Genomic DNA, 66284 nt, shown 5'->3' with positions numbered 1-66284 from the left:
GAAGCACAGTGTTAGACTTCTGCAGAAACTGCAGACAGACAATTTTCTGGGGTTTTTTTCCACCTTAGTTAGAGAGACAAATGAAAATATAAACTCACACAGTCTAGCATTACCATTGCAGCCCTAAGACTGGCCCAGGGTAGACACTTGGATGTTGTCATCTCTTTCCTCAGCTCTGCAAAGCCTAGCAAAGAAAAGCTTTCAGTCTTCAATTGTCCCCATTCCTCACCTAGTGGCTTGTGTTTTCACAGCCAGAGTGGAGGGGCTGGGGGAGACAGGTAAGAGATCAGCTTGGCCAGCTCTTGGAAGATGGAATATGTAAGTGGAAAATGGCCAGACTGTTTATATAAAATAACTTTGATCCACAATCTGCAGGAATCAGCTCAGGAAATCTACTCATTATCCACAATAGCCAACACAGGAAGCCTACTACCAGAAGGTCAGACTTGCGGGAAGTGAAGACCATTATTTCTAGCAAACAATCCAAGGAGTCAGTCACTCCTGTAACAGTCAGTCAAAAATGGCCAACACTTGATTAATAACTGTACAGCTGCCCTAATTTTTTTGTTCCCTCTTCCAATGTAGGACCAACCAGAGAAAGCCGAACATGCCCCTAATCAATCACACAGGAGGCTCCATTTCTAGTTAGCCATCTGCAGCTCACCCACATCTACAGCCTCCACACATGAAGCCTTCCCTTCGGTCTGCTATGCGGCTTTCTCCCCTGCCTACTTCTGAGTCTCTGCCAAGCAAGTGATGGTGGCCAACTCCCTTGTCAGAGCAAGCTCTGGATAAATAGTCTGCTTATTCTCGTTTGGGTGGTCTTTGTTTATTTCCACACCCTGCAGAGGGGAGAGTTGAAACCTTTACCCAAATTTAGGCATCTATCCATCTCTACAACACAGACCTCATCCCTCCCCCAGCCAACAGCCTGATGTTTTTCAGCAGGTGGGTTCCTCTTCCCCTGTCAGCCCCACCTGCGGTCTCAGCTTCCCAGAAGACTCGCAGTCAACTTGAGACCATTTTTTCTTAGACTTCATTTTCCCTAGTCATATTTGTCTCCTGGATTGGAGCCATAATTACCCTAAACACAGGCTAAACTGGAGCTGTTCCATGCCTCAGATTGCTATTTCATTGCATGGCATGGCCTTCATCAAATGATTCCATCTGATATTTTAAAGAGAAAATTGAAGCCAGCAGGTGGGCACAACCTCACATTTACCACCAAACCTTCTGGCTGAATCATCTTGGCATCTGTCCCTTCTCCCTCCCTCTTGTTACACTTGGGGAGGTACCTCTTCTGTTCACAGACAGTTTCCGCTCTGGATTCTGAGTCCCAATCCTCTCAGCCTTCCCAGGACCTTTACACCATGTCCTTCTCTTCTGAATATTGGGTGCTCCTGTCTGAACTAGATCTTTCATGTAGAAATTTAAAGCTCAATGCTTTCTCATAGTTAAAAACAACACAACAACAATATTTCTTTACCTTTGTTCTTACCTGAGCTGTGGTCCTGGCTCCCTACCCCTTTTCAACCCAGGTGTGAAGAGTGGTTTCTGCTGTCTCAGTTCTTTGTTGCTGCTCACTACTGGCTTGCCCTGTGCCCTCCTTTTCACTTGCTCAGCCTTGGTGAGGGGAACCAGCTGAGGGAGAAGAAAAGGAAAAATCTGATAGGTAGACAGTTTAGGCTCCTTTTTGGAGAAGCAGCCTGCCTGAAAAATCGTAGCTACAGGCAAAGATAGAGCGGCCTGGGGAAAACTCAGGCCGCACCTGAATAGATAAGCAGCACAGAAGCCTCTTATTCTTTGTATGATTAGTGAGTTCCCAGAAAAAAGTTTCCTCCACTTCTCAGACATGTACATAGTGGGCTCCATGGGAGCTTACACGGGGAGGGGATGGGGGCTTGCCTAAAACAAACTCAGTTATACAAACAAGAGAAGCTAACTTTATGCTTACCTGGAGACATCCTACAGCTGCATAGATAAGGGAGAGTTATACAGACAGTTTTACAGATAAGAGAAGTTACTCAAACAGCTACAGAGATGAGAGGAGTTTCTTATAAAAGCTTTTGGATTCAGCTGTCAAAGTGGTAACCCACTCAGGCTCCCCTCTTCGCTGCAGAGAGCCTTCTTCTTTCACTTATTAAACTTTTGCTTCAACCTCACCCTTTGTGTCCATGCTGCTTAATTTTCTTGGTTGTGAGACAATGTGTGCAGATAACATCTGAGACAATGAGACCATTGACTCTGACCTGTTTCACAGCCACTCTTTTTAGATACACACAGTGGATGTTTTCACATGGACATTCTAACATGACTCGACCTCCTGGCAGCATTTATAACAGATCTTCTCTCCCACTGAGCCCTGCCCTGGGCAGGCTGAGGGCCACTCTCCTGGCTTCCTTCCACCTTCTTTGGTAACTCCTTCATTTTCCTTGTCAGTCCATGGGCTGAGCCACTAAAGGGTGCAGCTTGTCCAGCTCAGTCCTGGGCATCTCTCCACTCTGTCCTTTGTTCCTAGGTAATTATATTCATGCTCTTTCTTAAATGATTATTTATAGGCTGTTGGCTCCCCTGTTTGAATCCTCATCAGTGCTTTTCTGAGTTCCAAACAGCCATATGATCTTCATAAAGCTCATTCTGGGAAGAACATGTTATTATTACACCCATTTTAAATTGAGAATTTACCTGCCCACAATCATACAGCTGGCAACATGGATTGCTGGCCAGGCTCTGTCCCTATCAGGGTCCTCTGGAGTCTCTGAGAAAGCCCCGAGGTGCTCAGCATGGAGGTTCTGTCTCCTTCTTGCTGCTGCTCCTCGCAGGTCGGGCAGGATCCTGATGTGAGACGGTACGAGGGCTGCTGTGCAGGTGGCACAGTCGGACTGGCTGGTGGCTGAATGAGGGAGGGAGTTTGGTAAGAGAAAGCTAAGAGAAAGATCAGTTGTATGAACTTGGAAATCATCAAATATGTATATTTTTCATTCATGGAAACAGAAGGAAAATCGGGAAGAATTGGAATATGTACTTTGCATTTTTAGCACCTCTAAAAGTGAGGTCTAAAATCACTGCATTCATTTGCAAACATAAAATATATTACCTATGAATTATAATAAGCAGAACATTTTAGGCTTTGGGCTGGTAGAAGCTACCAGCTTTCATTCTTTACAGTTGTTAAACTTCCCTGCAGATTCTACTTTTTTGAGAAAGTAAGCCTCATGTGTCTAACCTCCATTTTAAATCTCTTTTTGGGCAATATAACATTTATTTACGTTTATTTTTTTGCTTTCTGCCATTTCACTTAGTTTGTGAAATTTTAAGGTCACAAAAACCATGAGAATATTATTCTCACCTCTCAGCTTTAACTGTCAGTGTATTTTTAATAAAAGAAAGGAAACATTACAAGGGTCTCTTCTGGCTCTCATCCTCTTTTCCATCTCTTGTCTCCTTCACCCTTCCCAGAAACAGCCACTATTATGAGTTTAACCAGTCCTTTCTGCATGTTAAAACATCTAAATACATATTCAGTTGCATTTATGTATATAACTATGTGAGATTTTGAATATTTTAAAATGTATGTAGGCATATATTATTCTATAGTTTTGTTGATAAATAACTGGTGCACAATGAAATGCATATATTTAAAGTATTCAATTAGATGAGGTTTTATCTATATATACACCCATTAAACTATCACCACAATCAAGATGATAAATATATTTGTCATCCTTCCAATATTTTTGTGCTATTTTGCAATCCGTCCTCTCCTCCCTTCTGCCCCATCCCTAGATAACCGCTAATCTGCTTTTCTGTCTATAGATTAGTTTGCCTTTTCTGTAATTTTATGTAGTTGTGATCATACAGTATGTAACTTTTGTGTGGCTGCTTTCACTTAACATCATTGTTTTCAGATTCATCCATGTTGTTTCATATATTGATAGCTCTTTCTTTTTTATTACTAAGTAGTGTTTCATTGTATCAATATACCACAATTTGTATGTTCCAGTCATCTGGTAATGGACATTTGGCTTGTTTCAACTTGGGGCTAGTATAATGAACGCTGCTATGAACATTTGTGTACACATCTTTGTGTAGACATGGCTTTTGTTTCTCTTGTTTGATTGTTGAGAAGTGGATCATACAGTTTGGGTATATTTGACTTGAAAAACTGCCAAATTATTTTCCAAAGTGGCTGTGCCATTTACACAGAAGCGCTTAAAAGATTTAGTTGTGTCATATCCTGATCACGCTCAGTGTGGTCGATCTTTTAAATTTTAGCTGTTCTAGTGGGCATATAACACACATTCCAAAGTGCACGTTAGGTTCATTGCATGCTCCCAGTCTGAGTGAGTGTGGGTGTATAACTTCCTCCTGCAGTAGGATGGTGTCCTGTCCAGGGCTGTTTCCTGACTTGTGCATGAACTGCCAGGATAGGCTCTGGTCACCCGAGATCCTGAACTGGAACAAGTAGGTTGTAAAATGAATGAAGGAATGAATTATAATTATTGTGAAATAAAATTTTTAGTCAAGGTGCTGCTGGCTCATGTCTGAAATCCCAGCACTTTGGGAGGCTGAGGCAGGAGGATTGCGTGAGCCCAGGAGTTGAAGACTAGTCTGGGCAACAAAGCACAACCCCTGTCTCTACAAAAAAAAAAAAAAAAAAAAAAAAAAAAAAAAAAAAAAAAAAAAGGGCATGGTGGCACACAACTGTAGTCCCAGTTACACTGGAGGCTGAGGTGGGAGGATCTCTTGAGTCCAGGAGGTTGAGACTGGCAGTGAGCTATGATTGTACCACTGCACTCCAGCCTGAGAAACAGAGTGAGACCCTGTCTCTAAAAAATATCATAAAACATTTACGATAATCATACAAATGCATAGGATATGATGTGGTACAAAAGTGCTTAGCGAGCCCACCATGTTTTCTTGTTTGATGTGTGGTGGTAGGAGAGGCTGTTTAAAATTTTTGTTTTGCAAACACTTATTTCTTGACTTAACCCACTTCCACTATTACCACCACGACTCACTGCTTACCGAAAATCCAGTAAATAATGAACTTACTTATTTTTATTAATCTTTCTTAAATTCAGTATAACTCATATTTATTTTGATATTTAATATTAGAAGTGTTTTGTGTCTTTATTTAGAAGTTTGATGATGTTCTTGTGACCAGAAATACGCTGTAAAACCTAACTCTTCTTTATATTAATTAGCCTATGGTAAAATTGGTTTCATTGCACATCGTTTTGCTTCAAGTTTCTTTAAGTTCTTTCCAAGAACCTAATGACATTAAATCAGGACTTACTGTAATTTGATAACTTATATTTATGTGTGTGTGCATATATATGTGTCTGTAAAACCATTATGGCTGTATACATATGATGGGCAATGAACTTGTCCATTACCTCCTAAGGAATTCTCATTTCTGTAATCTCTTCCTGTCTCCAGGCAGCCACTGATTTTCTTTCTGTCACTATAGAATAGCATGCAATTTATAGAGTTTTAAATAAACAGAATCATATAATATGTACTTTGTTTTGATCTGGTGTCTTTCACTCAAGAATAATTTTGAGTGTCATTCATGTTATCACGTGCATAAGTAATTCTTCTTTTGTATTCTAAGTAGTAGTCTATCATATGGATATACCATGATTTGTTTATTCATTCACTTGTTGATGAAAATTACATGTTTGCCCATTAAGTTATCTGTTCTGGATCTTTTTATTTCTTTGTGGGAATCCAGATATTCACCCAATATCATTTTCTTTCTGTCTAAAGGACTTCCTTTAACATTTCTTGCCGTGACGAATGCTAGTGATTTTTTCAACTTTTGTATTCCTGAAAATAAGTTTTTATTTCACCTTTGTTTTGAAGGAAATTTTCACTAGATATAGAATTCTGCATTGATACTTTGTTTCTGTTGCTGCACTTGTGTTTTTTTCTATTTGTAAATCTGCTGTCATACTTATCTTTACTCCTGCTTATATAATGTATCTTTTGTTCTGGTTGCTTTTAAGATTTACTCTTTATCACTGATTTTGAACAATCTGATTCTGGTGTTCCTTCATGTAGTTTCATCGTGTTTCTTGTGCTTGGGTTCTTTGAGCTTCTTGGATCTGTGACTTCACAGTTTGTGTCAAAGTTGTATTGCTGGATGGCTCAGGAGGGTCTCTGGATGCTGGTGAATCCCCAGCCTCAGCCAGTGTCCAGGTTCTTGACACCATCATGAGAAAGAATTCAGGGACAAGTCAGAATGAAGTGAAAGGCAAAAAGTTTTTATTGCAAAGCAAAAGACACTTAGGAGAGAAGTGTTCTCTCTTTTTCGTTTGAAGTTCTGGGGTGCATGTGCAGGATGTGCAGGTTTGTTACACAGGTAAATGTGTGCCACGGTGGTTTGCTGCACCTATCAACCCATCACCTAGGTATTAAGCCCAGCATGCGTTAGCTGTTTTTCCTAATGCTCTCTCTCCCCCACCTCACCCCTGAGAGGCCCCAAATGTATGTTGTTCCCCTCTCTGTGTCCATGTGTTCTCAGTGTAAAGCTCCCACTTATAAGTGAGAGCATGCAGTGTTCGGTTTTCTGTTCCTGCGTTAGTCTGCTGAGGATCATGGCTTCCAGCTCCATCCATGTCCCTTCAAAGGACATGGTCTCATTCCTTTTTATGGCTGCATAGTATTCCATGGTATATATGTACTGCATTTTCTTTATCCAGTATATCATTGATGGACATTGAGGTTGATCCCATGTCTTTGATATTGTGAGTCTACAAGGAGCTTAAACAAATTTACAAGAAAAAAAAACCCATTAAAAAGTGGGGAAAGGACATGAACAGATACTTCTCAAAAAAAGACATTCATGTAGCCAACAAACATATGACAAAAAAAAGCTCAACATCACTGATCATTAGAGAAATGCACATCAAAGCCTCAATGAGATACCATCTCTCATGCTAGTCAGAATGACGATTATTAAAAAGTCAAGAAACAACAGATGCTGGCGAGGTTGCAGAGAAATAGGAATGCTTTCACACTGTTGGTAGAAATGTAAATTAGTTCAACCATTGTGGAAGACCGTGTGGGGATTCCTCAAAGATCTAGAACCAGAAATACCATTTGACCCAGCAATCCTATTACTGGGTATATACCTCCCAAAATATAAATCATTCTATTACAAAAATACATGCATCCGTATGTTCATTGCAGCATTATTTGCAATAGAAGTTCTCTCTCTTAAGAGAGAAGGGCATGCTTGTAAGAATGAGTCGCACACAAGAGAGTTTTGGTTTCTGGTTTTATAAGCGTTTCTTTAGTTAGGAAGTGAAATAGTCATAAGGTATTCTGGAAAAGGACAGGATTATAGGGACCTCCCACTTACTCCCCCCCACCTTTGTTTGGATTTGCCCAAGAGTCATGGACACGTCTCCTGGATCAGCATTTTGGCTGTTTTCTCTCCCTTATTTTAGGTTTACTGTTATCCTGCAGTTTCTTTGCCTACTTCCTGTTTTAACTGCTGTTTGGGTCTTTCCAGCCTCCTGCGACTACCCAGTGCTATTCCTATCTCAGTTGAAAATTTAAAAATTATGATTTCTTCAAACACTTCTTCTGCCCCTTATCCTCTGTTTAAAAACAAATAGAGGATAAGAGCCAAGTCTCTAAAGTTATTTTTTCTCTCTGTGTTTTTGTTTAAGCTAGTTTATACTGTGCTGTATTCGGGCTCATTTTTTTTTATCTTATGCAATGTATAATCTACTATTAATCCCATCCAGTGTATTTTTATCTTAAATATTGTAGTTTTCAACTCTAAAAGTTCATTTCAGGTCTTCTTATATCTTATACATCTCTACTTAGTATGTTCAACCTTTCACTTTTTGAACATATGGAGTAGTTAGTAAACTGTCATTTTCTGTTAATTATAGTATCTTTGCAAGTTTAGGTCAGTTTTGAAGTGTTGATTTATCTCCTCTTTATGGGTCACATATATATGTATTTTTTTGAGATGGAGTTTTGCTCTTGTTGCCCAGGCTGACGTGCAATGGTGCGATCTCGGCTCACTGTAACCTCCTTCTCCCAGGTTCAAGTGATTCTCCTGCCTCAACCTCTTGAGTAGCTGGGATACAGGCACCCGCCGCCATGCTGGGCTAATTTTTATATTTTTAGTAGAGATGAGGTTTCATCATGTTGACCAGGCTGGTCTTGAACTCTTGACCTCCGGGTGATCCACCCACCTCGGCCTCCCAAAGTGCTGGGATTACAGGCATGAGCCACTGTGCCTGGCCTTAGGAGTCATATTTTACTGCTTCTTTGATGGCCTAGAAAATTTCAGTTGAATGCTAGACATTGTGAATTTTACCTTGTTGGGTGCTAGGTATTATTTTTGTGTTTCTAGATATTAATATTTTGTGTTTCTGTAACTAGCTGAGCTGTGTGCTAGGATGTGATTAGGTTACTTGAATACAGTTTGATCCTTTCAGGTTTTCTTTTAAGATGGGTTAGGTGAGAACAGAACAGCATTGATCCCTCTACTAAAGCAAGACACTGTGTACTCTACCAATGCTTCATGAAATATGAAGTTTTCCCACCTGACTGGTGAAAACAGGCGCTGCTCCTGGCCCTGTGTGAGCACTGGGACTTTCCTGTCTCTCTTTAATATGCTTATGCTCTTCTCTACCTTCTTTAACATGTAAAATAATCATAACCCTTTAATGTCTGCTAATTTTATCACATGTATAATTTCTGAGCCTGTGTCTATTGATTGCTTTTTCTTTTCATTATGAATAATATTTTCCTGCCAATTTTCAAGCCTAGTAATTTTTTATAGGATGCCAGACATTGTGAATTTAACCTTGTTGGGTTTGTTAATATTTTAATATCTCTTTAAATATTCTTGACTTTTGTTCTGGGACACGGTTAAGTTACTTGGGCACAGTTTCATTCTTTTGAGGCTTCCCTCAAAGCTTTGTTAGGCAGGTCCAGACAAAGCGGGCAGGCTTTAGTCTCAGTTAACTTGAACTTATTATTGAGGAAATATTCATTTGAATATTCCGTATGCATTACAAGGTTGTTCCACTCTGGCTGGTGGAAACATAAATGATTTCTGTCCTTGGGTGAGCTTTGGACATCATTCCTTCTGTTCTTTTCCACATATTGAGTAATATCCTTACATGTATGCGCTGATCAGTACTCAGCTAGTGACTTTAGGGGAATCTTCTGCAGGTCTCTGGAGCTCTCTCTCTCTCTCTCTTTCCCTCTCTCTCTGTAAAACTCTTTTTCCCTGGAACTGTCTCCTCTCTGATACTCTTGCCTACATATCTAACTGTGTTAGTGTTCCTAAATCTTCAACTTGGTTTCCTCAATTCAGGTGAACGCCAGTCTCTGTTGGGTTCTGCTTTCCTTGTGCTGCAGCTATGCCCTTACTATGCCCCATGGTAAACCGGGGCAATTCTAAGGCTCACCTCATTTCATCGCTTTCCTCAGACCCCACTATCTAGTGCTGTCTGTTATCCAATGTGTAACAAACGATGCTTTGTATATTTTGTCTGATTCCTAAGTTGTTTAATGTGAAAGGGCGTATCTGAATCTTGGACTTCATCTTGGCTGGAAGTGGACAGAAGTCAATCTAGTGTTTGACTTTTGCCACCTATGTAAGAGTCCACAAATAATAGCGTAGTGTTTAAGAGCACGGGCTCGGGTTACTAATTTGAGTATCATGCCTTTTTATTTATGTAACCTCTTCTTAATCTGTACCATGGAGCTAATATTTATATCTCTTCACATAATTATGACAGGGAGCATTTGAGCTAACTCCTAAAAACATAATTAGCCTAGTGCCAGGAAGTACCCACAGGAAGTACCCAACAAATGTTAGCTTTTATTAATGATTAAGCACTTTTACATGATTGCTCTGGATATTTTTCAAAAAACGTCTTAATATTTGGCGGATTTCTAAAATGCCATTATTGGGCCAATGCTTGGCTGTTTTAAATTTTTTTCTAGTCTCTTGTCCTTGGATCTTTCAAATCTGTAGCTATTAGTACATGGCAGGCAGCCCTGTACACCTATGGTCACGTTTCCACCTGTTGTCTTGAGCCAAGCAGAGGCCACATTAGTGCTTCCACTGACTGTGCCCCTGGTTAGGAGGGAAGGGGGCAGGTGATTCATGGAAGAACAGGGGCTAGAAAATCAAATGTGAAACTCAGAGCCTGAAGCGAGTTTGTCAGCTTGGTCATTGGAAGGTAATCCTCTGGTGGTTCTCAGCCCAGGCTGTACATCAGAGTCACCCAGGGGGCATGCCATTGGACAGCAGTCCCATTCTAGGAAAGTCTGATTGAGCTGTAGGAGGCAGAATCCTAGGATCTGTACCCTTTAAGCATCCTAGATGACAGCCAGGTTTGCCTTCTAACAATTCCTCACACCTGGTAGCACCTTGGATCTCTGTCCCCCAAACCCCATCGCAGGATCACCGGGCAGACTTTGAGAAATAGCAGTCCTGAGGCTCCATTCTCAGGGATTCAGGTGTACAAGTGCTATAGGTGATTCTGAAGAGCAGCTTGAGTTGACATCCCTTTGTATAGGACAGAATTTCTCAGGCTTTAACTTGCTTCACAATCACCTGGAGGACCTGCTGAAATAGATTGCAGGGCCCCATTCCCAGAGTGTCTAATTCATCCATAGCTCTGCAGGACCTTATGATTTGCATTTCAAACAAGCTTCCAGTGATGCTGGTGTGCTGGACTGGTGGACGGCACTTTGAGAATGACTGGTCTGGAGTTTTAGAGTTCACAAGGCACTTGTACCTTCATTTTCTGGTTAACCCTGAAGTCAAGCCTGCAAGGAGCCATGAAGAGCTCTGACTTATGGGAGCAACAGATAGAGGCTTAGGTGAAATCACTTACCCAAGCTCTTCAGTCCTTCAGTCAAGGACCTTCCCACACTGACTTGGCAGTGACAGCATCCTAGTGCAAGGAACTCAGCTTAAGGTGCTAACACCGCAGATGGCTGTGGATGAACTCGGCCCTGTTACCAGAAATCTGCTTTCTCCCAGAAACTCAAGCTAGAAAATTCTCCAGATTATCCTGTTGGTGAATGTGGCTAAATCCTGGCCACTTTCCCAAGGAGTCTGTGCTGCCGCTCCTGGTAGGTTCCGCCCAAACCCTCCTGGGGCCCTTGAATCCCCTTCTCTGTCCCAGCCCATATCAGAGGCTCATTCATTCTTCCTGCAGTTAACAGGGTGCGTTGGAGCCTCATTCTGGTCCAGGAATGTCTGTCCTGTGTGTGTACCTGGAGCCTTCAATGCAGTCAACACTGGCTCCACTCTGAGAGGTGAGAGAATCACTGCTGTGCCCCGATCCAAGTGCAAGAGGGTGGGGAAGGAAGGGCAGGACCCAGGGAGATTTCATGCAGTGGTGAACATTTAAATTTAATGATCCTCCTCGGTTTTGAAGCCCATTGGCCAGGAGTCTGTGTATTGTTTTTGTAAGTGCGTGTGCTATGTTGGAGGAGGAGGGAATATGATTTTCCTCAGAGTTTCAGTCTTGCTGCTGCTATCTGTCTTTGAAAATGGGGGCAAAATTCATTATTTTCTTTATCCTTGTTTGCATCAATCACCCAGGCCATCCTCATCTCTTGCACTGTAATTTTGATATGGCTTTTTGCATCTTCTGCTCCAATTCCATCCACTCCTCTCCACCTCCAGGGGCTCTTCCAGGATGTCTCTGGAATGCTTGGTTCATCCTCTGCATGTTTCTGTACCTCTTCTTTAACCCTTCCCTTCACCCTCCTGCTTTTACTGCAATCTGGTTCTGCCTGAGGGTACTGCTTTATCTCAGTCCTTTCCAGGGCTGGCTGTCTTTTTTCCTCCCTTAACTCTTATGTCACAGGGGCCCAGGGATGGAGTAAGGTCCTCCTTGATGCTTCCAGATCATTCTTCCTCCTCCGATTCACTGTGGTAGCTCCAACTCCTGCCGCCCTCTAGTGTGTCCTCTTATGGCAGTCATTCACCATCTTCCTGTCCCTCGCCTTCATTTGTTGGAGGGTAACTGTCACTTGCTGCAGCAGAACCCTGTCCCAATCCTTGATGGTTCAATACACACATAGACATTCCTTCTAGTAGGGCAGCCTCTCAGATCTTTAATTTTCTTCCCTTCAATAACCTTGCAATGATCCCCCAGCTTAGCCACTTACTGCCAGATCATTACCAATAACTCCAGCCCCTCCTTTTTTTTTTTTTTTTTTTTTTTTTTGAGACGGAGTCTCGCTCTGTTGCCCAGGCTGGAGTGCAGTGGCCGGATCTCAGCTCACTGCAAGCTCCGCCTCCCAGGTTTACGCCATTCTCCTGCCTCAGCCTCCCCAGTAGCTGGGACTACAGGCGCCCGCCATCACGCCCGGCTAGTTTTTTGTATTTTTTAGTAGAGGCGGGGTTTCACCGGGTTAGCCAGAATGGTCTCGATCTCCTGACCTCGTGATCCGCCCGTCTCTGCCTCCCAAAGTGCTGGGATTACAGGCTTGAGCCACCGCGCTCGGCCCACCCCTCCTTAATTCTAGTTTCTAATATCCTAATCTGTGACCTCTTCATTCTTATCCCGTGAGTCAAAAAATCCTTTGATCCATGCAATCCATTAAGTCATCTACTTTTCACCATTATTCACCCCACTAGGGTTCTCATTCCTTTATTACCCAGATGAAATTCCAAGGCCTGTTGGAATCACTCCCTTGCAGCCACTGTCAACACTTCTGCCCCTTTTACTTCATCGTCCTTATGTGGAAAAACCACAGCCCTGGTTGAGTCTAGCCTTATCCCTGCTCTGTGCCGGCACCCGCACAGCACGGCTGATGGAGGTTGGAAAAATCCACACACGCACAAGGCACTATGTGTCCATATACTTGCATATGCCTCAGTGCTGCCTGGCAACACATTATGTGTTTTCCTTAGTTCCTTCAGTCTCCTGGGTTCCTAGGTGAGTATCTCATATGTTCTTCTCTCTCTGCAAACCTCCAACACCTCCACGTCATTTTCAGCTGATGACTTTGTTTCCTATTTTTCTTGAAACACAGAAGCAAACATAAACAAATGCCATGCACTGCCACCACTCTGCCCATCTGCCAGCATGGCACCCCCCAACCTAGGCCTATCCTGCTGTCCCTTGGGGTGAGCTGACTATGCTCCATCCAAGTCCTTTTAACTTATACACTCATCCTGTACCCTCTCACTTGCTCAGGATGTGCCTCTAGCAAGTCCCCTCATGCTCCAGCATCATCATGGTTCCTCTTCAGCAGACAAGTTATACTGGCACAAAGCATGCAGCTGTTTCTCCCATCTCCACCACTCTCTCCATCTCTCTTTCCATGTTGCTCTATTCCTAATTATAGCAAAACCCATAGAAAGTGTTATAGAGGCCCCCTTTCTGTAATTTCTCCTATTCTATTTTAAACTCGCTCCCAAAGTACACACCAAAGTGGCTGTAGTCTTTGCCACTGCACCTAAACTGCTTTTACTGAGGCCATCACCAGCCTGCACATGGCCAAACCCAGTGCTGTCTCTGCTCTCCTCTTATTTGACTTGTGAGTCATGTGAGCACATAAATGATCCTAACTGCAATACTCCTAAGAAATGAAAGGAAGCATATTATTAGTTGTACCCGGACAAGAGGTATAAATTGGGGCCGTCTTAGAAAAGCAGAGGTACAGCCATCCTACCTTTAGGTACTCGCTGTTGGATGCAATTGGTCACTCTTTCTTCCTTAGGACCTTTCCTCCCTTGGCTGCACTATCCACACTCTCCTGGTTTCCTCCCCTCTGGCCGCTGTCTTTGGTCTCCTTTCTGATTTTGCTGCATCCTCTGTCCTCTGAATGATTGCTTCTCCAATCATTTTGGGGTGATTTTGCTCCCCAGGTGTCATTTGGCAATGTCTGGACATTTGGCAATGGCTGGAGAGGTCTATGGTTGTGTTTGAGGGTGTTGCTACTGCCATCTAGTGGGGAGAGGCTGGAGATGCTGCTAATGCCCAGGACAGTCCTCGTAACAGAATTATTCAGCTCAAAATATCCATAGTTCCAAGATCAAGAAATCCTGCTTAAATATTAGCATGTGCTGAAGGCCCTTCTCTTTCCTTTATCAATATCTGCCTCCTTAGGGATCTTTTCTAGTCTCTGGTTTAACATTTAAAATCCCCAATTAGGCAATAAATTGGGTCCTAAACTTAGTTAGCATAAAATGTAGAATTGTGTTATTAGAAGGCATCTGCAGCTAGCCTGTAAGCAATTCTGGGGACCACGTTCAAGACAAGTCCATCTGTTCCGTTGGTGTAATGTGGCGCCGCCTTGTGGCAGTTTTTTCCTCGGGTTAAATATCTTTGAGGATGCAACTTGTCATGGTTAACGGCTGTGTGTCATGGTTAACAGCGCATGGTGATAAAGGAATTAATCAAGACAATAATGAATTTAGAAATGCAGATTTATTTAGAGAAAAGGAGAGATACGTTGCAAGGGAGCAACGGGCAGTACAGCAGAGGGAAGGCTGTCTGCAAAGAGGCAAGGGCTACAGATGACGTAGGGCTGCTTAGGCTGAATGCTTGCAGATGGGATGCTTGCGTGCAGGTGGGCTGTGAGCTGAGTGCTCGTAACTGGAAGCTTGGGTGTGGATGAGCCATTGGCGGTTGACCCTATTTCTTGGAACATTCGCTCCCTGAAAACATTTTAATATTAAACCACCAGGTCAGTTTGAATTTTTTTTTTTTTTTTTTTTTTTTTTTTTTGCCTTTAGTAGGACCTGCCATTGTGAGACTATCTGAGGTAAATTAGACACCGTCCTGGTTTAAGTCACTGCTCCAGTGACTAGGCAGGGAGCTCGTCCTCGGAGAGGGTGTGGGCAGTGTGCACTTCGCATGTTGTCCACACCAGGCGAGCTGCTGCTTTAAGGCCTTTGCGTTTGCTGTTTTCTTTGCCCCAAATGCACTTCTCCCAGTGTTCACATAATTTTTCTCCCTCTTCTCCTTTTAGTCTTTGCTTAAATATCACCTTCTAGGGAGGCCTTCCCACACCACCTCTTCGAGATTTGAGAGTATGTACCCCCACCCCTAGCCTTCTTATCCCTCTCCATTGCTTTCTTCTCAAAGCACTTGTTACTTTCGAATGAAATACATTAGTTACTTTCTAGTTCTAATTTTACTTTTTTTGTTTACTTCATATCCATACTCATATAATCTCTGGAAGGAGTGTTTCTTTTTGTAGTGCATTTCTAGCACCTAGAACAGTACTTGGCACATAGCAGGTGTTCAAAAGTATTTGTTGACTATATTCCCAAAGGGCATGGAGTCTTAGAAGTTTGAGAACACAGTTCTAAGCACAGCTGTTTAGAGACTGTGGATGATGCTAATGGCTGTATTCCCAGTAGGTGGGGCAATTTTCAAACTGACCTGGAATCCTTGAGATCTGGGGACAGTCACCAGGCACTGGGCTCTGTGGGGAGAGCTGTCCTGGTTTCTAGAGAGGAGAATGGCATCCTGGGGGACTTGGCCCCAGAGCTTTCCTGTCCCAGTCTCTTCCCAATTGAGTCCCAGAGGCAGGAGGCCTTGTCTGTGGCTGGTCAGTCCTGTAACTGTTTCCCAACCGTCTACACAGATGCAAAGAAGCCTAAGAAAAGCAAGCTGTCAGGTGAGCAGGGGCCTTGACTCCTCCCAAGAAAGCACTAAGAACTTCCATAGGGCAACTGGAAAGAAGGTTCTACTTCCTCACCGGCAGCTGTTGCTGGGGAAAAAAACAGCCTCAGCCCCTACCCTGTGCTGAGGACCTTGCTGCCATTTTCCATATGCTACAAGGTTGCATCTGCAGTAATGTGTTGAGACAGCCATCCTCACCATTTTACAGATGAGAAAGTTGGAACTCAGAGGGGTTTAGTAATCTGCTCAAGGTCATAGGACCTGTAAGAATCAGACCCAGAGTTCAAATCCAGAAGTGCCTGATTCCAAGGCCTTAGCTCTTTCCAGGCCTCCTTGACTGTCGCTGGCACTGTGTCGGGCACTGTGAGTGTTCATTTCTTGTAGAGCCCTTTGGATGCTCCAGTACCCGCCCGGGGATGTGGAGACAGGGCTGCTGAAGCCTGGTCCTGAATGTAGAAGAGAGTAACAGCACAGTGTGGGCAGTGCCTTAACAGAAGGAGGGCCGAGCATGCAGGGCACAGCAAGCTGAGGAGATGGGCAGGACCCCTTCCTTTGAGTCTGTGGCCTTACTCTGCTGGTTCACTGTGGCCCCCTGCAGTGGAGGCCAGCCTGCCTATGTGACATCAAAACCGGAGACCACATACAACACTGATTTTAATGTGGATATCATGGATTATTGAGCCCCTCTGGAGATGAGTGGGGTGGAGAGCTCATTCTAGTTTTGAACTCTCTACTTCTCAAAGTGCTTCCATGTATGTATCTCTCCATGTCACTGGCATGTCATTGCAGGCTGGCCTGACTTTGTTCTCTCTAATTTTAGAAGAAACAAAGACTTGTGTAATATTTGAGACATAAAGTCTGGGATGAGTATTGGGTGGGAGAATCTAATATCAGGTTCTCCAACAAACTTGGATCCAGCTGACCCTCCCAAGGGGTCAGAGGCAACTTTGTAGCATATGGAAAATGGCAGTAAGGTCCTTGTGTGGACTATGCCTAGAATCTAAATTAAGACAAGGCCTCAGAGGGGCTAATGACATGTGTCTCCAAAGTTTCACAGCTTGCATGTGGCTAGATCTTGACTCCACCCTCTCAGGTTTTAACCATAATCCCAAAAAGGTTGAAACAAGAAAAGTTATCTTTGGGCAATTACCTGTTTCTATTCCTTGCTTTACCTACTGACATTCTAGGCTCACCCTCTGGTCTGTAATCTCACTGAACTGACAGATCCCACACGGCCTAAATGATTCTCACACTGGGTTGACTAGGCTCTCCCATTGCCTGTCCTACTGTCTAAGCCACCTCCTGGGTAGGGTGCCCAGGGTCATTCTGATGCTGCCTGACTTTCTTTCCAGCTACTTTTGAAACTTGGTATCCATGGCAAAGGGCATGTTCCAGGTACTTTTATTTCCAAATTCCCCAGTGGCATCAAGGAAATCAACGCCTCTGGATAGCTCTACTAACGCTTAGTTCTCATTGTCCGATCTAGCTCCTGGGTCATGGGAGGCATCTAGGAAATGTTTGAGTGTAAGAGTGAGTTGCTTTACCTCCAGAATATACTTCCAAGGGCTCTGAAGCAGGCTGTGGAGTCCTGCTGGCTGACCACAGTTCATAGGTGGTTCCCAAACCTGTGGTCTACATCCATCCTTTGTCAGTGTCACTGCCATTGTCCCAAAAATGTCATTTGGGCCTAGCCCCTGGGATAGTAATCAGTCTTTACATAGATATACATTGTGCTTTGCATTCACAGTAATTCTGAGTGGACCTTAAAGTAAGTTCCACGTCAGGTCTCACAGCCCATGGGTTAGAGATGGGGTTACCTTTCAGCCTTGTAAAGTGCTCCGTCTTTGAGTGTGGATGTGGACTCACAACGAGTCCACTCCTGCTGTTCCTCTGCTCTTGCTAAGGCTGCTGCTACAGCTCTGCACAGGCTGGCCAGCTATGGTGCCTGAAGCACCTGTATCTTCACAGCACCTACTTGCATGGTGGCCAGGGTGTAGTTGGAAAGGGATTCTCAGATGGGAGGCCAATGGGAGCTGCTTCAGGAGGCAAATCCAAGTCACAGAGACCGAGTCACAGAGAGCATAGTAAACTCAAAGTCCCTTCCTTTGCTTAATAACTGAGATGCTGGCCGGGCGCGGTGGCTCACGCCTGTAATCCCAGCACTTTGGGAGGCCGAGGCGGGCGGATCACAAGGTCAGGAGATCGAGACCATGGTGAAACCCCGTCTCTACTAAAAATACAAAAAAAATTAGCCGGGCGCGGTTGTGGGCGCCTGTAGTCCCAGCTACTCGGGAGGCTGAGGCAGGAGAATGGCGTGAACCCGGGAGGCGGAGCTTGCAGTGAGCCGAGATGGCGCCACTGCACTCCAGCCTGGGCGACAGAGCAAGACTCCATCTCAAAAAAAAAAAAAAAAAAAAAAAAAAACTGAGATGCTGTCCCTGGGTTAACCTCCCCAAGCCTTGTTTTGTCTTCCCTTGGATTGATTTCTCTCTTAGAAGTCTCCTCACATCCTTCTGGGGAAGGTTTCTAGTCAGTCCACAGATAGCTGGACCAGGCATGTGCAGAAATAATCTGATTCTCACATTTGAGTGAGCCAGCGTTCCCAGCTGTATCCCCATTTTGTGTCTATATAAGTTACCAAAGCCCACAAGGATATTAGGTAGCTCCTTAGTTTGCTTTATGATTATGCCTTGTGTGTGCGTGTGCGTGCGTGCGCGCACGCCTATAAGGATTCCTTCTCTTCCGCTCTTGCCATGGCTTCTCTTCCCCACTGATGGGCTGGAGTCTCCTGTCCTTTTGACTCTGGGCTTACTCATGTGACTTTTTTGCCAAGGGAATGAGGGCAGAAGTGACTGGGAGCCAGTCCCAAGCTAAGGCCTTGGGAAGCATGGCGAGCCTATGCCAGCCTCCTCAGAACTCCTTCCCTTGGCCATCAAGAGAGAAACACCTGGATTGTACCTTCAGCCCATGTCCTAGAATACAAACATGGAGAATAATGAACTTGACTCAAAGGCTGAAGGGCAGCTGAGCCCACATGAGGTCAACTGAACTGCAGCTACCTACAGACCTGAGAGTGAAATAAACATGTATAAGTCTCTAACATTTGGGGTTTGTTTATGTAGCATTTTTGTAGCAGAAACTTAAATAATACTGGGGGCTAAATATAGTGGACTAGTAACAGCACAGAATGGTAAAATGGAGTGATGGCTACTTACATCACAACTCTTCATCTCTGTTGATGGACACTAAAATCAAAGTGGCAGTTACTGAGAGTTGGGAGTCGTTGAGTTGCATCATGGTTGTTTAGAATCATTGACACTTTGAGCTCTAAGTGATTACAGAGATGTTTCCCTCAGCTACAGGTAAATAAACAAAGGCACAGAGAAGTAAAGTGACTTCTAGAGGGCTTCATTGACACTTAGCAGCAGAATCCGAGCTAAACAATGAGTCTGTCATCGCCAGCCTTTCTATTCTTGTTTCCTAGGTTGGGATTTGGGGAAATAGTGCAGACAGATTAGCAGCAGTGACATGGAACAACGTGAGCCTCAGCTTCCATCCCTGAGGCTGCCTTCATTTTCCAGGGAAATGTCTCCGTGTACAGCCTTGCCCTCTGCACACAGTGTATATGGCCACCTGAATACGTGTCCTTTCATAGCAACTAATGGATTAAAATGGATGCCAGAGCAGTGCTTCTAAAAGCTCCATGTATAAATCATGTAGGGTTCTTATTAAAAATGCATGCAGATTCTGATTCCGTAGGTCTAGGGTGGACTTGACGTTCTGCCCTTCTAACACACGGACCACACTTTGAGTAGCAATGTATTAGATCATTCCAGTGGAAACATGTATGAGTGACGGAATGGACAGATATAATTAATCCAGGTCAGGTAAGTGAGGTACTGATATGTGTTAAGTTGAAGTGAATTTCACATCAGAAATAATGGTTACACAGTGACTTTTACTGCCCCCAAATTCTTTCCTTCTGAGTGGTTTCAAAGTGAACCGAGCCTGCCAGGTTAACTCCCTGGTTTGTTGTGTGATTAGAAGATTTGATCCAGCTTTCTGCTTCTTCTAATTCTTTAAATATGCAATGGCCTTCTAGAAACTTGTCTCTCAGGCTCCCCATGAGCCTCCTGTCTTAATATCCTACCCCCAGGACATTTCCTGGGTCAAGGAAGGAATCAGGGACTAGGAAAAGTGGAAAGTTTGCCTGACAGTGAGAAAGTTTTGGCACTCCTATTTGTTCAGTTCTAAAATGTGGGTATTGTTGGGGCTTCTAATTTGAATCTAACCTGAGATTCAGGCATTTCTAGCTATAAATGACCAAGTAGTAGGATGAGTTCACTAGAAGCTTATTTTCAGGAGAGCAGTCAGTGAAATTGAAGAAAAAACACGGGTTGGGGAGGTTACCTCATTAGTAAAAACAACGTTTTTTAATCAGAGGAGTGATTTGGAACACACTGTACATAGTTCAGTGTGTTTATCTTAGATTTATCTCTGGGTCAACTCTTGTTGGACCTGTATTAGAATCATTTAGTGAAGAAAAGGTGGGTGTCATTAGGAAAAGAGCCATTTATTCAAATGTTCTGTTTGACATTAGGGCACTGGCAAGACTACAGTATCAAAAGATATTCAAAAACAGGCCAGGCGTGGTGGCTCACGCCTGTAATCCCAGCACTTTGGGAGGCTGAGGCAGATAGATTGCCTGAGCTCAGGAGTTCAAGACCAGCCTGGGCAACACGGTGAAACCTTATCTTTACTAAAATACAAAACATTAGCCGGGCATGGTGGTGTGTGCCTGTAATCCCAGCTACTCCGGAGGCTGAGACAGGAGAATTGCTTGAACCTGGGAGGCAGAGGTTTCTGTGAGCTGAGATTGCACCATTGCACTCCAGCCTGAGTGACAGAGGGAGACTCCATCTCAAAAACAAAACAAAACAAAAAACAAAACAAAACAAAAAACAAAAAAAAGAAGAAGAAGAAGAAGAAAAAAAGAAAAAGAAAAAAAGAGTATAGTGAAAAAATGCCCTAAAAAATTCGAAAACCTAAATGAAAGAGGCCAATACACATCAAATAAACCAATATGGCATTCTAGAGTCGCCTTTTCCTAAAAGCCCTAGATGGTGATAATTTTGTGGATGATTATTATCAAACTTTCAAGGAACAGTTCATTTCTTCTATACACAAATTGTTCCAGAAAAAAAAGAACAAAAGTTGCCCAACTTACTGTATGAGGTAAGTATAATTTTGATTTCAGAACCAGAAAAAGATAATAGTAATAGACACTATAGTACCATTTCACTTATGATTTTGTCTAAAAAGTTCTAAATAAGGTGTTAATTCTTCAAATCTAACAATGTATTAAAAGTATTTTATAATCCTGTAGGATCTACCCTACAAATACAAGGAAGGGTTGGCATTAGAAAATTGTTCTAATTTATTACATTAATAGATAAATGTAAAAAGCCATATGATTATCTCTATAGATGCAGAAAAAGCATTTGATAATATTAAACATCTATTTATGATGATTTTTTTTTTAAAAATTAGGACTAGTAGGAAAGTATTTTTTTAACCTGTGAAAGGCTATATATATCACAAATGTGTATCAAGCATAAAACCTAATAGAGGAAATTTAAATTTATTCTCTTTAAGATCAGTAACAAGACAGAAATTCTTATTACTATTTAATATTATAGTGGAGATCCTGGAAAATACTTTGGGACAAAGAGGACTGAGAGATATAAGCATTGGAAATAAAGATATAAAATTGTCATTATTTGCAGATTATGTTATCAGAACAAAGAAAGATTAATTAAAAACTATGAGAACTAACAAGAGTTCATCAAGGTTGTTAGAAACAAGGTAACTTAGAAACACCAGCAACATTTCTCTCTGTCAGTAATAACCAACTAGAAAACGTGGTAAAGATATACTACTCATAATAGCAATAAATACCGCATATATCTAGGGATTAACAACCAAAAAGACACAAAACCTAAATGAACACATTAAAAAATCTTATGTCGATTTTCTGATATAAAAATGATATAGAAGAGCATCTGCACAAATGCAGATGTTGCAGGAGAACTGATTTCAGGACTGCCATGGATACCAAAATCTGAGGATGCTCAAGGCCCTCATATAAAGTAGCATAGTATTTACACATAACCTAAGCACATCCTCCTGTATATTTCAAATCTTCTCTAGATTACTTATAATACCTAATACAGCGTAAATGCTATGTAAATAGTTGTTATATTGTATTGCTTAGGGAATAATGACAAGAATAAAAGCACACACTTGTGCAGTACAGATGCAGCCATTCCTTTTTTTTCCCAAATATTTTTCATCTACAGTTAGTTGAATCCACAGATGTGAAACCCATGAATACAGAGGGCCAACTGTAGTATCAAGTACTTATATTTCTCCCAAATTAATTAATTTGTAAGTTCAATATGATCCTACAGTTGAATTCTTTAAGAACTCAATAAACTTATTCTAAAGATCTCCAAAAAGCCAAGTCAATTTTGAAAAGAAAGAGTAAGTAGAGAGACATATTAATTAAGTCATTAAGTGGGGGACTGATAGCCTTAGGGCTTCAGAATATAGTTTATTTTTTGAAAACATTGTCCAAAATTTTATTGTATTTAAATCTTGTGAATAGTTTAGAAATTCTATTGTTGCATTAAATGTATTTTATATTTTAAGTTTTTCAAATGTTTTATGCGATTTGCTTTGAAACGTCCTTAAGAATAGAGAAATCCTAAATTTTTAGGAATTATCTGAAGCCATAAAGGCCTTTATGTATTTTATATGTAAATAGACATATTGTTTTATGGATATTTGTTTTCTGGCCAGTATAATAGATAACTTTCGATTAAAGTTGGGAGTCTCAGGTTTATAAGGTGACCACTGTTTGTTTTGTTTGGAGAAAACCAAGAAGAAATTAGGTGATATACTAAAGAATTTCTCAGTTTGGATCTGCCTATCCTGATAGTTCTTCTCCTCTTTAGCCTAAATATCTTGTTTGCATAGAAAATTATCAAAACAATCAATATGTCAAACCAAACACTCTAGCAGTTTACTATAATACATTCATTGTGTTTTCTTTTTTTAACTTTACTTTGAAATAATAGTTACTGAAAAAGCTGAATGAATATATGAAAAGGAGTTTACATATACCATTCTCCCAGATTTCTCTAATGTTAAAAACTTTACCATAGTATAATGATTAAATCCAGGAAATTAATATTGGCACAATACTATTAATTTAACTACAGAATGTATTAGAATTTCACCAGTTTTTCCTCCTAATGTCCATTTTGTGTTTCAGGATCTAGTCAAGGATCCCATGGTTCCATTTGTGCATTTAGTTGTTACATCTCCTTAGTCTCCTGCGATCTGTGACTCTCGTCTGATTTGTCATTATGACCTTGACAATTTTGAAAGTATTGGTTAGTTGTTTTATAGAATGTTTCTCAGAATAGGTTTGTCTGACGTTTTCCTTAGTTACATTAGAAGTCTGTTTTTGGTAAGAATACTGCAGAAGTCATGTGTCCTTATCAGTGTATCAGACTGGGGTCCAGCATGTCAACAAGCCCTATTACTGGTGACGTTAACCTTGATCACTTGGCTAAGGTGGTGCTGCTGAGTTTCTTCACTATACAGTTGTTATGTTTCCTTTGGTAATTTACAAATAGCATGAGATATGTGGAGACTATGTTAATGTCCTGTATCTCCTCAAACTTTTGCCTACTGGTTTTGGAATTTATTGTTGGATATTGCCTGTGATGATTATTACTGTGGTTGCTTAATGGTAACGTTGTATTTCCCTGATTCCTTCTTCATTTATTAATTGAAATTTTTCTGTAAGGAAGAGCCATTATTTCTCCCTCCATTTATTTATTTAACTATTTATTTATATCAGTATGGGCTCGTGGGTATTTCTTTCCTTCTATGGGTTCTATTACTCTCTTTTACTTTTAAAGTAGGAATAAAAGATTATAAGTTTAAAAAGTACCTGCAAGTACAAAATAAGAGACACATTTCTTTCATGAAATTGAGCTTAAGGTGCTAATTACGGAGTGCCACCATCAATAGCTAAAGGCACGTGGCAAAATTGCTGATTTCCCAGCCTAGGTGATAGTTGTTAGTACCATGCTTGGGACCAACGAAGTAAAGGAACAAGAAACAGGTGCCATTTGGCAATAGTGCTATTGGTAGACACAAAGGCATCATGAAAGATGTTTATACAAACAGTAGAATTCCAAAGACTAATAAGTAAAAAAGCATTTCCTGTGAATTTATGAATAAACAGATATTAGTATTACTCAGTTAATAACACTGATTGAAATTATTGAAAAGAAATGCTTGGAAGCACATCATTTATTTTGTAAAGAAGTACCAAATAAAACTCCTGCACGTGAAGTATTGAAGTGATAAAATATTGAAACTCTGAAACTAATAAAATATTACAGCTCTGTTGGGATCTGTGTTCTGGTTGTGTGGCTGCAATAACAGAAAAGTGTAACATTGTATTTGTCAATAAAAGAAAGGAAACAGGTATAGATTTAAAGGATAATTGTACTCTAGAAGCACAATTTAAATGTATCAAACCATCCAGACTAGTGGCAAGGAAGATTTCATCAGGAAAAAAACGATACACACCCTGCCATTTGCTACCACTTACCTGTGTGAACAGAGTTTCTTATTGATGGTGGCATCCAAAGAATTTGAAGAGATAGATCATGGTTTAAAAGGCTTGAGTAGACATTTTAAGTGTACAATCTGTTTTAAAACAAATATCTCATATATAAATTCAATATTTAGTGCTTTTCATAATACTTTGTATTTTAATTTAAAAAAATAATACATTTTCCCACAAAGCTTATGTAGTCATTATAGAATCCCCTTGAGTTTGCCCCCATGTTGAAACAATGCAAAAAGTTGGGGAACATTGGCTTTCGAGTCTGGAACCCAGCCCTCTGGTCTTGAGAGCAGAGGTGAAGACCTCTCTTTGCGAATTTGTGAGTAACCTTGGACAGTTGCATCGAGTAGGAGAAAAAACAGATGCAATGATGTTAACCACTGTGGACTCTAGACCTTTCCTCAGTTTTCTAGTGGTAGAGAGAACCCCGGTGATGACTGAAATTTACCTTCCCTTTTATAGGTTGGTCACTGTGGGGGACTGAGTGAGCAGACTTAATTTGATTTAGGTAAATGAATGTGACATTTCTTACAGCTGACTGTAAAATGCAGTAACACTACACTGTCATGGTGGCATGAGAAAAAGTGCAGGTGGATTGCAGGGCACCAGGAAGTCAAGTGCTCTGGTGACAATGGTGATTTTACAGATGATGGAGCCAGCTGGCTTCTTTGGACAGGTATGAAGACCATGCAGGAGAGAAAGATAAATTGAAACTGTGAATATCTCATTGAGAACAAAGTGGACAATCAGCAAGACTTCATGGCAGAAGGAATCCCTCATTTCTTGCAGTTCCAGGGAAGAAATAAATGAAAATGGAGCTTAGTACTTCCTGCTTAAGTGCTACAGTTGTGCAGGATCAATTAATCACTTAACCTGCCAGGTTTGTTATGCCGAAGTCAGGGCGCTGATGGGGAAGGAGTCGACTCTGAGACACCACATGGGGACATTTGATCAGACATATATATATGAGTTGAGAATTTTGAACCTTCATATGTCCTTGAGGCTCCATTGACAACTGAGGTAGACAATCACTGTCCTTTCCCACTGCATGTGAAGCATTTCAGTGTCTGCACCTGAGCCAAGTTGCCTCACAGGCTAATGCGAGTTCTCCTCATGACCCCCGTAGAGCCCTGACAGGGAATTTACAAGGCTACTGTGAAAGCAAATGGCCTAAACTCCAAAAATGTTAAAGAAACTTGTCAACTGGGTGTTGTTCACGGAAATATATTGTAAATGTGTTCAACCAAGATTGGACTGAATTTGTCAATAAGGGTGGGCCCATCTAGGATTTGGGATGCAATGAACTGATTTGAACACCTGGAGGTGATGTTAGTTTATTGTCTGCTAGGTTAACTAATGGAAGCTTAGATGTGGTGGTGGTTTACAATAAGTAAGGCTGAAATACTATCATTTCTTTGACATAATGTAATGATCCTTAAAGTTGGAGCTTTAAAAAACACTGATGCTTGAGTGACTCCCTGGAGATTCTTATTTAAGTGGTTTGTGTTGCCATGTGGGCAGAGGGATTTAAAGAATCCTCAGGTGATTTTCACATGTTGCTAAGGTTGAGTGATTTCTGTACAGGAAACTCAGGGATGAGGATGCTGGAGTACATCTATTATGTACAATCCACACAGCTGTCCATTAATCACACACCTCAGGATGACCATAGAAATGTATTGGCAAGGGGCACACTGGCATCTAGGAGAGCTCACTGGACTTCCCTCTCTAGGCTGCAGGTGATGGTGTGGGTGCTGCAGCAGGTTTGCAGCTCTGATGGGAATGAACAGGATTGCAGAGTGGAAGAGGCCAGATGGTGGCACCTCTCATCAAAAGCAAGGTGAGTGAAATGATCACAGTTAACCACAGGGGCAGGATACTAACTAGAGTATTTGAACTTCAGGATCCTGTGGCAATGACAAATTCATCTCAGGGTCTGTAGAAATGAAATACATGGAAAAGCTTCTAAGGTGCTGCTTAACACATATGGGAGGAAGGTTTTTAGGTCTGGTGTACAGAAAAAAACTCAAATTGCTGTAGTGGAAATGAACGGCTTTTAACCCAATTTCCAGGTCTAAGGAAGATCGAAGCCCTGGATTCCTAAGATGAAGGTCAGGTCCGTTTGAGGGGGAGCTTTGCATAGTGGCATGTTATGGTCTGAATCGTGTCCCCTCTTAATTCATACGTTGATGCCCTAACCCCCAATGTGACTACTTGGAAATAGGGCCTTTCAAGGGGTAATTAAGGTAAAATGAGGTTATAAGAGTGGATCCCTAATCCAATATGACTTCATAATGCGAGGAAGAGACGCCAGGGATGCACACAGGATCATGTGACAACAGAGAGAAGGTGGCCACCTGTGAGCCAAGGAGAGAGCCCTTAGGAGATACCAAACCTGTCGACACCTTGATCTTGGACTTCCAGCCTCCAGAACAGTGAGGAATGAAGTTCTGTTCTTTAAGCCACCCAGCCTGTGACATTTTGTTATGGCAGCCTGGGCAGACTAATACATGGTGACTGGAATATAGTAAGAATCTTTCCCCAAGCCTTCCTCAGACATACCATTTATCAGGGCTGGGAGAGCAAAATAGTATCTGAGGGTTTCAGATACTGCTTCTGTATTGATGGAAATCTCCAGGGGCAAAAAAATGCCACAATGGTCCATCAATCACAGCAAAGGATTATAAAGCAGAGGAGACAGATAGATTTTGCCTGAAGAGGCAGCCTGAGATTATTTCTTTGGGCGCAAAATGTACAGTGCAACAAGATAAATTTAGTGACCGGCAGCATGTCCACACTGGGTTCCTTCTTATAAAGTGAAAGTTATGGAGAGAGGGTCAAGGGGAAGCCCGTAGAGTTTCTCCTGACCCTCTGCCAAGATGATAAACCAGAAACCCAAAGTAAAACTCCATCCCTGGGGGAGTGACTAGAGTTAGTGTCACCATCACAGACTTGAAAGATATTAGGGTATTAATTTCATATCTCCACTTAATTTGCCTTTTTGCTGCTACAGATACTACATAGGTTGTGGAGAATGCCAGTAAATCATTACAATTTTTTTCATTTTTTTTTTGTTATTTTATTTTATTTTAGATTCAAGGAGCACACGTGCAGGTTTGTTACCTGGGCCTATTGCATAATGGTGAGGCATGGCTTCTGGTGTATCCATCACCCACACAGTGAACATTGTACCCCGTAGGTGATTTTTCAGTTTTTGCCCTTCTCCCACCCCACTCCACTGTGGAATTGTCAGTGTCTGTTATTTTCATCTTTATGTCCATAATGTACCCATTTTTTAACTCCCATTTATAAATGAGAGCATGCAGTGTTTGATTTTATATAGAAGGGCAGAAAGGGATCACATTACTGGCTGGGCTGATTGATCCTAATTGCTCAGGGGGAAATTGGATTGCTGCTACTCAATAGAGGTAAATAGGACGATGTCTGGAGCCCAGGAGTTCCCCCGGAGCATGTCTTGTTACTCCAGGGAATCTCTTGCTTCTTTTATGTCTGGTAGTTTCAGTCAATGGAAAATTGAAGCACCCAATAAAGAAGAGCACTGAGGACCTGGATTGCGCAGAAATGGAGGCTTGACTCAACTGTAAAGTGAAGAACAGCATCCAGCAGAGGTGCTGGCAGAGGGTGAGGGGAACATGGGATGGGTGGTAGAACAAGGCAGCTGTGATTACCAAACTTGGCTTTGGTGAGTAACTATAGAAATCAAGGAGTCTTGATGTTCTATTTAACTGTTTCCTCCCTATCCCTGCCTTTTTCTCTAACCACCTTATATGAGTAACACTGGGAGTGGCTTTTAAAAGTTTCAGATAGGAGTATGATTACATTGACCTAATGTGATGATTCAGAATTTCACCTGTGAGAGGGAACACAAATGTCTTACCCCAGAAAGAAGAATATGGACCTGAAGGGCAAGAGGCATGGACTATGCTGGATAATTTCCAGTTACCTTTCCAAATCCACTCTCCATGCTTCTCTCCTGGCTGTCTGCCCAGGAAGCTGACCTGCATCTGTGTGGGCTTCCTTGCCTTCTGGCTTCTGGTTGCCCTTGGCTTCTGAGTTTGGCCAAGCGGGAGTAGTGAAAGGAACGTGGAGAATGGGAAGTGTCATGTCAGGTTCAAATCGGCGTACTTGTGCTAACTTGAATGGGAGTGGGGGTGAGGGAAAGAGGTTTCACAGTGACTCAGTGGCCAATTAGTTGCTTACAAATTCATGGCTTATTGCAAGGCTTTCATATGCTAGCAATCATGCAAATATATTTTGCAGGGTGTCAGAGAGAGGTGGTTGTCGTTGCTCTTTTCCTGGTAGGGCTCCTGGTGGCGATGCCAGATAGAAAAGAGGACTGAGTTCTCATGAGCAGAGCTTCTACAGGCATCTCGCCATGGCCAGTTTCTTTGTCGTTTTTATGGCCCTGTGCAGGAGTGTCCGTAGTCATGATCTCAGCAGCTTTTGGCTTTGCTTTCTTTTTTTTCTTTTTTTTTTTTTTTTTTTGAGACGGAGTCTAGCTGTGTCGCCCAGGCTGGAGTGCAGTGGCCAGATCTCAGCTCACTGCAAGCTCCGCCTCCCGGGTTCACGCCATTCTCCTGGCTCAGCCTCCCGAGTAGCTGGGACTACAGGCGCCCGCCACCTCGCCCGGCTAGTTTTTTGTATTTTTTAGTAGAGACGGGGTTTCACCGTGTTAACCAGGATGGTCTCGATCTCCTGACCTTGTGATCCACCCGTCTCGGCCTCCCAAAGTGCTGGGATTACAGGCTTGAGCCACCGCGCCCGGCCTGGCTTTGCTTTCTTGTCCAGTCTTGGGAGTGCCTGACCACAGCAGGTATATATAACATTATCCCCTCAGATGCATATGTTTATCACTTTGAGGGGTCAGCAATTTCACTGCAGGCTGAGTCACTTGTCACAGGTGACTCCATTTTAAAACATCTAGGATCACAAAACGTTATACATTATTTATATATTAGGAAGAAAATGAGGTCAGGGTATTTACAGTTAGGTGCTATGTCATGACATTTCAGTCTGCACAGGTGATGGTGGCTCCATAAGATTGTAACGCCATATTTTTACTATATTCTTTCTATGTTTAGATATGTTTAAATACACAAATCATTACTATTCTGTTACATTTGCCTAAAGTATTCAGTATAGTATCATGCTGCACAGGTTTGTACAGGAGCAATAGACTGTACAATATAGCCTAGGTGTGAAGTAGGCTGTGCCACCTAGATTTGCGTAAATTCACTCTATGATGTTTGCACTATGAAACGTCATTAAGCCATGCATGACTGTATTCCCTGGTTCCTTTCCTATGGGGTCACTGCAGGCTATTTTTCTTGAGAAGGTCACAGCTCCTATTAGGTAGCCTTGTTCACAAAGTTCTCTCTCTCTCTGGGTTCTAATAACCTCCTCTTGTCCTTTCAGACCTAGGGATGGCCAGAGATATACCCCACTTTTAGTAGCCTGAGGTTCTGTACTATGCCTTGGGATTTCCCTGTACTCTATCCATATCTTTATAAATAACTCCTTCATTACATCTACCTCCAATTACCACATTTGAACGTGTCATCTGTTTTTTGTTAGGACCCCAATTGACACAGCATGGCTCCCAAGTTGGTCCAAACAGACTAGAAAGACTTTGATAGATGTCGGGGAGCCATTCCTTTTTTCTACAAGATGTGAATGACTGAGCACACAGTTCTGACTGACACGGGCAGCCCTCTTATGATCTTGGAGAAACCTGGCCTTAAGTTATGAATTAAATTTGAGGCCAGAGAGAATTTTTAAAAATGCTGGTCCTTGCTCACCTCATAGAATTATCAGGTCAGCAACTCTGATAATTAATAATTCTGGACTTCCAATTATGTAACCTAGTAAATATTTTTATTTTTTTAGCCACTTTGAATAGGATTTTTCAAGTTTTGAAGCTGAAAATAACTTAAATTGATAGACTCTTACAAGTATACATATGAGGTCAAGGTTAAACACATTAATATTTTTAATAACCCCTACAAAATTGCTTTCCAAAAAGTCTGCGGTGATTCACACAGACATTCATGTGGTGAGTGAATCTATTTTCTCACACTATGGCTTACCATCTTTTTAATTTGTGCCTTCCTGATGGGTGGAAACTGAATCTCAGTATTACTTTGATTTGCATCTTGCTAATTACCAGTGTGGTTTACTGTAATTACTTATATTTATTGGACATTTATATTTTCTACTCAGTGAAATACTTTTTACATCGATTGCTCATTTTCCTATGAAATTATTTGCACTTTTCCTGCTGCTTAGTAAGAATTATTTACAAACTATGGATATTAATTATTTGTTAGATGTGTTGCAGATATCTTATCTTGGGTGGTCTGTCTTTTAAAGTTCATTTCATGATGTGTTTTGTCCAAATTTCTAAAATTTGGGTGACATTCAATTTATCATCTTTTTTTTTTTTTTTCATGGATTTTGCACTTTGTGTGATTTGGGGCAAAGAAGGCTAAGGGTTCTCTGTCATTTGGTTCTTTGTCTAGGAGTTTTAAACTCTAGGCATTTAACCTAGACCCCTTCCTCAGGTCTGAGCATCAGTTAGGCAGAGAACCCGTCACCCCCAACTCATATCTGGAGATAAGTCCCGTAAAAGCCCTCCTTTGAGACCCTAGGTTCTTTTGTTCCCTTTTGTTTCCTTCCTGTAGTTGTTACTATCCAGGATACCACATCAATCCCTTAATCTTCTTTGGCCTTCCAACACATGTGTTTCTAGTTCCTTTTATTCAATTCCCTTTGTTTGCAATTCCTAGCATGGATTCTGCTTTCAGAGGGATCCCAATTGGAAACTCAGGCTTAAGGGATTTGGGGTGTCAAATGATGGGGATTTTGGATGCTGTTTTGTGATGAACATCCCAAGAAAGGAAATATGTTGACTGATGTGTAATGGAGGGGATCTTTAACAGGGCAGAGGAGACTCAAGTGACGTGGCATTGGCTCAGGTTGACTTCAAACATAAGTGCACTTGACATTGCCATGCTCTCTCCTGGGGTCACAGAAACACTGGAAGCCATAAGGGATAGAATTGGGGCTATGGCAGGAAAGGATCGTGTTCTTCCAAGGCCAAAAAGGAGATGAGGGTGAAAAGTAAGAAATATTGAGCCAGGAGACTCTTCGCAGGGCTGGGAAGAGGGGCTCATGGATGAGCTTATCTGGAAGTTCTGTCTCATTCCTTGTGCTTTTCTTCCTTACAGATGGGTAAACCTGAAGCTGTTAGTGCTTCAGGTCTGTCTCCTGAAACTCACTTCACTCTAGTAGTTAACTTGTATCTCAGTCAATGTTTAGGCTTGGCTACAGAAAATAGGATGGGGTATATAAACAAGATATAAAAATAACAATTACCACTGATCAGGAACCTAGAAATGTCCTGCATTAATAGGGCAGAGGGTGGGGGATCAGTTGGCATCTGGGGCACAGATTTGGGAGAAATCACTGCCCACCTCTTTACTTCCTTAGGCAGTTCTGGAGTCCACTGCATTTTGAGGGTGCCTGAGACCAGGACTGCCTCAGTTAAAAGACCAGTCTACATAGTCCCTGTGGCTCCCCATGTGGATGGAGCTGAAAGAGTGTTAGGTAGGGGAGCTCTACTGCCTGGCTCTCCATTCAGGTGTGGCCTTAGGTGGGGTAGTTGAGAAATGCCATAGGGACCTTGCCTGAGACGTGTGGCTAATTTGGCTCTTACAGGATGCCTTTAGCCTGACTGCAGAGGGCAAGGCTCCCGGTCCCAGGAGATGGAATCCCTGACATGAGAGTGCCTGGCATTTCCAGTTCTAGCTCCAGAATGACATGAAAGGAGAGCTGAACTCCAGGGAAGTCCCTTAGTTTCCTCTTTATGAGAAACCTAGGATCTGTCATCAACCTCATTTCCTTGTGGTTGATTTTGTGTGGGTTGGCTCAACACTTATTTCTCAGGGAGCCCGGATGGGTCATACTTGTGCTAATTCTGTGATTTCTTCCTCCGAGCCTCACAGGATCTTCTGGTAGGAGGAGCTGGTTTTCTTTCATGTCATACGTTTCTCATGTCCCACCCAGGAAGCTGGGGCCTCCCTCTCTGCTCATCCAGATAAATGATCCAGGCTCTGTTAGAGCCCATCACTGCCCTTGGAAGCTGCTGGAGCCACGTTTCGGTCCCCTGGACTGTAGATAAAGGCCCTTTCTTGCCAGGTATAGTCAATAGCTGGAAAGCCTCTTCTCCGGCCCTCTGGAGTCTTTCCTCTCGTCTGTGCTTTGGGGCTTAACGAAGGGAAGGGTCACATCAGGCTGGCTCTGTGCGCTTGTCCTGTGTGGGGCTGCTTGTCACTGGGGAGTTGCTGGGATCCTGGCAGATTGGCCCTGGCAGGACCCTCCCCTGCTCCTAGGCAAAAACAATGCCGAAGAAGGGGTGGAGGCTTCAGAGAAGAGGAGGCATGGGCATCAGGTGTCTGTGGGTTATTCAAAGTCAAATTATATGCCTGACCTTCAAACTCCTAGGGGAGACACTATCATACTCTCTGGATCTCCAGGTGGAGGAAAATTCTACCTGCCCTCCCTTTGCTGATGCTTCCTTCAAGTTTTGTCCCAGATGTGGCTCAGAACTTCTGACCAGAGCTTCATGTCAGGCTAGGTCTCCCAGCTCCCTGTCTAGAATGAGGGCCTGAGGAGCTAGTGTCCTGGAAGGTCTTGGAAACATCTCCATAGGAGAGGTTCATCTCTCCTATGTCTGCCTTCACAGGTGCTGAGACAACCACACCATGAGAGGCACTCCAGGAAACCCTGCTGATGGAGGAAGGGTCGTCTATCAGTCAAGTGAATCATGTGCTGTTGGGATGGGGCTCTGGGGGCTTAGACCCTCTGCACTCACGCTATCTCCTGTGGAAGCCCCAGCCTTCTCTCTCCTCTCTCTGCACTGCCCTTCCCACCCGGTGCTGCTCACCTACCACTGGACCCTGGGCTTCTGGAGGGTGGGAGCTATTGCTTAGTCACTGCTCCAGCTCCAGTCCCCAGCATCGGACCAAGCACAGAATAGGCACAAAAGAGGGTAGCTGGGCCTTGGCACACAGGTTCTGTGAGATGGCCCATTGCCCTCTGTCTTGATAGTTTGCCCTCTTAACCCAGTGACTTCCCTTGGTAGCCCTTGCCTTCCTCACCAGAGCTCACAACTTCACTAGAAAGAAAGGCTGGGCTGGTGGGTGATGTGAGTGTTGCCAATTTGGGGATGAAAACTCCACACCTTCCTTACATAATGGCCTGGGTTAGATACTTTTCTCCTGGGTCTAGTAAAGCAGCCTTGATTATAATACTTCTTCATTTTTTTCTCTATCCCAAAATCAGTGCGTACACCTATTACTGGGACTATTAATGATTTGAATCAGCAAGTGTGGACCCTTCAGGGTCAGATCCTTGTGGCAGTTCCACGAAGTGACAGTGTGACCCCAGGTGAGTGGTCACCCTGTGTCTGCCCCACTGTTTGCTCTGCTGTGACTGGGAAGCTGGCACCAGCCTTTTGTAAAAGTGTGACTTTACAATGGGGCCTACCTAGAGTGGGGAGAATTTCACACCTAATAGGGAAGAGAAGTCAGGGAGAACTTTGTGTTCCACTAAGATGAAGAAGCCAGAGATGGTGGAGGAGCCTCTTAGGGAATAGGAAAGCTGCTTTCAGTCATCTGAAGCCCTGTCTTATGGAAGAGGAGTAGCTTGTTCTCATGACTTCAAAGTGTCCTAAAATGACTAAATGGGTGAATACCACAGAAAGCCAGGTTTCAGCATCACATTGGGAAAACCTTGCAAAAAGGACAGAGCTCTCCAAGAATCAGAGGGGCTACTTGGTGTAGGAGCTCCCTATCTCCACGTGCTCAAGCAGAGGTGTGAGAATCTCAAGAGCATACTCTGCTGTCTGCTTAGCTCTCTGTGTTTGCTTATTTACTAGGGCACTGATTGGCACATGGTATGAATGAATGAATGAAAGAAGAATGAATATGGAGGTTGGCCATTTGGTGGGTCTAGTTGGGATTACACTCTTCGGCTCTCTTCCAGATCCACTTGAGGATACTGCCTTGCTAAATCAAATAATCTTTTCTGACTTCAAAAGAAAACTGATACCATCTCTCCTCTTATCTTTACAGTCACTGTCGCTGTTATCACATGCAAGTATCCAGAGGCTCTTGACCAAAGCAGAGGGGATCCCATTTATTTGGGAATCCAGAATCCAGAAATGTGTTTGTGTTGTGAGGAGGTTGGAGGACATCCCACGTTGCAGCTAAAAGTGAGTAACTAAGAAAATATTTAAAAAGCCTTTTCTTTTAGAAGTGTTTGGTTGAATACCTAATTTTAGTATTAAAAAAGAAATAGTCTCATTTTCCTAAGCATATTTATTCCCAGCCTCTTTTAAGTTATGTGCATGCAATACACTTTTCTTTATATCCTGGCTGTCAGTAGTTGAGGTCCTCGTCTTGCCTTTTTTTTTTTTTCAAGCCAAACTGTATCTAGCTTTATTAAATATACTTTCCATAAACAATCATAGTATTTCAGGCAGGATATGGGCAGACAGTCATTAACAGTATACAGTAACCTTCAAACTCCCGTCTTCAATGGACTACCAAAAATCAGAAAGCCACTATAAAACTCGATGAAGTCTTCATCTGATGCTCTGAACAGGGAACGTTTAGAGTGAGGGTTGACATTTCACATTTAGCATGTTGTTTAACAACTTTTCATGAGCCAACCCTGACTTTCAGGAAGTGAAATGAAAATGGTTGCCTTTATCTGAAGATCCACAATCTAGAAACAGAACCACTGCTCTTTTGACAGGTGCCATCTCAGCGGCATCACTGGAAAGTCCAGAGTGCCTGACACACTGGTAACCAATGATTGAGGGTCAGGTCCTAACAGATGTCTGGGCTTAAGGGAGTTAAATCTATGCTGAAAGATGGAAAGGGAGAAGAGGACATAAAAACGAATTTGTTTTCTATACCACAAGGCTTTTGTGCCAAGGTGGCCGTGTGTGTCAAAGTCAGGGAATCCCTCCTCCTGGGAAGCCAAGAGGAACTCTCTCAAAACTAGAAGGGAAAAGCGTCTTCCCCACATCGATCCAGCTTTGGAGACATTCTATTAGTGACATATGCCCCTTCCCCCCAAAACTACAATGAAGTGTTCTGTGTGCTAACAGCATAGCTTAAAAAAAAGTAAAACAAAAAGCTGCATTTCTATAAAACTTGATAAAAAATAGTATTTCAAACTGTACAGTCACCAGAAGTACACAGTTATCCAAAATGCACACACTACGCTTGGCATCTGCAGCAGCTTCAGCTTTCTGTGCCTGCCCTGTTTTGGCGTCTCCATTTTCTGCAGGGTTATTCCCCTCCTTGCCAGCATCAGCTTTTCCCTTTTTCCCTTTGGGTACCTTCTCTCCCTTCTTTGCAGGGGCATTTTTAGGCTTGGGCTCTGGATTTGGAGGAGCAGGTTTAGCAGACAACTTTGCGGATCCTCTCTGTGGTTCATCCTTCACCTTGGCTTACCTCCTTTAGCATCCCCTTCAGCCTTTCTCTTGGGCATGGTGGCAGTGACCCTGAGGGGATGTAGGAACTGGGTGTGGGATGCAGCGGTGTGCGGGTTTTGGTCAGTCTGGGGGCCGTTCTCGCCTTTTCTTCACACTGCTCCGTCTTTCTTAACCTTTGATATATTCTTGGCCATCATTTCTTCGAGTATATTCTCACCCTTATTTTCCTTTTGGAATTCCTATTCATCCATCATTGAAAGTTATGGATCTCACTTCAGTATCTCACGATATCTCATCTAATTTTTTATACTTTCTATCCCTTCATTGCTTTTTAAAATTTTGGTGTTGCATCTGGAAGAATTTCTTGCTTTGCTCTGCCAGCTCATGGTTACATTTTCAGTGTTGTCCCTTCTGGAAATCATCCTTTTATAGCCTTTCCTGAAATTTCAATCTTTACTGTTTCATTCCCAAGCTCTCTGGTTTGTTCTTCTTCTATTTTTTTTAAATGACTGTTTGTCCTTGTTCCACAAACTTCAGTTTAATTCAATTTGATTCAACTCAAGCCAATTCAATTAAGCACATGAACAGGCACTTCCTGGCCTCCAGCACTGCGTAGATGCTTGAGATACAGCTGTGCACAGAATGCAAAGAACCCTGACCACATGGGGCTTGGATTCTAGTGAAAGGAGAGAAATGGCAAGCAATAAATGTAATAGTAGCTAAATTTGTGCTATGTTAGAGGTCTTTACCTCTCCTAGAAAAATAAAAATGGTTAAAGCAGGATAGATAGACCAGCAGTACCAGGAACACAGGCAGGGTCAGGATGCAGTGGTGAATAGTGCAATAGGCATCATTGCCTAGGTGAGATGTTAGCAGGGAGTAGAAAGAGCTAGAGAAGTTAGTCAGCAGCTGTCTAGTAAGGGCGCGTCCCAGGACCAGTGAGGACAGGTGTGCAGGCGTGAACCGAGGAATGAGTCCAGAGAGACAAAGGCAGACATGAAAGGCTTGTCCTTTTCAAGGACTCAGCCTTGCAATCTGAGTGCAATGGGAAATACCAGAATGTTTTGAACAGAGGAATGGTGTGAAGGGGCTTAGGTCTATAAAGGATCTCTCTGGATGCTTGTTGATCTTAGACTGTGGCGGGAAAAGGTGGAAGTCCTTCGGGAGACTATGAGGTGATCTAGGTATGATTTGATGGGCCAGGACATAGCAGCAGAGGTGGGGAGAAGTGAGTCAGATTCTGGTAGTATTTTAAGTGGAGGAAACAGGACTGTGAGTGTGATCAATAAGGTCAGGACTGAGAAGGACATTTTCTACTTTGTCCTATCAGCTAAGTCACCCTTATGTTGTGCCTTTGTTCTCAGATGGGGACTAAGAATTGACCATTGCGTTTGGCAATGTGTAGGTCTTTGGGAACCTTGGCAGGAGCAGTGTTGGTGCTGTAGTGGGGGCACAAGCCTGGATGGAGTAAGTTTAAAGAGAGAAATTACAAGAAAGAAATCAGAGACAGCAGATATAGACAGCAATTGCAAGAAGTCTTCTGCAAAGGGGAACTGGCGGTGGTGGTGGGTAAGCAAAGTAGTTAATTTGTTTAAGATAGTAGAAATGACATCATATATGCTGATGGAAATGACTAAGAAGAGCAAGCAAAATTAATGGAGCACAAGAGAGCAGGGAGAACGGCTAGAGGGATGTCCTTAAGTTGCAAGTGCAGATGGGACCTTTCACCCAGTACTCCTAAAGCGGGGAGGTGCAGATGTGGGTGCCACGTGCCGGGAGCCCATGTTATGGGGTGGTTTGTACAAGTCTTCTTCTAATTACTTCAGTTTTCTCAGTGGGTAGGAAGTTGAAGGTGATGATGGAGGAGGTATGGGAGTTTCAAAGGAGAAAGCATTCTTCCATTTATTAAACAGCAAATCTCTGTTGAGTAGAATGCTGGGGGCTTTCCTCTGCGTTGAGGAATACAGTGATGAACAAGTCTAACAATCATTCTGGGACTGATAAATAAATATGCTAAGTTTAGATAGCAGTTGGTGCTAGTGAAGAAAATAATGCAGGAATGTGATCGCAATGAGTGGGAGTGGGGGATTCCAAACCGATTTTGGCTGGGATGGAATGTCCAATGAAGCTCTCCCCAAGGAGGAGACCCAGGTATTGGGGAGAAGCCAGTCATGGGAAGATGAGGGGCTGGTGTGAGGTGCAGGGAGAGTAAGTGCCAGGACCCTGGCTGGGAACAGCTTGGTGTCTTGGAAGGCAAAGAAGAAGACAGGTGTTGTGGGGGCAGAATGAGCATGCAGGAGAGTGGTAAGAGGGCAGGGCAGCAGGTAGGCAGGAGCTGGGTGGCGTAGACCCTGTGGGCTTTGCTGAGGAGTTTCACTGTAATAACAATAGAAAATCATGCAAAAGGGTATCATAACCTTATTTATTCACTTCAGTTTAAAGTTCACTTACCTGCCTTGTGGAGAATGATTATTAGAGAACGGAGTAAGTTCAAGGAGAACATTTAAAAGGTCACCCTAATTGTCCAGGTGAGAGAATGATGGCTGGGATTGGGGTTAACGTTGTATGTGGAGTGCAAGAAGTGACTCGATTCAGGAAATATTTTGGTATTTTGGAAATAGAGTCCACAGGCCTTGCTCCTGGATTAGATGTTAGGGGACGGGGAAAAAAAAAAGACATGTCAAGAATGACTCCTAGGTTTCTGGTCACTCAAAGAATCAGATTAACTGGAAGCCATTAATTGAGTAAATTAATGGCTCAATTTATGAGCCATTAATTGGGAGAATTACTATTCTCCCTATGGGAGAAGAACTTCCCACTTAGAGTGGAATGTAGCTGAATTACAGATAATTTCTGTGTCTCTCTTGAGATCTTGAACACATGCAATTTACTTAGAAATACTTATTTTGCCTAAATATACAATGCACATACATACAAATATACAGACATATAGAATATAGTTCCATATACAATACAGAAGGCATTTTCTGATTGCTCTATTTACTTTCTTTGTTTGATACAAATCCTTTGATTTCTTAGACCCTCTTGTGTCTTTATCATTGATATTTATCTTTCTCATGTATTTGGCAATTAGTCAGAAATTCATACCCTAACCTGGCTGTCCTTTGTCATACCAGTGCTTCTTGCAGGGTAGTGGCTCTCACTGTCGTGGTATTGGTAAGGGAGGTAATTTCCAGTTTCTTCCTTTTCCTAAGGGTCCCCTCAGCCTCTTGTGTGAGAAGAGTTCTCACTTGCTGTTCAAGTGTGGCTGCTTGTTCATTAAACTCTCCCTTGTAAACTTCCTACACCATCTCTAGATTTGAGGGTGGGGGCCTGGAAGGTAAAATTTCATGTATGTTTACCCTGCTGCTCCTTCAAAATGTGTGTTTCTCCAGGCCTGCTCTAATAGATGGATAACATTTTCTAGAACATTGGAACACCTATTGAATTATTATGAATAACCTTGAATATCTCAAACAGCTTTTGTTTCTCCTCATGGGTACTTGTTCTCACATTTCAGGAGCAGAAGATCATGGATTTGTATGGCCAGCCCGAGCCTGTGAAACCCTTCCTTTTCTACCGTGTCAAGACCGGTAGGACCTCCACCCTTGAGTCTGTGGCCTTCCCAAACTGGTTCATTGCCTCTTCCACGAGAGACCAGCCAATCATCCTGACTTCAGAACTTGGGAAGTCATACAACACTGCCTTTGAATTAAATATAAAATAACTGAACTCAGCCTAGAGGTGGCAAGCTCGTCTTTGTCTTAAAGTTTCCGGTTCCCAGTGTGTTTTCGTCTACATTTTCTTAGTGTCATTTTCACACTGGTGCTGAGATGGGAGCAAGGCTGTTGTTATCATCTCATTTTATAAAGAAGAAGAAGCAATTACTTCATAGCAACTGAAGAATAGGATGTGGGCTCAGAAGCAGGAGAGCTGGGTGGTGTAAGGCTCTCCTCTCAAGCTGATGCTGTGTAGGCCACAAGACAACCGCATGAGTGACTTTAAGACTCAAAGACCAAACACTGAGCTTTCTCCTAGGGGTGGGTAGGAAGATGCTTCAGAACTCCTGTGTCTTACCCACGATGGCATGACTAGCATGGAGCTGATCTCTGTTTCTGTTTTGCTTTATTTCCTTTTGGGATGATATCATCCATAATCTTTATATGTTGCCAGTATACCTCATTGTGTGTAATAGAACCTTTTTAGCATTAAGACCTTGTAAACAAAAATAATTCTTGTGTTAAATCATTTTTGTCCTAATTGTAATGTGTGATCTCAAAGTTAAATAAATTTTGTATATTTATATAATAATAAAGCTAAAACTGATATAAAATAAAGAGTATACTGAAATTAGCAAGAGTAGTTGAATAAAGCCATCGCAGTGGGTAAGCCTGGGACTGGGGCTTAGCTGGGGACAAACGGGCCTTCGTTGCTGGATAGTGATGATGTTGGGGGTGAGAAATTCAGTATGTAACAGGGCTCCGCTGTTTGGCTCCTTTCTTTATGGTCGAATAGCCTTGGTTTTCCCTGCTTCCTCTAGTCTTTTCCTTTTAGAGCACCTCACCATTCACATACCTTTTTCAAAAACTTCAGTAAAGGTGTCTTTTTTTTTCTTCTTGGAAGAGAAAGCCTTGCTTTCCCAACAGCCACCTTTAGAAGATATATTCTGACAAAATTAAATAACTGACTGATATAGTTTGTATGTTTGTCCTCGTCCAAATCTCATGTTGAAATGTAATCCCCAGTGTTGGAGGTGGAGCCTGGTGGGAGGTGTTTGGGTCACGGGGGTGGATCACTTGTGGCTTGATGCTTTCCTCACCATAGTTAGTGGGTTCTCACAAGATCTGGTTGTTTAAAAGTGTGTGGTACCTCCACCCTCACTCTCTGTGTTGCTCCCGCTTTTGCCATGTGACATACCTGCTCCCTCTTCACCCTCTGCCGTGATTGGAAGCTTCCTGAGGCCTCCCTAGAAGCCAAGCAGATACCAATTCCAAGCTTCGTGTAAAGCCCGCAGAACAGAACTGTGAGCTAATTAAAACTCTTTTCTTAATAAATTACCCAGTCTTGGGTATTTCTGTATAGCAATATAAGAACAACCTAACACACTGACTGTGGGTATACTTGTAGAAATAGATACCTCAGATCTGATTCTGTATATAATAGATTTCTTTATTTTTACTCTAACACTGAAAATGCAGAGCATTCTGTTTGCTTAAGTACATTCTTCAAAATTGCATAGCAACTTATTTATTTTTCTACTTTTGGACAGTCAGACTGCATCCACGACTAACAATTACAGTAAGCAATCGGCAAGCATGGATTTAATGTGATATTTCTTTATTCTTTAACTTTTTCTTTTTGGGTGGTTAATTATTTTTAATTAAAAATTTAAAAATAATTTTTAAAGCTCAATTTTTATGTATCTTTTTAAATGTAAATTTTAAACATACACGGATAACAGTGTATGTTTTTATTGGGTACCACATGATGTTTTGAAGTACATATACATTTGTGGAATGGTTAAATCTAGCTAATTAACAAATGTATTACCTCACATGGTTATCCTTTTGTGTGGTGAGAGCACATAACATCCACTCTCTACATTTTTTGAGAGAATATATCATCATTTACTATAGCCTCCTTGCTGTACAATAGGTCTCTTGAAATGTATTTCTCCTACATAACTGTAATTATGTAGACCTTGGCTAACATCCCCCCGTCCCTCTTCCTGCCTAACTATACCAGCCTCTGGTAACTACCATCTTACTCTCTACCTCTATGAGATCAACTTTTTTTTTTTTTTATTTCACATATGAGTGAGATCATGTGGTATTTGTCTTTCTGTGCCTAGCTTGTTTCATTTAGCATAATGTTCTCCAGGTTCATCCATGTCGTCAAAAATGGTGGGATTTCAATCCCTTCCTGTGGCTAAATAGTATTCCATTATGTGTATGTACCACATTTTCTTTATCTTTTATCTACTCATCTGTTGATGGACACTTAGGTGAACTCAATATCTTGGCTATTGTGAATGGTCCTACAAAAAACATGGGAGTGCAGATATCTCTTTGACATAAGGATTTGAATTCCTTTGCATAGTGTGATTACTGGATCATATAGTAGTTCTATTTTTAATTTTCTGAGCTTCTATAATGTTTTTCAGAGTGGCTGCACTAATTTAAAATGCTCCCCAAGGGTATATAAGAGCTTCCTTTTCTCCACATCCTTGACAGCACTTATCTTTAGTCTTTTTGATAATGGCCATTCTAACTAGGGGGAAGTGATATGCCACGGAGATTTTGATTTGCACTTCTTTGATTAGGAATATTGAGCATTTTTCATATACATATTGGTCATTTGTGTGTTTTTTTCTGTGAAATGTCTATTCAGGTATTTTGACTATTTTTCAAACAGGTTATTTATTATTATTATTACAACTGAGTTGTTTAAGTTCGCTATGTATTTTTGATATTTACCCCTTGCCAGATGTATAGTTTGCAAATATTTTCTCCCATTCTGTAAGTTATCTCTTCACTCTGTTGATTGTTTCCTTTTCTGTACAGAAGCTCTCTCATTTGATATAATCACACTTGTTTATTTCTGATTTTGTTTTTTGCCTGTGATTTTGAGGTCTTATCCAAAAAATCCTTGCCCAGACAATGTTTCTTCTATGTTTTCTTCTAGTAGTTTGATAGTTTCAAGTCTTACGTTTAAGTATTTAATACATTTTAAGTTAATTTTTGTATTTGGCAAGAGGTAAGAGTCTAATTTCATTCTTCTGCATGTGGACATCCAATTTTTTCAACATCATTTATTTATTATTTTTTGATAATAATAATGACAATTATAGCATTTACTATAATGACTTTTAATACTCTAAGGTGCATGTGTGTGTGTGTGTCTTAATATTTTACAAATTGTCACAAAGGCACTCTAACCCCATAGAAGATGCAGTATTTTTTAGTGTAAAGCAATTATTATAGTCTTGACAAAAATCATTTAAAATTCTGTCACAAAGCAAATTAATTTTCTATTTCATGAATTAAAAATTACAAGAGACTTACAAAAAACTTTATTTGTTTTAAATCATGTTTCCCTTCTTTTTTGGGGACAAAACAATATCTACTTTGATTAGGTAAATCTTCCTCAGACTTTGATGTTATATTATAGCATATGTCATAATCTTGCCCACTACATTTAGAGATCCTTTCTTTAATTAAGTATGTAATAATGCCCATACCTTTATTAACTCTGTTTAGCAGCATTAGTTATGATGATGCTAAAGTTTTTCATATTTCATTTTTTCTCAATGTCATTTCATCAAACCATTAAGACTTATGGTTAAAATATAATAAATATATAATAGAGGCATATATTTATTTAACACAAAGCTTGTTGTTAATATCATGTTCACAATGGTGGGAGCCATGACTAATTCATCAGTGTCCCCAAGTGCCTTGGCAGTAGGTCTTCACCATTAAATCTCATGTCATAGAATTACTTGATCACTTGCTTTAAAAAGTGTCATTTGCTTAATAATTTGCTTAGAGTAGTGTTTGCTATTAGTGTATAAAAATGCTACTGCTTTTTGAGCAAAGACTTGGGACCAACCCAAATGCCCATAATGATAGACTAGATAAAGAAAATGTGGCACATATACACCATGGAATACTATGCAGCCATAAAAAGAATCAGTTCATGTCCTTTGCAGGGACATGGATGAAGCTGGAAACCATCATTCTCACAAACTAACACAGAACAGAGAAGCAAACAGCGCATGTTCTCACTCATAAGTGGGAGCTGAACAATGAGAACACATGGAAATGGGGAGGGGAATATCACACACTGGAGCCTGTCAGGGGACGGGGGGTAAAGGGAGGGAGAGCACTAGGACGAATACCGAATGTGGGGCTTAAAACTAGATGATGGGTTGACAGGTGTGGCAAACCACCATGGCACATGTGTGTAACAAACTTGCACGTTCTGCACGTGTATCCCAGAACTTAAAGTTGAAAAAAAAAAAGCTACTGTTTTTTGAATGTTCATTTTGTAACCTTTAACTTTATTGAATTAGTTTATTAGATCCAACAGCTTTTTGTTCATGTTTAAGATTTTTAATATATAAGAGCGTGTCAAAAGCAAACATGGACAATTTAACTTTCTCCTTTTCAATTTGGATGCCGTTTATTTCTTTCTTTTGCCTGACTTGCTCTGGCTAGGCCTTCCAGTACTATGTTGAATAGAAGTGGTGAAAGTGGGCATTCTTTTTTTCTTCCAAATCTTAGAATAAAAGCTTCAAACTTTTCCCCATTCAGTATGTTGTTAGCTGTGGGTTTGTTGTACATGGCCTTTATTATGTTCAGATACATTCCTTCTATACCTAATCCATTGAGAGTTTTTATCATGAAGAGATGTTGAATTTTGTCAAATGTTTTTTTCTGCATCTTTTGAAATGATTATATGTTTTCCATTCATTTTGTTAACATGGTATATTAGATTTATTGATTTGTGTGTATTGAACCATCCTTGCATACCTGGGATGATTGGCTATTGTGAATAACCTTTTTAATGTGCTGTTGAGTTTGGTTTGCTAGTAGTTTGTTAAGGAATTTTGCATCTATGTTCATTAGGCATATTGGTCTGTAGTTTTCTTTTTTGGTTGTGTTCATGTCTGGTTTTGGCATTGGGATGATGCTGGCCTTATGGAATGTGTTTGGAAGAATTCCATTCTCTTCAACTTTGTGAAATAGTTTGAAAAGGCTTGGTGTTAATTCTTCACTAAATGTTTGATAGAATTAAGGAATGAAGCCATCAGGCCCTGAGATTGTCTTTGATGGGAGACTTTTAAACTACTGATTCAATCTCCTTTCCTATTCGTCTGTTCAGGCTTCTTATTTCTTCATATTTCAATAGTGGTAGGTTTTAAGTGTCCAAGAATTTATTTCTTCAAGGTTTTCCAATTTGTCGGCATATAATTGTTCATAATAGTCTCTATGATTCTTTGTATTTCAGTGGTATCAGCTGTAACATCTCCCTTTTCATCTCTGATTTTATTTATTTGAATATTCTCTTTTTTTTCTTAGTCTAGCTTACAGTTTGTTTATTTTATTTATCTTTTTTAAAAATCAGCTCTTCATTTTGTTGATCTTTTTTTAGTCTCTATTTTGTTGATTTATGCTCTGATTTTCATTATTTTTTTCTTCTACTAATTTTAGGTTTAGTTTGTTCTTGTTTTTCTATTTCCTTGAGATGCAACATTATGTTGTTTATTTGAGATCTTTCTTTTTAAATGTAGGCGTTTATCACTATAAACATTCCTCTTAGGACTGCTAATGCTGTATTCAATAAGTTTTGGTATATTGTGTTTCCATTTTCATTTTTCTCAAGACATTTAAAAATTTTCCTTTAAATTTCATTATTGGCCCATTGGTTGTTCAGTAACATGTTGTTTAATTTCCATGTATTTGCATATTTTACCAGGTTTCTCCTGTTAATTCTTTCTAGTTTTATACCATTGTGGTCAGAGAAGATGCATGATACGATTTCAATCTTTTAAAATGTGTTAATACTTGTTTTGTGGCCTAACATATATCCTATTCTGAAGAATGTTCCATGTGCAATTGAAAAGAATGTGTATTCTGTAGTGGTTAAATGCAATCATTTTTGTAAATTTCTGTTAGGTCTATTTTGTCTAGAGTGTCGTTTAAATCTGATATTTGTTAATTTTCTGACTGTGTGATCTTTCCATTGCTGAAAGTGAGATGTTGAAACCCCTAACAATTATTGTATTGTAATCTATCACTTTCTGTAGATCTATTAATATTTTTGTTGCTGAATTCACCCCTTTGTCATTATATAATGACCTCCTTTGTCTCACTTTTACTTAAATAAAAAATTAAGTTTTTAATTTAAAATCTATGTTATCCAATATAGCTATAGCTACTTCTGCTGTCTTTTGGTTTCCATTTACATAGAACATCTTTTCCATCTCTTCACTTTCATTGAACATGTATCCTTATAAATGAAGTGGGTCTCTTGTTGGCTGTGTAAGTTGGGCCTTGTTTTTTGTTTTTTGTTTTTTTAAATTCAGCTACTCTATGTCTTTTCGTTGGATAATTTAGTTCATTTATATTCAAGGTAATTATTGATGGTAAGAACTTACTCCTGCCATTTTGTTACATGTTTTCTAGTTGTTTTGTGGATCCTTTATTCCTTTCTTTCTCTCTTCCTGTCTTCCTCTGTGGCTAATTTTCTTTAGTCATATGTTTTGATTCCTGATTTTTATTTTTGGTGTGTAGGTTTTTGCTTTGTGGTTACCGTGAGGCTTACAAAGGCTTTTTATGGTTGCAACAGATTATTTTAAACTGATGACAACTTAAATTTGATTGCAAAATTTCTACTTTTTAATTTCACTCCTCTTTCAATATTTTGAATTTTTGATATCACAGCTTATATCTTTTTATATTGCATATTCTTTAAGAATTTGTTGTAGTTATTATTTATAATAGTTTTGTCTTTTAACCTTTATACTAAAGATATAAGTGATTTACATACCACCATTATGTTAATAGAGTATTCAGAGTTTGACTATGTATCTACTTTTACCAATGAGTTATATTCTTTCAAATGTTTTCGTGTTACTCATTTGCATCTTTTTTTCATCTTGCAGAACTCCCTTTAGCATTTCTTGTAAGACAGGTTTGGTGGTGATGAATTCCCTTAGCTTTTGTATGTCTGAAAAATCTTTTACCTCTCCATTATATTTGAAAGACAGCCTTGCTGACTAGAATATTCTTGGTTGGCAGGCTTTTTTCCTTCAGCATTTTAAATATATCATTCTATTTTCTCTTGGCCTATGAGGTTTCTGTTGAGAAGTTTGCTATTGGGCATATAGAGACTCTATTATATGTTATTTCCTTCTTTTCCCTTGCTACTTTCAGGATAGTCTTTTTGTCTTTGACAGTTTGATGATTGTATGTTGTGGGGTAGTCTTATTTGGGTTGAGTTTGATTAGAGATCTTTGATCTTCCTGTACTTGGATATTTATATCTTTCTCCAGGTCTGGGAAGTTTTCCATTGTTATTCTTTTCCTTTCTCTTTCTTTACTCCCTCTTGAGTACCAGTAACCCATACATTTGCTCTTTTGATGTTACTCCCTAAATTTTATAAAGTTTCTTCATTTATTTTTATTCCTTTTTCTCCACTGACTGTATATTTTGAATTACCCTGTCTTTGAATTCACAGATTCGTTTCCTCTTCTTGTTTAGTTCTGCTGTGGATGGTCTCTATTGTATTTTTAATTTTTTAAATTTTTTTCTCAGCTCCAGAATTTCTATTTGAGTTTTTGAAAGTTATTTCATTATCTCTGTTAAATTTCTCTGAAAAAATTTTCAATTGTTTTTCAGTATGTTCTTGAAGTTTGCTGAACTTCCTTAAAGCAGATATCTTGAATTCTTTGTCAGGCAGTTCTTCCATCTCCATTTCTTTAGGGTCAGTCACTGGTACCTTATTTTGCCCGCTTGGTGAAGTGATCATTCTCTGATTTATCTTGATTCTTGTAGCCATTTGTAGATGTCTGTGCATTGATGTAGGTACCTTATCTAGTCTTTGCAATCTGGCTTTGTTTGAGAACTTTCTTTAGCAGTAAGCCTGTCCAGAGATTCAGAGAAGTTTGACTGGGGAGGTCCATAAGCCTGTGACCATTTCAGCAATTGCAGCACTAGGAGCTGCTCTAAGTCCAGGACCATGATGGCCAGAATCCTTTGGCAGCAGAGGCTGAGGCAGCACTGGGTCACATCCAAAGCTTAAAGTCTCTGAGACCAGCACAGCATTACAGAGGACATGCTCAAGACCATGGCCACTATGGCCTGCCCACTGCTGGCAGTGACTTGTGCCAAACTCAAGTCCATCTCACTGATGCCACAGGTTCCTGTCTGGTGCTAGGTAGATCTATAGGCTCCATCTACAGGTATAAGCCTGGTGGTAGGGATCAAGTAGTTCACCCAGTGGTGGTTTTACTGTGGCAGACCTGGTACTGAGTTCCAAGGTGAAGTCTTACTCTTAATTCCTTTTCCTTTTCCCAAGAGATAATGTCTCTCTCTGTACTGCACTGCCTGGGGTTAGGGAAGGGGTGATGTGGATAATGTAAAACTGTCCTTTCTATTGTCTTCAATGCATCTCTTAATATGATGATGCAGGCCGGGCGCGGTGGCTCAAGCCTGTAATCCCAGCACTTTGGGAGGCCGAGACGGGTGGATCACAAGGTCATGAGATCGAGACCATCCTGGCTAACACAGTGAAACCTCGTCTCTACTAAAAAATACAAAAAACTAGCCGGGCGTGGTGGCGGCGCCTGTAGTCCCAGCTACTTGGGAGGCTGAGGCAGGAGAATTCCGTAAACCCAGGAGGCGGAGCTTGCAGTGAGCTGAGATCCGGCCACTGCACTCCAGCCTGGGCGGCAGAGCGAGACTCCATCTCAAAAAAAAAAAAAAAAAAAAAAAAAAAAAAAATATATATATATATATATATATATATATATGATGATGCTAAAATCAAGTAGTGTGATCTCTCACCTGGTTTCCTTTGCTCTTGTGATTTTTTTTTTTTTTTTTTTTTTTTTTTTTGTGCATGGATAGTTGATCAAATTGATATTTCTGTGTGGGATGATTAATGCAAAGTCCTACTTTACCTCCTTGCTCTGCCACTCTCCTCTAAAGTTTTCTTCCTCAATTGAATATAATGTTGGCGTTGCAGTTTTATAAAAATCAACATTAAAATGAGTGTTAAAGTTAATTAATTCTGGAATATCCAATAGAAGAATTAGTCGTTGGATATTCACTCATATACTCATACCATGCTAATAAATGGTGGCAGGTTGTAACATCTGCCAATTTATATTATTAATTGGAAGCTGATGACACATTAGCTTGCAACATGACTATGGTTGTAAGTATTACAGCATCGCCATCCTGCTACAGGATGTGTGATGATTTGGCATTCCCACCTCTTTTCTCTACCGTGAAAAACTTTGTTTGTTCAGCCACTGATACCTTGGACTTTCACTTGGCACAAATGTGAGCTCAAACAAAAGCTCAAATATGAGTCCTGACATCATGTGGCTGGACTCAAGGGTAAGGTGTTCATTCTAGTGATACAGAAGAGGCTATGATGACAGAGTATAATCAAAATGAAAACACCAATTTATAGTAATCTCATAGAAAGCATGTGGAACCCAGAAAACATAGATTTCTCTGGGCTCCCTGCCTTACCCATCACATATGAGAAATAGTATATTATGCCATAGTTTATGAAATCATGGAGGATCCCTGTAAGGAGTAATATCCTTATTTTCAGGTGAATAGTCTGGTCCACACCTGATTTTTACGCATTTGCTATAGCAAATACTTTTGCATTTGGGAAGCATAAGCTCTAGGCTAATACTCATTGAATAATTTGGTTTCTTTGGACCTTTAGCAATTGATGTTATAGAAGGTCTGATGCACTTGGAGAAGGGGGATTCCAGCAGGGGGTGAATTAATAGTCTTGTAACCATGCCACCAAAGATCTGTAGATGAAACAGCTGAGTAGGATGTTTCTCTGTCAAGTCGCTTTGGGGCTGATATATTCTCATGTCAGTACTGCTGAAGGGTAATGGCTGTTTCCTGAATCTGGACAGAAAGACATTGTCTCATAATTCACGCACAACTGGGGATGGGGACTGAAGACGCTGCCCACAGTGTGCTGAAAACAATGGTCATAATTAATAATACATGTCAATAAAATATTGTTTTGTTTCTTATACTGTTGCTGTGAGAAATCAGCAAAAATCACCTTGAGCAAGATGGCAGAGCAAAGTCTGAAACATGTCATCATTAGGGCTGTCCCTATCTAGCAGGGCGTCAGCAAATGACCTACCCAGGGTGGAGTCACCCAAGGTGGAGCACCTGTGGCCACCCAAATGTCATTACGTAGTGACACAAGTACAGAAATTTTTAGCACACCTGTATTTCCCAAACTTGAAACTACATTAGAAACACCTGGATATTCACTGAAAAACTAGGGCGCTTGTGCTCACTCCATGCCTAGTAGATTAAAACCCCTACCTCTAGAAATTGCAACTTACCAAGTTTATGGTGGGACCTAAAGAATATTTTACTGAAGACCATAGGGAGTGCTAATTATTAAGTAAACATGGGAAATACTCTTCTGGACCATCCAGTGGAATTTTGTGTGTAAAAAGACACAAATTAATCATGGTTGGAATGATCTATGTGCTTCTATAGAAATAAAGAGATATGTAAAAATACATACCTCCTGCTGTTTTTTGACATTTACTTTTGTAAATTTCTCTCTTGAGTGATTTAAAAGCAAATTGAAGGAAAATGACTTGTATAAAAAGTTCACATCCTCAAATAAAATTTTATAATATCCCCAAATTGGAAAGAACCTAAATTTCCATCAAGCAGTGAACAGATAAACAAGTTGTGGTGTATTCAGTGCTACTCAGCAATAAAAAGAAATTAAGGATGTGGGTGGTGGCACAGTGATGGCAGCAGGCGGCAGCGATCCGCAGGCTGGCAATGTAGAGGAGGACACTTAACATCTCATGTTTCCTGAAGAGTTTGAAACAGCGAAGACACTTCTAAATTCAGAAATTCATGTGCTTCTGGAACATCGAAAGCAATAGAACGAGAGTGCAGGGGATGAACAGGAACTCTCAGAAGTCTTTGTGTAAACAAAGAAACTACACAGGCTGTTTCAGTGGTTTCGAAAACAGAGAGACCATTGCCAGTATTTGTAGCTTGTTACTCCAGAAAAAGCTTCATAAATTTAAGTTGGTCTGTTTGGCCAACCTTTGCCCAGAGACTGCTGAGGAGTCCAAGGCTCCAATCCCAAGCTTGGAGAGGTGGTTTGAAGATGAGGAGCTGTAGCAGATTCTTGATGGTAGCCAGACAAAGGGCAGCTTTCAGTATTAATCTCTAAACATTACTGCTGCTTGGAGAAACAGGGTCTGTGGCTGACTTGCACAGAAATTCTATTGCAGAAGGCAGTTGGGAATTCCTTTGGAGAAAACAGCCCAGCTTGGTGGTGGGTTAGGTTGCTGTTTCAAGTCACTCTTAGGTCCAGGTGACATGTAATCTTGGAGCAGCCTTGAGCAGTGGCTGCCAGTGGCTTCCTGAGTGTGCCTCTGGGAAGCATGAGGTGGCCGAGGTTGCGGGGTGGGGGGTCGTATAAGCCATACTGTTGACTCCCTCATTCATGGTTTTTGGCCCCTATGCCATCTTGTACTCTTAATACTTCATGTTTTAACTTCAGTGTGTTTATACTTTTTGAAACTAGACCAGAACAACATAGTAGACTTTATAGAGAAAGACCAGTTTTATTAGATGCCAAAGGAAGAATTAAACCACTATTATTGTTCGAGTTTTTTTTTTTTTTTTTTTTTTTTTTTTTGAGACAGGGTCTTAACTCTGTTGCCCAGGCTGGAGGAGTGCAATGGTGCAATCATGGCTCACTGCAACTTTCTGGGCTCAAGAAATCCTCCTGCCTCAGTCTCCCAAATAGCTGCGGACACAGGTGTGCAACACAAATCTCGGCTATTTTTTCCTTTCTTTCTTTCTTTTTTTTTTTTTAATAGAGGGCGGGTCTCACTATGTTGCCCAGACTGGTCTTAAACTCCTGGCCTCAAGTGATCCTCCTGCTTTATCCTCCCAAACTACTGAGATTACAGGTGTGAGCCACTGCACCTGACCTAGTGGAGTATGTAAAGGTCCTGGGTCTCTGTGCATGCCTGAGCAGCTGCTGAGCAGGGACTTCAAGCAGCTCTGTGTCAGACCCCAGGTCCCGGTAATGTGTGCTCACTCCACCTCCTGATCTGAGGGTTGCAAAGATTCATGGGAGAAGTGTGGTTTCCTGCTTCCCTTGGCAGGGGGATGGGGATTCCCTTGTCTCTGTGTCGCTAACAGGTGGACCGTCACCCCCCCCTGCTTTCCTTTGTTCTCTGTGGGTTGAGTTGTTTCCCTGATCAGTTCCAATATGAGTACTTGGATATTTCAGTTGAAGATGCTGTATTTACTCACCCCTTTTTGTTATTTTCCATAAGTGCCACACACTGTAGCTGCTTCCAATTGGTCATCTTGGCTCCCCCCAGCAGTTCTTAATTCTAGAGAAAACATTAAGTTATTCAGGAGACAAAATGTAATCGTAATTTACTATGTGGCCTAATTGTCAGTAATGTTTATATTGCAATAGTGTATACGCTATACAAAATCATGATATAAACATTTTGGAAGAATGCATGGATGAAAGAGTGTGTGTGTGTGTGTGTGTGTGTGTGTAGTAGTGAGTTAGATGAGCTGTGTATGATAATTAAAACCATTTTCCATGGAAGGATGTTAACACATAATGGCTCAAACCGAAAAATAAAAAAGTAGCAACACGCCCATAGTACTTTGAAAAATGGAGGCAAGTATCAAAAACAATTAAAAGAGTAAAAACTGGTTTTCTCTGAGTAGCAGGAAATAATGACTACTCTGTTTTTTAACAAGACTTTGAAGCCTGAGAAAACAGACTACGTTTATGTGAAACATTTGTTTCTGGAGATGAAAATAGCAGAGCCAAGAGGATTGATGAAAAAATTCATTGTTGTACTATATGGAAAACTCAGGCTGTGTTCATGGTCTTTGAGTGAACTATTTTCAAGTAAGTTGTCTACCCCTTGATATTTGAATTTAAGATAGTTTCCTTTTGTTGTTAATACTCTTTCTGTTTTAAGCAAATTGTGATTGTCAATTTTACCAATGGGTTGGAGGCCATAGCCTGAGAAAGCAACCATCCTTTTCTGCACTGGAAGGATGCACCATCATTCTGCCTGTGGGACCCTGCTCTGATGTTGCCTTGGATTGGAATCCAAGTCTATGCAGAGGGACTACATGTTTTCATTCTTTAAATTTTAATGTAGTATACTTACACTTAAAATGGTCATAAAGGATTTTATTTTAGTTTTTCTTTCTGTAAGATTTAGATAAAAGACTTTCTGGCTTTCTCATATAACTGACTTTATTTTTTCATCTTTATTACTGATGTCTGATTTATTTCTGTCTTTTAAATATTTATTATTTTATATTTTTTTTTTTTAGATTTACATATGGCTTTTTAAAAAGGTTCTATAGAAATTTAATGAAGTAATGAGATTATGTAAACACTCAATAAAGAATAGCAATAAACTCAAATAAATATGGAGGTAAATATCAAAAACAGTTAAAAGACAATAAACAATAATACTTATTGTTGTATTGTCCTAATCATCTCCAGGAAATCCAGGAAATTACTTTAGAACCCATTTTCTTTCTATGGTGTAAGATAAATATTGAGTAGGTAAGAAGGAATATTTGTAACAAATATATCCAAGGCCTGAATAAAAGGGACCTATATAAACTCATCCCTCAGCTGAATAAACAGAACTAGGAACTTTGGAAGAACTGTATGCCCATCCTCTATTCTATCCTCTTATCTTCCTTCCCACAGATGTAATTGTCATCCTAAATTTGATGGCAACTATTCTCGTAAATTTCATTATAGTGTTAGCATCTATGTATATGTCCCTAAAATAGATATTCTTTAGTTGTATATGCTTTAAACTTTATGTAAATGAAATAATACTGTATGCATTCTTTTACATCTTGCTTATTCACATTCTTGGGATTCATGGTGATATGTCATGTCAGTTTGGGTGCTTTGATGAGAAGATGTTAAGAGATTTAATGGGGGACATGCCTGAAGGGCAAAAAAGGGATCAGGAGTAGGCAGGGAGAGCATTCAGACTGTGAGGCAGGGCGACACCAATGACAGAAAAGAGAAAAGGAAAGGCCAGGTGCGGTGGCTCACACCTGCAATCCCAGCACTTTGGGAGGCCAAGGCAGGCAGATCACTTGAGGTCAGGAGTTCGAGACCAGCCTGGCTAACACAGTGAAACCCCACCTCTACTAAAAATACAAAAATTAGCCAGCCATGGTGGCACGTGCCTATAGTTCCAACTACTTGGGAGTCTGAGGAAGGAGAATCACTTGAACCCAGGAAGCGGAGGCTGCAGTGAGCCGAGATCATGCTACTGCACTCCAGCCTGGGCAACAGAGCATCTCGAGACTCTGTCAGAGAGAGAGAGAGAGAGAGAGAGAGAAAGAGAGAGAGAAGGAAGGAGGAGTGGGTAGGAAGAGCATCAGACCGCAGTGTACCTGTGAAGCTCTGAGAAAGTCTCAACCTGGCACATGGGGGAGCCCCAGAGCAAAAGCTTGTCTGTAAAGGCATTCCACATCAGTAGGAAAGGCTGCCATCACTGGCTGGGAGCAGTCCAAGAAAAGAATGTTCTTGGCAGGAGCACTGCCATGAACCCAAAATTTTGGCAGCTTAGGTTGTCTTCCAGCTGTTCTCCTTGTAACAGGTTCTCTTAAAGGGAAGTCTTAGAGTCACACCTCCATGCTCACAATCCACTCTTACGCTGCATGGACCCCATCCTCTATATATGTTTGGGAGCAGATCCTCCATGCTTCCCATGGGTGTCTACCTGAAGGGAAACTTAGCAGAGGAATGTTAGTGAATGGACTACAGCACCCATTTCTATAGTGGGGCCAACAGTTTGTTCTTATCATCTTTTGTCTCCACTGTCTATTCTAAATTTCCTTTACCCTCAACTAATAGCTTGGCAGGTCTTAGTGGCTTTCCTGGGGATGTGATCAAACCCCTCACTCTGGCAGTCATATACTTTTTGAGCCGGGGTTACTGCATGTCTATTCACAGTTAGTTAGTCAAGGGAATACCAAGAGGTGTCCAAATGGATCACCTGGGTTCCACAAATATTACACACATATACCTCCCTGTTTTCATATGTAAAAGCAGCTATACCTCCTCTTACATATACTGCATCCTGATGGATGGCAGCCCATCCTTCCACAGTATTACCACTTACATGGTGTTCCAGGTATACCTCCAGGAGGCCATTCAATGTTCCATCATGTTTGCTGCTTTTGAGTTGACCAGTGAGTCCAGGGAAGTAGTGGAGCAGGCTTATACTGACTTTGAGGGGTCAATTACTACATTTTCAGGATTTTTTGAGTTGGTTGGCAGCTTGAAATTGCCCATTATAGAAGTATTTACATCAAGGAAATTGACAAATACTACAAATCAGGGCTTTTATTTTTTTTCTGGAGAGGCAGTTATTAAAAATGTACTAGTATACCATTAAGTTCACTTAATGATCATGGACCTGTTTCGGCTCTTCCTTCACTATAGGGTTTGTGTTTTGGTTAGATGCTATGTTGTTTTGGAGTCCCTGGTTGGATGTTGTATTGTATGGGATTCCACAGGCCCCTGGATAGTGGTTACAGCTGAGGTTCTGAGTGTAGGAGAGCAAACCCACACCGAGACTATGTATTCATCCCTGTAAGGACAAACTGCTTTCCTTCCAAGAGGGGAGGGGCCTGATATAGTTTCTGTCTCAGAACGTTCTTGATTTGCCCTTAATCTGAAAAACTTAAGAAATTTTGCAGCATATGAAATTCCATTGGAAGAGTTTCCTTTCTGCATTTTGAGATATCACTCTATTGTCTTTTGGCTTTCATCGTTGTAATTGAGAAGTCAGTTGTCAGTCTTTCGCTCCCTCGAAGGTAGTGAGTTTTTGTTATCGGCTACTTTTACATTTAATTTTTGCCTTTGGTTTTATAAAATTTCAATCTAATGTGTTTGGAAGTGAATCTTTAAAAAACTTATGTTATTTCAGATTTATTGTGGTTTTTGAAACTGTGAAATGGTGTCTTTATTGGTTTGAGAATATTCCCAGCCATTCTCTCTTTAAATAATTACTCTGCCTTATTTTATCTTTCCTCCTAGGACTCCAATCAATATCTTACATCTTCTCACCTTATTCTCCACATTTTCCCACCTTCCTCTGTATTTTTCTGCTTTCCTGTGTCTGTGCTGCAATCTTGATTTCTTCTCATTTGTCTTCAAATTTGCTAATTCTCTTTTCTGTTGTGTGATGCTTACTGCTAAATATAGCTATTGGCTTATTTAATTTAATTTACTTATCATATAGTCATAGAGGTTCTGCTTGACTCCTTCAAATCTGTCACCTTCCATAGTTTTCTGTTCTAGATATTTTCATGTTTGTCATTTGTTTCTTAAACATGATTAGGATGGTTGCTTTAAGCTGTGTGTAAAAAAATTACAAAATCTGAAGTTTGTGTAGATATGTTTCTGCTATCTTGTTTTGTTTACTTTGTTTCTTTTTTCTTGTTGTTCTTGTGACCTTGTTTACTCATATGCCTGGTAATCTTTAACTATGTGTGACTTGTGCCTTTGAAAATGTATGTAAGTGACTCTTCCCTCCTCTAGAGAGACTTTCTTTTTGCTTCTTGTGGAAAGAGTTTGACCTACATGAAATCAAATACAGTTTGGTTGTTTTTAGCTCAATGAAGCTATGAGTATTCAGTGTGAAAATCTTTGTGAGAGTCTGTTCCTGGCCACGACCCTCCAGAAATGGCTTCTTTTCTTTTTTCTTTCCCTCTTCTCCTTTGTTCAATGCCAAGACAGTCCTCCCCATGGTTCTCAGAGGTTGGAGAAAGGCAATCTAGATTTCATGAGCTTGTCACCTCCCCAGCCCCAACCCTATGCACTGACTTCCTTATTTTTGTGCTGGTGTGACTACAGTACTGAGCATAAGGTGTACTATATCAGCAGAGAGCATATTGTGGTTTTATTGTTCCTTTATTTTAGATCCTGATTCTGTAGGTCTCCGTAGGACGTGAGATTTTGAATTTTTGGCAAGCTTCAAAATAATGCCAGTGTATCATCCATAAAGTACACCTTGAGTATTAAAGATGTACACAACAAGGACAATTTTATCTAATGATTAGGCAATACATGAGTAATAGTAGCCAAAATAAAAGGTAGAAATTGTGCTATAAGATTTGGGAAAGATTTGCAGGGTAGAGGTGACTATATTAAACCTTGAAGTGAGTAATGAAGGATAGATAGGAATGGACAAAGGAATGAACTCCCAAGACAGGTCTAGTTCTGGATAACTGAAGAGAGAGATAAGGCTGCAACTCTAAGCTTTACTCCTGTGGAGTTCTTTTCTTGCAGAGCGAGAAGTTTCCTTCATCGTATTTGGCTCAGTGTCTTTTCTCAGGAGCATTCACCCTTTTGGCTATAAAGGATGTTTCCTCCATGCTAGAGAGAAATAAGTACAGGTCCTGAACAATCTGGTATCTCCACAGCACTCACCACCTCCATTGATGGCACTGTGGCCTAAGTACCCAGGCCATATAGAGCTCCAAGTATCTATGGGATGAAATAAGAATTTTAAAGGACCTACATCTTAGTTGTTGTCACAAATGAGTTTGCATTCATATGTGCAGCATCCAAACCAATATGTTTTGGCTGTTTACATCTTCATACCTATGGAAGGACCTTGGGCTTCTTCCCCCAAAATATTCATGTGGGTTCAGTTCTGTGTAGAGAGAGTGGGGCTGATGTCATAGGCTCCGAACTTTCTTCTTTGAGTATGGAAATCATCTTATGCTAATGGAGACCTGAGGAAGCTCCTCTTTATAAACTCAGCTTGATTCCAAATTCTAATTTTGACTCAGGGATATCTGCTACACCTTTAAATTTGGGCTATACATGATTTCACACTCTTGAGGGGATGGCTGTGGGGCTACCCGGGACGAAATTTTAATGGCCTTTTATATCATACCATGTAGTAAGAATATCTGGGAAGGAGATAGGGTGTAAACAGGAGGAAATTCTCCTGCTGGCAGGTAAGTCATTGATGAAGTGGCATAAAAGCCAAGATCCGAGATGATCTATTGGTAGTCACAGCAAAAAACACTGACTGAGCTAAACAGGTCAATCTGGAGCTTGGTGACAGACAAAGGGGACTCATTAGGTCAGTTGCTCCAGGAAGCTGTCACTTATGGGGAGTTTTCATGCTCTTCTTTAACCCACATGACAGCCCAGCAAGGTGTAATGCATTTCACATGAGTCATCTGAGGATGAGGGATGTGATAGAATTTCTCCAAGGACACAGTTCCAAAAGTTGTGAAATCTGATTTTGAATGCACATCTTTTGAATACAAGTATTTTGCTTTTGAACACCGAACTACTGGGTTAGTTTGGGTTCTCCCCAAGGCAGACCCTGGATGCAGGGAACTCATTTAGGGGGTTATTCCAGGAAATCCAATAGAGAAAATGCTAGTGACCTTGTTACTATTATGGGGCAACTCTGAGAAACCTCAGTGTTATCGTATCAGAGGATGGGGAGGCTGAACGTTTGTCTACCAGTTTCTTTCCCCACTTACTGAAGTTGCCCCTGAGATGGAAGCTCTAGAGGTATGAAGCTGACAGATGCTAGGATCTCCAACAGCAGTTGTGAACTCAGGTTGTTGAAGGTGTGGAGCAGAGCATCAACAGTATTACTTCAGCTTCCTTTTGTTGAAGACCTAATGTCAGGTACTGTGAGCTCAGAGCACTGGGGCATCTGGCAGCCAGGCTTCCTTCCCTGCTGTATTAGTCAGGAGCCTCCAGAGAGACAGAATCAGTAGGATGTGTGTTTAGGCACACACACACAGACACACAGACACACACACACACAGAGTTGGTGCTTTGTATCTGCAGGTTCAACCAACCAGCACTGAGAGATGTTGAACCTGTGGATAAAGAGGGCTGACTTTTTGTATAAGTGGGTTCTGCATGGTCAACTGACAAACCTGTGTAGAGACAGGATTTCACCATGTTGGCCAGGCTGGTCTCGAACTCCTGGCCTCAGGTAATCTGCCTGCCTCGGCCTCCCAAAGTTCTGGGATTAAAGGTGTGAGCCACCACCATGCTTCAACTTTAATTTTTTAGTTATAATTGTGTAGACTGAACCAATTGAGATGTCTATGATATGGGCTATTGTTTCTGCTGTTAATGTTCAGTCCTCTTCAATTAGGGCACAAAAAGACTAGTTTTTTCCTTGCAAAGCGATGTGGATGGTCTGCTGCTGCAGGTGCTAGTTTCAATACTGTCTCACTTCTTCTTAAAATGAGTTATCCATTGTAAACTGCTGATTTCTTTGGGGCATTGTCCCCTTAAACTTTTCATAAGCCATCAATGATTTCACCATTTGTCCACCCAAATTTCACCATAAATTTGATTTTTGTTCTTGCTTCAGTTTTAGAAGAACTCATGTTGCTCTGAGAGGGGCTCTTTTCAAACTGATGTCTTACCTTTCTTAGTGCCTCAAACTAGATCCTGTTCAAACATCTTATAACAAGTTAGTACTAGTTTATTTTGGTGCAAAATAATTCAAAATCCACACATAATTTTTTCATAATATACATTTTCCATGAACTTTTTCACGACCCCTTGTATGAAAGGGGATTTATTAGGAGAATAAGCTCATGCAATTTTGGAGGCTGAGGAATCCCATGACAGACCATCTGCAAGCTGGAGACCCTGGGATGCAGGTAACACGCTCAGTTCAAGTCCTAAAGCCTCAGAACTAGGAAGCCAATGTTGTAATTCTCACTTTGGGATAGAAAGTCTGAGAACCCAGGAAGATGCTGATATTAAGTCCTGGAGTCCAAAGTCTGGAGTTACAATGTCCAAGGGCAGGAGAGAATGTCCCAGCTCTAGGAGAGACAGAAAATCACCTTTTCTCTGTCTTTTTCACACCATCCAGGCCCCTGGCCAGTTGGATGGATCCCACTTACATTGAGGGTAGATGTTCCCCACTAGTACACTGACTTACACACCAATCTTCTTTGGAAACACCCTCATAGACACACCCCAAACTAACACATTACCAGTTCTTTAAGTATTCCTTAAACCAGTCAAATTGGCACTTAAAATTAACCATCACGCTACCTATACTAGGGATAGTGATCGGGAGTCCATTGAGGTGACTAGGGTGCTCAGGAGCTGGCTTTGCTACAGTAAGACCTCCTTGGTGGAGAAGCAGCATGCACAGTGGCTCTGAGAAGCTGGAGGAGGGTCACTGGAGTCAATGTGTTTCTGGTCTGAAATTGACCAAGAATATAGTGTCTGTGGACCAGGACTGGTTAGAAGCTACAGAGGTCTTAAGAGACCCATCCCTCCTCAGTCTACCGTGCACTTACTGGGGGCTCCCACTCTTAGGAATAATTCCATTGTTTCATTTTGTGGCATCAGAGACGAGTCATTGGCCCTGAATAAGTCCCATAATGTTTCTCAACTCAGTATCTGTGACTATATTTCCTGCTCTTCAAAGCTTAGCATGTCCTCATTTTTCAGGGTGCTTGGATAAGTCTTAACCATGCTGTTCACATAAAGAGTCACTAAATCCTCTGGCATCAGGAACTAGAAAATATCCTGAGTGTTGGGCAGTCCCAGCCCTAGTGAGGCAGAACTTCCTTCCTTGCCCATGTGGATAAAAGGCCTGGGCCCTGTTACAGCCTGTCAGAAAACCATAGTTCATAATGCAGCAGAAGCCATAGTTCATAATGGTAGGGATACAGGGTCCTTCGTAACATTATCAGTGTGGCCTATGTTGGAAAGTCTGGTGACCTCTGATTTTGTCTTGCTTCTGGGTCTTTGACTTTGGCACTCTTTGCCATATTAGAGTTCCTGGGTCTAGGGCTGAGCAGGATTCATAGGTGCAGCTGCTTTTGCTGGAGGTAGACTGCATCCAAGAAAGGAAGTGTGCTGGGTGAGTTCTGGGAGTAGAGAATCTGACTGGGGTCACCGCTGGGCTGGCCACCGGTCTTCCTTCTGACCCAGGGTTAAACTGTGGCTTGGGACTGACTCAGGTCCTCTCTTGGGGTCGGTCTGCACATAAAAGGACTCCTATCCTTGGCAGTTCTGAAGCAACACCACCACAATGCTAAAAGGTAAAGATCCTCATGCAAGGGCGAAAAATTGACAAGGGGGTGATACTCTGTGCTCTCATTCTTACTAATTTACATTTTGACTTTCTCAACAGTGTCGAAAAGTGAAATGCCTCAGCTGGTGAGCATTCAGGATATCAATCATCGGGTGTGGGTTCTTCAGGACCAGATCCTCATAGCAGTCCCGAGGAAGGACCGTGTGTCTCCAGGTGAGTAGCCACAGTCTGCCAAAGGCAGCTCCTTTGGCCAGTGCTGTTTTGTGTTTGGTGCTCAGACTTTATTCCACAGTGGGCTTGTTAACTGGGCATATCTACAGAGAGGAGCATCTCACAGACAATAATGAACAGAGGGTGAGAATAAGGTTGTTCTGGGACTATGGTCATGAAGTCAGAGGAGAGAGAGAAGGCTTAAGGGAGACTGAAGGGTCAGCCTATGATAAACAGTGGAAGACATATTCTGAGATACTTCAAGGAGTAAGAGTAGGACAAAAGAGAGTAATCTATGGGAAGACCAGTTTTTGAATCCATGAAAGACTGACTTTTCTAATGGAAAGTGTTCCCCAGACATAGGATGGGTGTCTGGGTTAGGTGGTGGGTGGCGAGGTGACCACTCTGTGAGTGCACTGTGGGTGTCAGTTAGCAGATTCCCTTAAAACTGTAGCTCAGAGGTACCACCCTGGAAATGGCACCTGAACACCACTTTTCACGTCGCGTTCCCAGTCACTATTTCCTTAATCTCATGCCGACATGTGGAGACCCTTGAGAAAGACAGAGGGAACCCCATCTACCTGGGACTGAATGGGCTCAATCTCTGCTTGATGTGTGCTAAGGCTGGGGACCAGCCCACACTGCAGCTGAAGGTGAGTGTGGAAGACAGGTCCTGCCATTTATTTGAAGGAAACTTAGATTTTAGGATCTTTTAAAAGACAATGTACTTATTATGCTCATGCATTTTTATTTTTGGTTTCCTTGGGGTTGTATATGTTACGAAAGACTAAGAAAAGTTGCAGGGATGTTTTGAAACAAACCTACTGAAATGACTTATAATTTTAATTTGCAAAAATACTATTAATTTGGCAAGGACGATGTCTAACTTCAATAGAACACACACACACAGAGTAAAATCAGCAAGGACATTTTAGCAGTTAATTATCACAAAGTAGATGAACTTATTAAAACAACTTTTTGGCAAAAAATACATTGCAACTTTAAGTGAGCAAACATAATTCTCTGTAACAAACACTTTAATAATTGCAATTTTCTATTATTAAAAAAAGATAGTTATAGCAGGCCTCTGTGTACCACAGGAACTCTCTTGACCCTTTTCACTAAACAAGCATAGGCAGACACTCAATTTGATGACAAGGTATAAAACAGTGTTTTTCAGCCAAGGGTGACTTTGCTCCATGGACATTTGTCAATGTCTGGAGATGTTTTGGTTGTGACCACCTGGGATGGGAGTGTGATACTTGCATTTATTGGGTAGATGACAGGGACGCTGCTAAACATCCTATATTATACAAGACAGACCCTGACAACAAAGAATCATCTTGCCTAAAATGTCAATAGTGCTGAGGGTGCAGAACCCTGACAGAAAATAACTATGTTTTAATTTGAAATTTACGGTAATTGTTACATAAATATTCTTTAAGTTTCTGTTTCTGAACAACAAATATAATGGCTCAATCAATGCTTTGTATTCTCAAAAACTTTCATGTCAACACATTTTTCAGAGCCTCACATTAAGAGCCACTGAAATTTGTAGCCTGAGTTTCAACCACAATCTTAACATATAGAAAATACTTTAAGATGTGTGATTTTTAATCCCATAATATGAAACAGAGGCCTCCAAGCTGCTTCAATGAGTAGGGAATGCTATCCTTGGGCATGGAATATCAGTGTGTAAAGAATGTGAAACATTCAAACGGTATGTTTCTTGCTCGTGTCTCCTTCACACCCTTCAGGAAAAGGATATAATGGATTTGTACAACCAACCTGAGCCTGTGAAGTCCTTTCTCTTCTACCACAGCCAGAGTGGCAGGAACTCCACCTTCGAGTCTGTGGCCTTCCCTGGCTGGTTCATTGCTGTCAGCTCTGAAGGAGGCTGTCCTCTCATCCTTACCCAAGAACTGGGGAAAGCCAACACTACTGACTTTGGGTTAACTATGCTGTTTTAAGGTCAGTTGGGTTTGGAGGTTGGTCTCCATGCAGAGAAAATCTTAGTATAATCTTAGCCTGGAATGGGCAGAGAGAATTTGTTATTGGACTTGCCACCTAAGAATATCTTGCTGCCTCCCAATATATTCATGCAGTGACCTAAGTGCTGGACTTGGTCCCTCTCCCTGGGGCCATGTGAAAAATAGTCCAGGGAAATTGAGGGCCTTACCATGAGTAGGTGGCTGAAATATGGCACCATTACAAAAATAATAAAGAAAGCTCTACTTAACATACTTGCTAATAATGCTCCAAGTAAAAATGAGGGTGGTGACTCTTGAATTTTAAGTCCAGGTCTCTGGATTTTCAGATACATTCCTCTGTGATGGAGTATCAAGACCTTTTGGATTTTGACAAGGAGAAGCAGATATAAATGTTCCATCAGAAAGAGGAGACCAAAAAGAAAGCTGCGCCGCTCCTGGTCTTGGCTTACATCTCAGTGAAGTTACATATGCTGGTGCTGGCTTGGGTGAAGACCTGCTGTGGTTTATGAAGCTTTCAGCTAAAGTGTTATCACTGGACTTCAAAAGCATTAAATTTGTGAAATAAAAATGTTGTCATCTCAGTGGCTCTTTTATGAATCAAATGGCTTTAATGGAATATTGTGGTTGTAATACCGACTCCTTGCATTTCTAAGGAGTTTTATAGTTTGTAAAGCAGGCTTACATGAAGGTTCTTGTTTCTAAGAAGAACCAGTGAGACTGTTGGGGAAGGTGGTATCTTCCTAAACTCGGGTTTCTCCAGGCCTCACTACTGGGGTGGGTGGGACAAATAGTGCTTCACTAATAGAAATTTCACTCCATATTTCAGTGCACAATGCAGGTGCACAGCACAGATGCACAGCTAGCTGAAAAACCCTCCCTGCCTCTTCCGGCAAGGATTTCTGAGAGTTTTTCCTGTGAACTCACAAACCATAAACTGACATGACTCCTACTCATCTAGAGAACATTGATTTTGAAGACTTGTTTTTAATCCTTTCTTATTTTGAAATAAGTATTCTTCTTACAGAATATTAGTTGAAATTTTATTTCTTGCCATATTATGATTCCAAAAATAGTTCATCTGTGTAGTCCTGTTGTAATGTTTACTTTCCACTATATTTTTACTTGTCCCTAAGTGCTGTAGGAAGATGTGGAAATACTGTTTTCCTGAGCACACTGATGACTTCCAGGGCCGTGCAGGCATTGCCCCAACCTCCTTATCCTATCCTGATGTCTTCTTCCATTCAGCATTTGAGTGACCACATTGATGTTAGAGATTACATTTTTTCCTGGTGACAGCATAGCGCTCCCTGAGCTTTTCATTTCTCATGGTTCCTACAAAAAAGTAGAACTGTTTCTCCTCTGCCTTTCCCTGTCTTGGTAATTTCTCTAGTCTTATGGGATGATCAAAACACTTAGGAGAGTGAAAGGGGTCTATTAATGCACTGGGTTAGCGGACATAAACCGGGATGTATGGAGCAGCTGTTAGACCAACTGGGGTATTTGGTCACCTAAACTCAGGGCTGGGGAGGAATCTGGCCATCTTTGATGTTGCCTGGATGTTTTCTGGAAGAAGCAATTCAACTACTTTAGAAATTTATGTCTACTCGTTTTTATTCTCCTTTATTTTCTTATAAATACATAAAACATTGCATTTTCTCTTAGTGTGCCTTGAGATACATCCTATAATTATTTGTATTATGGCTTAATATGAGATATACCTGCCTAATAAATTTTTAAATGTACAATATAATTAATAAAGTATACTATAGGCATACTCTTTTATAGAACTCTAGAACTTATTTCTCCTGCTTAAATGAAGATTGTATGCATTGAAGAGCATCCCTTCATTTCTCCTTCCCAAGTCCCTGGAAACCACCATTCTACTCTCTGTTTCTATGAATTTGACCATTTCAGATATCTTATCTGTAAATGGAATCATGCAGTATTTGTCCTTTTGTGACTGACTCATTTCACGTAGCATGATATACTCCAGGTTCTTCCATATTGTCCCAAGTGGCTGGATTTTCTTTTTTTTAAAGGTTGAATAATATTCCATTGTGTGCATATGCCACATTTTCTTTGTCCATTTATCCATAAATGGGCATTTAGGTTGTTTTTATAACTTGGCTATTGTACATAATGCTGCAATGAACATGAGAGTGCAGAATAAATTAAAGATTTTAATGTAAGACCAGAAACAGCCCAAACTCCTGGAAGAACACATAGGGGAAAAGTTTCATAACATGAATCTAGGCAAGATTTCTTGGATATGACACCAAAGCACAAGGAACAAAAGTGAAAGTAGACAAGTGAGACGATGTCAAACTGAAGAACTTATGCACAGCCAAAGAAACAATCCACAGAGTGAAAAGGCAACCTATGAAATGAAAGAAAATATTTGGAAACCATGTATCTGATAAGAAGTTAATATTCAAAATATGTAAGGAAGTCACACAACTCAATGGCAAAAAAACAAACAAACATCTGATTAAAAATGGGCAAAGGACTTGAATGGACATTTTTCCAAGACATACAAATGGCCAACAGGTATATGGAAAGATGTTCAGCATTTACTAATAATCAGGGAAATACAAATTGAAAGCACAGTGAGATATCAGCTGTTAGAATGGCTATTACCAGAAAAACCAATGTGTTTGCGAGGATGTGGAGAAATTGGAACGCTCGTACAGTTTGGGTAGAAATTTGAAATAGTGCAGTCACTATAGAAAACAATATAAAGGTTCCTCAAAAAATTAAAAGTAGAACTACCATATGACCCAGAAATCTCACTTCTCATTAGACATCCCAAAGAATTAAAATCAGGATCTCAAAGAGATATCAGGACACATCCTATAATGTTGATGCAGTGTTTTCATTGTCTTTATTTCAACTTCAATCTGTTTTGGTTATTATTTTCCTTTAAAATGTGGATTACACATACAATTTCTAAATTCCCAAGTGGTTGGATTATTTGGGGGCTACCTTAGAATCGTCTATGTTTATTATTGCCTATGGTTAGATGGAATGGCCTTACATCAACTTTGATCGTTTTTTGATATTTCCTTTGTGACTTTGTGCACTAAAAATAAGTTTTCCATGCAAACCTAAGAAAAGTTAACACGGATCCCCAGGTATAAATTTAGACATACATAAATATACAATTTTATTTATATGTATTTCAAAATATGAACATATAATATTACATAGAATTGCATATTTATATATTATGTATTTTAATATTTTAAGATTAATAGGTACATACAATATAACACATATGTATTTATATATTTATAAGTTGAAT

At 40.9% G+C, this 66284-nt stretch overlaps 2 protein-coding genes and 1 pseudogene across 2 annotated transcripts; all 3 read left to right on the top strand.

Annotated features, from left to right (window-relative positions):
• Nucleotides 1-27945: 27945 nt before the first annotated feature.
• On the top strand, nucleotides 27946-40221 carry IL36G (interleukin 36 gamma). The gene is made up of 6 exons (XM_050753702.1): nucleotides 27946-27999; nucleotides 32443-32574; nucleotides 33122-33195; nucleotides 33721-33825; nucleotides 34512-34651; nucleotides 39405-40221. Exons 3-6 carry the CDS (start codon nucleotides 33141-33143, stop codon nucleotides 39609-39611), a joined length of 507 nt encoding a protein of 168 aa, XP_050609659.1. The 5' UTR covers nucleotides 27946-27999; nucleotides 32443-32574; nucleotides 33122-33140; the 3' UTR covers nucleotides 39612-40221.
• A 10208-nt stretch (nucleotides 40222-50429) lies between these two features.
• Nucleotides 50430-50859, top strand: LOC126934135 (DNA-directed RNA polymerase II subunit RPB4-like; annotated as a pseudogene).
• A 9501-nt stretch (nucleotides 50860-60360) lies between these two features.
• Nucleotides 60361-63555, top strand: IL36A (interleukin 36 alpha). The gene is made up of 5 exons (XM_050753708.1): nucleotides 60361-60789; nucleotides 60882-60995; nucleotides 61506-61645; nucleotides 62750-62963; nucleotides 63310-63555. Exons 1-4 carry the CDS (start codon nucleotides 60780-60782, stop codon nucleotides 62960-62962), a joined length of 477 nt encoding a protein of 158 aa, XP_050609665.1. The 5' UTR covers nucleotides 60361-60779; the 3' UTR covers nucleotide 62963; nucleotides 63310-63555.
• Nucleotides 63556-66284: the final 2729 nt, after the last annotated feature.

This window comes from Macaca thibetana, chromosome 13 (assembly GCF_024542745.1).
Source record: "Macaca thibetana thibetana isolate TM-01 chromosome 13, ASM2454274v1, whole genome shotgun sequence".
Taxonomy (NCBI): domain Eukaryota; kingdom Metazoa; phylum Chordata; class Mammalia; order Primates; family Cercopithecidae; genus Macaca; species Macaca thibetana.
Note: the sequence above shows the minus strand (reverse complement) of the source record. Positions and strands in the feature narration are given on the sequence as shown.

What these genes read in the sequence shown, in the direction of transcription:
- IL36G (XM_050753702.1), top strand. Translation starts at nt 33,141, where the DNA reads ATGAGAGGCACTCCAGGAAACCCTGCTGATGGAGGAAGGGTCGTCTAT. An exon ending in AAGTGACAGTGTGACCCCAG is followed by an intron (nt 33,826 to 34,511) that starts GTGAGTGGTCAC and finishes TTATCTTTACAG; the next exon opens with TCACTGTCGCTGTTATCACA. An exon ending in ATCCCACGTTGCAGCTAAAA is followed by an intron (nt 34,652 to 39,404) that starts GTGAGTAACTAA and finishes CTCACATTTCAG; the next exon opens with GAGCAGAAGATCATGGATTT.
- IL36A (XM_050753708.1), top strand. An exon ending in GAAGGACCGTGTGTCTCCAG is followed by an intron (nt 60,996 to 61,505) that starts GTGAGTAGCCAC and finishes TCGCGTTCCCAG; the next exon opens with TCACTATTTCCTTAATCTCA. An exon ending in AGCCCACACTGCAGCTGAAG is followed by an intron (nt 61,646 to 62,749) that starts GTGAGTGTGGAA and finishes CACACCCTTCAG; the next exon opens with GAAAAGGATATAATGGATTT.